The sequence below is a fragment of the Galleria mellonella genome, unplaced genomic scaffold, assembly GCF_026898425.1.
Source record: "Galleria mellonella isolate WM207_F2 unplaced genomic scaffold, CSIRO_AGI_GalMel_v1 utg159, whole genome shotgun sequence".
In the NCBI taxonomy this organism is placed as follows: domain Eukaryota; kingdom Metazoa; phylum Arthropoda; class Insecta; order Lepidoptera; family Pyralidae; genus Galleria; species Galleria mellonella.
Window position 1 is genome coordinate 4,525,285 of NW_026442004.1, and position 55,907 is coordinate 4,581,191.

The 55,907-nt window shown below is 35.8% G+C and overlaps 4 protein-coding genes and 1 long non-coding RNA gene across 6 annotated transcripts; 3 read left to right on the plus strand and 2 right to left on the minus strand.

Annotated features, from left to right (window-relative positions):
- The first annotated feature begins 5,418 nt into the window (after positions 1 to 5,418).
- Positions 5,419 to 7,347, plus strand: LOC116412801 (uncharacterized). The gene is made up of 2 exons (XR_004223897.2): positions 5,419 to 5,578; positions 7,051 to 7,347. It is a non-coding gene; the product is annotated as an uncharacterized LOC116412801 (long non-coding RNA).
- Positions 7,348 to 8,443: 1,096 nt separating this feature from the next.
- Positions 8,444 to 10,576, plus strand: LOC128200149 (cuticlin 2-like). The gene is made up of 2 exons (XM_052892557.1): positions 8,444 to 8,464; positions 10,133 to 10,576. Exons 1-2 carry the CDS (start codon positions 8,444 to 8,446, stop codon positions 10,574 to 10,576), a joined length of 465 nt encoding a protein of 154 aa, XP_052748517.1.
- A 396-nt stretch (positions 10,577 to 10,972) lies between these two features.
- On the minus strand, positions 10,973 to 21,436 carry LOC113515724 (CDK5 regulatory subunit-associated protein 3). Its single transcript, XM_052892605.1, has 10 exons — positions 21,288 to 21,436; positions 21,003 to 21,171; positions 19,807 to 20,051; positions 16,910 to 17,062; positions 15,783 to 16,010; positions 15,334 to 15,462; positions 14,121 to 14,276; positions 13,034 to 13,227; positions 11,901 to 12,072; positions 10,973 to 11,113 (listed from the first exon to the last, which is right to left on the minus strand). Exons 1-10 carry the CDS (start codon positions 21,291 to 21,293, stop codon positions 11,042 to 11,044), a joined length of 1,524 nt encoding a protein of 507 aa, XP_052748565.1. The 5' UTR covers positions 21,294 to 21,436; the 3' UTR covers positions 10,973 to 11,041.
- A 3,650-nt stretch (positions 21,437 to 25,086) lies between these two features.
- Positions 25,087 to 35,481, plus strand: LOC128200155 (leucine-rich melanocyte differentiation-associated protein-like). Of its 2 annotated transcripts, none has more exons than XM_052892591.1 (6): positions 25,087 to 25,306; positions 28,434 to 28,550; positions 29,598 to 29,741; positions 30,390 to 30,500; positions 31,640 to 31,789; positions 32,895 to 35,480. In XM_052892591.1, the coding sequence occupies exons 1-6, from the start codon at positions 25,290 to 25,292 to the stop codon at positions 33,133 to 33,135; spliced, it is 780 nt and encodes a 259-aa protein (XP_052748551.1). In that variant the 5' UTR covers positions 25,087 to 25,289; the 3' UTR covers positions 33,136 to 35,480. The 2 variants fall into 2 exon arrangements, with proteins under 2 accessions (XP_052748551.1, XP_052748552.1); XM_052892592.1 differs by lacking the exon at positions 25,087 to 25,306 and adding an exon at positions 27,276 to 27,442 and having other exon boundaries at positions 32,895 to 35,481.
- A 175-nt stretch (positions 35,482 to 35,656) lies between these two features.
- On the minus strand, positions 35,657 to 50,131 carry LOC113522396 (peroxidase-like). The gene is made up of 12 exons (XM_031908001.2): positions 49,338 to 50,131; positions 47,970 to 48,207; positions 45,797 to 46,005; positions 44,547 to 44,720; positions 42,790 to 42,983; positions 42,041 to 42,242; positions 40,863 to 41,060; positions 40,001 to 40,184; positions 39,346 to 39,573; positions 38,475 to 38,538; positions 37,451 to 37,649; positions 35,657 to 36,224 (listed from the first exon to the last, which is right to left on the minus strand). The coding sequence occupies exons 1-12, from the start codon at positions 49,534 to 49,536 to the stop codon at positions 36,031 to 36,033; spliced, it is 2,283 nt and encodes a 760-aa protein (XP_031763861.2). The 5' UTR covers positions 49,537 to 50,131; the 3' UTR covers positions 35,657 to 36,030.
- Between the last annotated feature and the right edge of the window lie 5,776 nt (positions 50,132 to 55,907).

Below are 55,907 nucleotides of genomic sequence, written 5' to 3' on the forward strand. Positions count from 1 at the left end.
GTCAACCTAATGCAGTAAGAGAGAAAATGATTAGCAGGTAATCTAATGCAGTTAATTTTGTTTTTGTTTTTGGCAAACAAGCTGATGTAAAACGGAATGGACGTTGGAAATTACAGAGGCCATGGTACCCTTCACGCATTGCCATTCCTTAGGACAACAACAATCAAGGAGATTTTTAAATATTATAGTTTTTACGTACAATACAGCATTTTACACAATGGCATTTTTTAAAAGATGTAAATGAAATAGTGACCCCGTGCTATCGGTATACACCGGCGAGGCACCACTATGGAATAATAGATGAGGACGAAGCAGGTCAGTTGACCCGTTGCAGCGAATTCAACAATAATTAACCACGATGGTTTCCAGGGGGAACTGCATAGAGGCCGACCTGATAAGCTATATTGCTAATAGGGCCGTTAATGCCCATTACTTACAATCCCTTCCTCCCACAATGGCGTTGTTTTTTTTTTATATTCTTTTAATGTATTATAGCCATGTTTCAAAAAGTCCCCATTACTAAGAAACCCTTTTCCGAAGCATGAAAGGTTAAACTTTTCGTTATTTTTTTTTTTTTAATGAAAATATTTATCGTATGGGACCATTTTTATTTTTATTTTGCGTGAATTTACAGGGTACAGAGGAATAACACCTGAGTCCTCAGGAATGACAACGCATGGGGGGTATCATGGGCGATACAGTATACTCTGTTATGTTCATGGTACTGCTCATGTCTATAGGCGACGGTTACCACTTTCCATCAGGTGGGCCGTCAGCTTGTTGGCCATTCTAAGTTGTATAAAAAAAAAACATACGGTTTACGAGTTCAATTCCACTCTACAGTATACTGGTAGGTGTAATTATAATTATTTACATACATTTAGTAGATCAGTGAATTAAGCAACAGTTCAAATACGGGTTGGGACACTATGTCGTCTCAATTAGGGCCGGCGCTTTCGTATGACGTTCTAACGTTCACTTCAATAATTTCTCTAATAATATTTGGCATGGTTTTGTAACATATTACTCAATAGCAATGAACTATATGATGAACTCTATGGTTCACTAATAAGGCATTCTGTTGATTTCTAAGACTGGAAGAGATGAGGAAATACACAAAATTAAATTAATATTAAATTAATATTAAAAATAATAGATATGCTACTGGTATTGTGAAGAATATAAACTACTTTTCAATTTAATTGTAATATCAAATCAGTAACTAAATAAAGTATAAAAATAATGTACATTGAAAACAACAATTACGCAAAAGGTCATATCTTACCAAGCAATATTAAAGGTAAGTAACCAATACATTTTATACATACGTATTTCAACAAACAATGCATTTATTCATTAATTTTCAATACGTATGCTTATTGCTTGCCTAGTGGTATCAAAATCAAACCCTTCTACTTGACTAGATCACAATGAGCGTAGCCAATCTATCTGTATGTATATACAATAACAGAGGACTTCATCAAGATGCCAACAACAATGACGTAAACAATAGGTAGCCATATACCGAGGTAATAGCGATCTGGCCCTATAGACAAGTGGCATGCGAATACGACGATGGAATCGACATCGCTAGCGAGTCCGTCGGATAGAAAGAGATAGCAATATTGGATATCTCATTCCAACTCATGGAGTCGACGAATTTGCTTGTCACTTGTCTAGAGGGCCTGGTCAAACCATAGATTCAGTATAACGTATTAAGTTACAATTTATTATCTAAGAGTCAGAGTGTTTTTCTATTCTATCTGCCGTTCACTGTCCACTGTTGAACATAAACCTCTCCCATAAGAGTGGACTTTGCCAGAAGTTGCTACGCTTCCCAGGCAGGTTGGCAACCGTAGTTAGACTTTGGTGATGTTTAAAGAGGGACGCTGCTACCCATCCCTCGACCATAAAACTCTCTTTGTCGCCTAAAACCTTCTTAATTTGTGGCAAAACCAGTTATTTTGATATCAAACTAAATTACTGAACCGATTTTGATAAAATTTCTATGGCACCAACCTGTAAGTATATCCTTTCAGATAAAAAAGAATTTACCAAATTGGTTCACAACTGACGGAGTTATAAGGTAACAAACTTTAAAAAATACAGCCGTATTGAAGTAAGAACCGTCAGAAAGAGGTTCCTTCTTTTTTGAAGTCTTATTGAAGTTAACGAGCTTTCATTCTGATACGCATTCATACATCCAAACATACGAGAAATATCCATTGTTGGACGCACAATAGCGGAATTAGATGCCCAGATATACTGATAGGTAAGTCGTGCGTAGTGCTTATTAAAATAATATTTAACGAACGTTGATGTCTAATGCAATACTTGCGTGGAACTACATGTGAATATACATATGTCGTATTATTGTTTTACTATTGTTGGATTTAAAATATTTTTTTTTTTTTTACTTTTATTTTGAATTACATAAAGCAACGGCAAACAAACTGAGGGAACAATATTTTTTTTTAAATGGAACATATTTTAATGGGTAAAAAAAGAAGGGAAGTCTGCGCCTTTGGAATACGCTGGTGGGGTACCAGTCAAATATGATAGATGAGGATAAAAGCAGGTCAGTTGGCCCGTCGTGACGAATTCAACAAAAATCAACTACGACGGTTTCCACGGGAAACCATTTGGTTGTCGGTCGATCTGATAATATTGCTAAGGAATTGTTGAACCTCACAGCGAAAATTTTTAAAAAATTATACATATATTTTTCATACGACCTTTGATCTGAGAATTGTAAGCACAATAAATAAAACATTAGCTAAATAAGTAAAGACTCAATAGGTTCATTGTGGAGTAATGTACTTACATACATTATTTATATTAAAATAAGTATATCTGATATAATTAAAGAAATCATGAGAACACTGATAATCAGCACACATTTAATAATGAGTGTTGATTATCTTTACAAGTACCATTGATTAATATATATATAGATATACCATTGATCAATATAGATATAGATGACAGCATGTTTGTATGTATACAATGGACATATAACAGTGGGATATTTAACAACCATCATTACAAAAAGTGTCCGAGTGTCAAAGTGTCCGAGTGTCCGAGTGTCCGAGTGTATGAGTGTCCGAGTGTCCGAGTGTCTGAGTGTAAAAGCGTCTGAGTGTCCGAGTGTCTAAGTGTCAGTGTCAGTGTCTAAGTGTCTAAGTTTCAGAGTGTCTGAGTGTCTAAGTGCCTGAGTATCTGAGTGTCCAAGTGTCAGTGTCTGAGAGACAGAGTGTCAGCGTGTCCGAGTGTCCGAGTGTCTGAGTGTATGAGTGTCACGAGTGTCCGCGTGTCTGAGTGTCAGAGTGTCAGAGTGTCAGAGTGTTTGTGTGTCCGTGTGTCTGAGTGTCACTGTTTGAGTGTCTGAGTGTCTGAGTGTCCGAGTGTCCGAGTGTCCGAGTGTCAGAGTGTCTGTGTGTACAAGTGTCCGAGTGTCTAAGTGTTTGAGTGTCTGAGTGCCAGAGTGTCTGAGTGTCCGAGTGTCCGAATGTCTAAGTGTCTGAGAGTTAGAGTGTCAGCGCTGAGTGTCTAAGTGTCAGAGTGTCTGAGTGTCCGAGTGTCTGAGTGTCAGAGTGTCGGAGTGTCAGTGTTTGAGTGTCTGAGTGTATAAGTGTCAGAGTGTCAGAGTGTCAGAGTGTCAGTGTCTGAGTGTCTGAGTTGCCGAGTGTCCGAGTGTCTGAGTGTCAGAGTGTCAGAGTATCAGTATCTGAGTGTCTGAGTTGCCGAGTGTCAGAGTGTCCGAGTGTCCAAGTATCTGAACGTCTGAGTTTGTGTGTCCGAGTGTCTGAGTGTCAGTGTCAGAGTGTCCGAGTGTTTGAGTGTCCGAGTGACAGAGTGTCAGAGTGTCAGTGTGCCAGAGTGTCAGAGTGTCAGAGTGTCAGAGTGTCAGAATGTCAGAGTGTCAGAGTGACAGAGTGTCCGAGTGTCCCAGTGTCCGAGTGTCCGAGTGTCTGAGTGTCTGAGTGTCAGTCTGACACTCAGACACTCTGACACTCTGACATTCTGTCACTCAAACACTTGGACACTCTGACACTGACACTCAGATACTCGGACACTCAGACTCAGACGTTCAGACACTTAGACACTCGGATACTCTGACAGTCTGACACTCAGACACTGACACTCAGACACTGACACTCAGACACTCGGACACTCTAACACTCGGACACTCAGACACTCGGATACTGACACTTGGACACTTGGACTCTCGGACACTCTGACACTGACAGACACTCAGCCACTTGGACACTCGGACACTCTGGCAGTCTGACACTCAGACACTCGGACACTCTAACACTCGGACACTCTGACACTCTGGCACTCTGACACTCTGACACTCAGACACTCAGACACTCAGACACTCAGACACTCAGACACTCAGACACTCGGACACTCTGACACTCAGACACTCAGACACTCAGACACTCAGACACTCAGACACTCGGACACTCAGATACTCAGACACTAGGACACTCTGACACTCAGACACTCTGACACTGACACTCAGATACTCGGACACTCAGACACTCAGACACTGACACTGACACTGATACTCTGACACTCGGACACTCTGACACTCTGACACTCGGATACTGACACTTGGGCACTCGGACACTCTGACACTCTGACACTCGGATACTGACACTTGGGCACTCGGACATTCGGACACTCTGACACTCTGACTCTCGGACACTCGGACACTCAGACACTCTGACACTCTGACACTCTAACACTCTGACACTCTGACACTCGGACACTCGGACACTGAAACACTCGGACAATCCGACGTGTGCGTGTGCGTATGCATGTGCGTGTGCGTGTGCGTGTGCGTGTGCGTGTGCGTGTGCGTGTGCGTGTGCGTGTGCGTGTGCGTGTGCGTGTGCGTGTGCGTGTGCGTGTGCGTGTGCGTGTGCGTGTGCGTGTGCGTGTCCGTGTGCGTGTGCGTGTGCGTGTTCGCGAGTGTGTGTTGTGTTAACGACTGACACAATTTAGACTCCATTTTTTTAACTGACACGAAACATATCAATATACAGTTTAAGATTCTATTTAAATCGTTACATTTATTTAAAATCCCTTCCCTTCCCGTGGGTGTCGCATGTGGCGATTCAGTGAACTTAATGATCGAGGAATTAGCAGTAGCGTATCTTTAAAAATATCACAAAAGACTATATGCGGTTGCCAATCCAGTTGCCAAGGGTGGTAACAGCGGACAAAACCCCCCAATAGTGGGAGGCCTATGTTAAACAGTGGACAGTTGACGGCTGATATTATGATCATTTTGAAACGTGCATATATCCACGTTTAAGATATCTAACCGTAGCAAATCCCCTTTCACATGTAATGATGAATGCATAAGAAATTACACACTCCTAAATTAATTTGTTTTGCATTCAAGTGAATTGATATAAAATTGTCCCACATACATATTTAGACGCCCATACTGTGTACATTGTATATTACTTTAACAGACTTCTTATAAATGTAGGTAGTCTGGGAAACTTATATTAATTTGAATACAACAGTAAAATCTTCAACCTTTTAAGAATATATTTTCACCGTAAGTACAAAGGGATTTTGTATTTTTATAAATGGAATAAAAATGGTGCTATGCTAATGATATACAATGACGGGACGATGGAAGATGAAATGATGATGACGTCAAATTAATGAAGACATCATGGCAAATTTCAAATTCAACCACTAGAATTAATATTCTAGGAATTAATGGATCCAGAAGTCGACCTGACAAGATTTTGTAATTAGGAACCCTCTCAATCTATATACCTACTTAAATATATTTCCAGTAAAATGTTTCACTTTGAAGCAACATTTGTTTCAAAATCAATTATTTTTACTCGATCAAAACCATAATGTATAATTACATCCTTATAAATTTTCCTTTTTCGAGTCTCGGCTTTATGACAAAAAAAAAATCAAAATGTCAATGGGAATTAAAGGACTTTTCTTCAAAGGAATCGTACGATAATGACCCGTTTTTTAAATCTTGCCTCTTTTCCTGAACATGGGTATTATGAGATGTTTCGCTATACAGTTCAAGCTGTTATTTCATATAAATATAAGATACCAGATTCGATTTTCGCCCGGGCCAATTTAGGGAACAAGCTTTTCTAAATTGGATTTGAACGTTGGGCTGAGTGTTGGAATTTCTCATAGTAGTAAATTTCCAAGTTACAACAATGTTTAATATCAACAAAACAAAAACTCTGTACGTAAATGATAGTAATGATACGTAATACTAGATACAAATTATTTGGGATTTATTTTATGCAACTTAGAATGACTAGCAAGCTGACGGCCCACCTGATGGAAAGTGGTAACCGTCGCCTATAGACATGGACAGTATCAGTACATTGGGATTTATGTAACAAGAAAGAAATTTCTTCAATCTTAATAAACTTACTCATATATATTATATCATAATAAATTAAACTTTATAACTTTGTTAATCATGAAAATTGGTTTATAATTAACAATAATATCATATAACGATGTCCAAACTGGTCATGGCTGGAAAGAAGCCATATAGTATATATTTAAAAAAAAGAAAAAGAATTATTTGAATTTTTGCATACCATTCTTGTATCTCTTCATGTAATAATTTGTGAGTTTAATTTTGTTATGTAAATAAATATAGAAAACACTAGTGGAACTATAAAAGTGGTATCATTTTGGAGTACGTCGGATCACAGACTCCTGATTACCATTTCCTTGTTTCTTAAAACAACTTATTAAATCAATAAATTTTCATTTAATTACTGTAAAAACAAAAAAAAATTCATCTTTAATTATAGGTATTCGTTATTATTTAGAATTCTATGCTATAGATTATTAAAGTGTCTTAATATGGCCCATTCTTTCCCTCTCTCCTATTCAGTTTTTGCTACGCTTACCATTCCATTTGTTTACCATTTTTGCTTGCATAAAAAATTACAGGAATCGAATCTACGGTCACTACCAAGATCGTTCAAATTATTTTTTTCTAATTTAGACAGTTTTTCAACTTTGCAGATGTCAACATTATCACTTATACTTCTGATATTAGGTGTTACCATTCTAATCGCGACGATACATGGAAAATCGACTATAACACTGCGCACGGGCTGCCAAATTCAACATCGAAGCAACAGAAATAACGCAGAGAAAACAAACGATTGCCTGTGGAAGGAATATTATAGGAATTATCCACAATATTACTGGTATTACCCTTACTATGGGTATTACCCCGTTTATTATGTCTACGGATAACTACGATGTAAAATAAATGAAATAAAAACTTGGCTTATGATAAATCGTTCGCATTGTTTACCAACTGTCTCTTTTTTTCATCCGACTTCAAAAAAGAGGAAATTTTCAATTCGTTACCTCATAACTCCGCAGCAATTAGTGTGTGGCTATAGCCCATTCATACACAAACGATATATCTCTATTGGAAAACACAGTCTGTTGGAGTTTTAATACTGGCTGTTGACACTGAGCTTTTTTAGAACAATGTATTATTTTTATGTTTGTTCTGTTGTCAAATTTTTATGAGGCATGTCTTGTATTTTTTCACTAAACTTATTATTTTATATCTCAAATACATATAATGTTTTATTACTGCATCCTGCTATTTACAACACTCCATATCCTTAGGAGATAAAAATCGTCGCTACAAGAAACATCTAAAAATTCCTATCATTGATAGAATTTAGCAGCGAACTTTAAAAAAAGAATAATAATAATAATAATAATTTTTATTTCAAACAGTAGATTACATAATTGATTAACAACGGTCCCCATATGGGTCGAGCCTGTATCTGGGGAACCTATTAACTAATATGGATAAATATAATTTTAATATAAATATATATAATATAATAGAATGAGCACAAAAGATGGTGGGGTCGTAACGTCACAGGGTTTTCTGCCTGAAAAAGGCCGTCTTTCAATAATAATTGTACCTCATAAGGGAAGGGTAAGAAAGGAGAATGTTAGTTTATATATTTTGTTTTTTGTATTTTTTTTTTATTTGTGCTTTTTTATTTTTATTCTTTTGCCTCTTTTACTGTGTATTATGTGTGTTTTTTTTTTTTTTACTGTAATTTGTGTGCTGTAAGTAATGAAAAATAAATTATCTATCTATCTATCATAAATCCGTCAGTTGGCAACCGATCTAGAAAATTCATTTATTTTTTATCTATTTCTTTTTTTTTTTTAGAAATAAAAGGAAAAAGGAAATACAATCGAATTTACAACTCCTTTATTTGAAGTGGATTGATGATTTTTATAAATAAACTAACGCCACCTACCGGATATATTATTTCTTATCAGAATAAAAACTGTCCTATCTTTTAAAGTTAAAGCAAACAATGTATACTTAATAACATTTTCAAATATTCATTAAAATAGCTCGATTTCAAAAATGGAGATTCTCGATTTGATGGTATTTTTTTATGTTTGTTTACCTCATAACTGCGTAAAAAAGTTTTAAACCGACTTATAATATTATCTGAATGGACATATTTAAAAATTGATCTCGTAAAAACTTTATCAGAATCCCTTTAGTATTTTAGTTTTCAAATTAAATTAACTAACTGATTTTGTTAGAATTGAAGTCGGTTTTTTTTTTGTTGTGGAACGCAATTTTAAATTATTCAAGGAACACCACAGGGTTGAATGCAAAGCCTTTTTTTTATTAAATACTTCCAATGTAATAACATGTATTCAAGCAAATAAAAATATCATCCATACATTCATACATTCATTAATTCATTATTATCAATCGATACATATAATAAAATCTTAACTGATCGCTGTCTGTACATGGAAGATGTATAAGAAAAACCATTATAGAGGGGCTTTATAAACGCAATAGAACCCAAAACAATTATTTTAGAATTAATGTTTATTTGTCTGTACGTTTGTACGGGCTAATCTAAGAAACGGCTTAACCGATTTGAATGCAGTTTTCACTAATGCGTACACATAATTTTATATTTTTTGCAATATTGTCTGTTCCTTGCTCGCTGATGATAATTTTTTTCCGCTACTAAATTCCGTGTCTACTTCATTTCATCATCTCATCACAGTCCACTACTCCGTAATAATATTTTAATTGATAGGGCATTTTATATACCGATTCACGCGAACAGCGCCGCGGGAAACAGCTAGTCTTTAAATGCTATAAGTAGGCAATTCCACATTTTTATAAGTCAATTAACTCCTGAACCGCTGCCCCAAAATGTTACACTACTAACGTGCATATATTGTTTGACCATCCACTTAACATGTTGGTGAATAACCATAGAACAAACATGGTTGCAATCTTAAACTGAATCAATAGCGCTCTTCACAGCCTTTCGCAATCCATGTGCTAAATGACACAATATATGCTCATATATGGTATATTTAGCAATAATCTATATTGCTATGAATAATATGGCTGTTCGGTCGTAAATGGAAATTTAAGAGCGTTCCCATAAATTTGTATCCATTTTGACAGGTGGTAAAGTCAACGCCAATATACTGGTAATTTTTAAGAAAAGAAAAAAAAATTAAAACAATAATAAATTTCAACATCATCTATCGGATTGTTTTTTTTTTTTCACAATACGCCTTTTATATAACTGGCCATCATATTCCGTCTGTCATATTTTTATATTTCTATTGTTCTTATGTTTTTACAATTCTGTCATTTATTAGTCTTTGTTTTCCTACCGATGAAGACGTGGTAAAAGAGAACTAAAATATCAAGCATTTTAATTTATCAACCCGTTTCTCTTAAAGTTCTTTATTTATCATAAGTGATTACAAATATAATAAATTCCAGTGTACGTAAGCCTAAAATTTACAATCAGCCATAAATCGTTTGGCGAGTAATATACACTCCTTCAAACATTTAAAATAGAGATACAAGTATCTATAACTCTACACAACATAAAAACTTGCATTACATGATGTAACTTATTAATTATAATCATAAAATAAACACAAAATGCACATATTTGTAAATTATGCATTATAACAAAAAATCATACAATTAATTTTGGGAGGGTAGTTTCAACCCAAATAGTACTAAGTTGGTAACATTAATATTAGTTATTACTATTAGCAAGCGGCAGGTATCAGCGGCGGCAGGTATCAGCAACGGCAGGTATCAGCAGCGGAAGGTATCAGCGGCGGCAGGTATCAGCAGCGGAAGGTATCAGCGGCGGCAGGTATCAGCGGCGGCAGGTATCAGCGGCGGCAGGTATCAGCGGCGGCAGGTATCAGCGGCGGCAGGTATCAGCGGCGGCAGGTATCAGCGGCGGCAGGTATCAGCGGCGGCAGGTATCAGCGGCGGCAGGTATCAGCGGCGGCAGGTATCAGCGGCGGCAGGTATCAGCGGCGGCAGGTATCAGCGGCGGCAGGTATCAGCGGCGGCAGGTATCAGCGGCGGCAGGTATCAGCGGCGGCAGGTATCAGCGGCGGCAAGTATCAGCAGCGGAAGGTATCAGCGGCGGCAGGTATCAGCGGCGGCAGGTATCAGCGGCGGCAGGTATCAGCATCGGATTAGTTTTTTTTATAGATGAAAAATAGAATGACTACTGGCGCTAGTGAGAGATAATAAGTGAGGATGGAGAGGCAGGTTGATTAGCCCCTCGACGTAATGATGAATTCGTTTTAAAAAAAATTAAATGCTACTGCTACTTAGGGCTACTAGTTCCCGTAAAGAGGGAGAGAAATGGACCTCCACGCGGTCCTTCGTAGAAACCACCGTGATTATTTCCTGGCAAATTTATCACCATGGGCCAACTGTCACTGGCTACTTGTCTACTTCATTGGTATATTTCAGATTATGTTCCAGCCGGGGCTGGACCCCCTTATAAACAGGCGTATTTGGGGGGGGGGGGGGGGGGGGGCGTCCCAATCACTTTATCATTAATAGGGGTACATACAATAAAAAACATAATTAAAAAATAAATATGTAATCTTTATACATATCAACAAAAATATACTCTACATTCTAGTTTGACCGTTTCTATAAGAACTTCACACCACCAATTATGTTCACGGGCCTGCCTTTGTACTTCTTAGAAATGTCATTTTCAATCTGCAAAAAGAAAATAGATTTTTTACACATGTGACAACGTTACGTTTACGTTTTGATATACATATATTAAATTAATTTAATTTAGTATCTAATATGTACTGCAATTTTTTTTTTGCCTACCTATATCAAATTATTGTTTATTTGTATATTAAAAAAAATCAATCTATTATCATGTCATACATATTATATCTTTATATTTTTTTTTATACAACTTAGAATGGCAAACAAGCTGACGGCCCACCTGATGGAAAGTGGTAACCGTCGCCTATACACATGAGGAGTACCATGGACATAACAAAGTATACTGTTTCGCCCATGATAACCCCCCATGCGTTGCCATTCCTGAGGACTCAGGTGTTATTCCTCTATACCCTGTAAATTCACGCCATATCCCATCCTTCAAACCGAAACATAGCCATGCAAACACAACTGCTTCACAGTTGAAACACGAATGGGACAGAGGTACCCAAGCAATCGACTTTTGTACAAAGTCTCCCTCTGGTGAAAGTGAATGGAACTGTGGAATATATTATATATGGAATATATAGTATTATAAAACTATCAAGACAAGCAGAAATTAAATTTTTGCCAATAATCCTAAACCATAAACTATTCATACATAAGACTTATTTTTCTAAAAGAATACACTTACAGTTTAGTCCCAAAGAAATTTTATCAAATTCGATTCAGAAGTTTAATTTTGAAATTAATATAACTGGTATTACCAGAACTGAAGTCTTTTTTTGTGTAACACAATCTGTGTTTACAAATAAAAAACAAACAATACCTGAGTCTGCAACTCCTTGGTACGGTCAATGAGGCGCGCGAGTACGGGCCGCAGTTGGGCGCCACGGGCGCTTGCCGCGTCCGCCTGCTCGGCCGCGCGGGCCGCAAGCTTGGACAGTTTGTCGCAAAGCGTCAATTTTTGTTTGAGCTGCGCTGTTAGCACGTCTACGTATCTGTTAAATAAAAAAAAACGATAAAATTAAGTTTAGTTTCGATTGTAATCTAAACTAGTCCCGTTGCTAGCAATATACCGACAGACCCAGGTCGAACTCCACGTGGTCGCCCCTGGAAACCATTATGCTCAATTCCTTGTATTCATCACGATGGTTTTTTTTTTATACAACTTAGAATGACAAACAAGCTGACGGCCCACCTGATAGAAAGTAGTAACCGTCGTCTATAGACATGAGCAGTACCATGGACATAACAGAGTATACTGTTTCGCCCATGATACCCCCCATGCGTTGCCATTCCTGAGGACTCAGATGTTATTCCTCTGTAACCTGTAAATTCACGCCATATCCCACCCTTCAAACCGAAACACAGCCATGCAAACACAACTGCTTCACGGTAGAAACACGAATGAGACAGAGGTACCCAAGCAATCGACTTTTGTACAAAGTCTCTCTCTGGTGGTCTAACTGACCTGCTTTTTTTATCTAACCTATCATCCCTCACTGGTACTCCGCTAGCGTACACCATTAGCGCAAACGAAGGGAACATTCCACTCCTATTAAAAAAAAAACATAAACAAAAGATTTTTTTATTTGTAATAGGAAGAAACCCAAAATAAAGAATTTTTAACATTCTTTTACCTATAGAAAGCTACATTATCAGTGTGTGATAAAGGCTATCTTAAAAAAAAAACCTGGTCGAAAATCAACGCGAATCCATACCAACGCAAACACACGTTGACACATTGACGGACTGCGGCCAAGTTACCAAACTTCCGCAGACCGAATATCGGTGCGCCGACAACCGAACAAATACGAAGTTCAATCGAAGTAATGATCGATTTTCATTTAATCGATTAGTAGCAAACTGTATGCAATTTGATGTATTGGCGTTCTGTCGCGGATGATTGGCGACCGAAAATCAACCTAATGTGGCCTAAGAACAGCAAGAAATACATACCTTGGCGAGTGTTTGACATTATGCAGGTGATTGACCTCTGGCGCTGTGAGCCGACTGGCAGCGATCTGCACCGCGTCCAGCATGGCGGTGAGCGCAGCTGAGCTCTCCGTCGGCAGCTGCTCGATTAGAGAGAAGCTGTGACCATCACTAGACGTGTTCGTCTCGTATAGACGCATCTTGAGAAACGACTCCAACTGGAAATAATATCAACTGTAAATTTACAAGGAGAGGAGAAGCGGGGGGGGCTAATTATGGGGACTAGCGGTCCTATTACTAGTAGTGTATTCTGACAGGTCAATGTGTTTTTTTTATACAACTTAGAATGGCAAACAAGCTGACGGCCTACCTGATGGAAAGTGGTAATCGTCGCCTATAGACATGAGCAGTACCATGGAAATAACTGAGTATATTGTTTCGCCCATGATACCCCCCATGCGTTGCCATTCCTGAGGACTCAGGTGTTATTCCTCTGTACCCTGTAAATTCACGCCATATCCTACCCTTTAAACCGAAACACAGTCATGCAAATACAACTGCTTCACGGTAGAAACACGAATGGGACAGAGGTACCCAAGCAATCGACTTTTGTACAAAGTCTCCCTCTGATAAAAACATGGTACTCAATAAAGATGATCATAATACCATAAATTTGTCACTATGAGTCAACTAATTTAATTTCATCCCCCTTTATCATCCCTCACTGAGGCAAAGATGAGATCAGGACAGTTGGCCTATTGTGACAAATTTGCTAGGGATGAATCACGATGATTCCCAGGAAAGGACCGCGTGGAGGAAAACCTGACAGGATATAGTGACAGCAAGCAAAAGAAATGAAGCTACTACTTCTCTGGAGATAATACTCCTCTCTATCCAAAGGTTGCACGAAAGAGATCACAGCGTCCCTCTTAAAACTTCACCAAATACTAAGTAATGTGGCCAACCAGCCTGCCAAACGTGGCAACTAGTGGCAAATCCCTTCTTTATGGCGACGCCTATGTTCAGCAGTTTACTCCAGTTATTTACTCAACATCACTAACATGCTTGCCTTTCGCTCTGGATGAGAAGGTAAATCTATAGTGGAGCATACCTCTACCAGCTGGTCTATGAACTGGTTCCTGGTGGTGGGGTTGTCGAGGAGCGTGAGCGCGTCCTTCCCGCGCGCCACGCCGCCGCCCACGCCCTGCTCCTCCACCACGATGCCGGACTCCTCCAGCGACACCTCCGCTATACTCGCCGATATGTCCTTGGCAAATATTATCGAATTTCAATTTCATACACCGAACCGACAACCGATGGGGAAGAAAGGTTCTTGAGTGGCGACCTCGTACAAACAAACGCGGTGTAAGACGACCCCCCCTTCCCACTAGATGGAATGACGACTCAAATGCATGGAGTCAATAGATGCAGATGGCTCAAGACCGTTCCTTATGGCGATCGATGGGGGAGGCCTATGTCCAGCAGTGGACAGATAATGGCTGAAATAATGATGATGACACTTTGAAATAAATTGATATGAATCAAAACGACTTTCCCCAAAGAAACTCAAAGGTCAATATTAAAAGGGACCTTGACCTTACCATCAATGATCGATTTAGAACAGATTTTGTTTTATGTTTTACACTAAAAAAAAATGTTTTCTAATTTTATGAATACCTTATTGTTAAGTTTCGTAAGTATATTTATTTATTTATTTACACTTTATTGCACCAAATAAAAAGAGAAATTACAAATGCAGTAAATATTAATGAGAAGTGAGTATATGTTTATATAGTATAGTTTTGTATAGTAAGTATATATTTTAAATGTAAGGTAAATCGACTTACTTCCGTATCTTCAAGTCGGGAATGCTTGACTAGTTCTATATTTAAAATACTATCACTGAATTGAGTATAACTTCAGCCATAAACTGTCCACTACTGATAATAAGCCTTCCCCTTGCTGGAGTTTTGCCAATAGTTGCCACACTTGGCAGTCGAGTTGGCAACCGCAACTAAGCTTTAAGAGATGTTTTAATAAGGACGCTGCCGCCCATCTCTTTCCCTCCTTAATGGCCTCTTACGACACCCAAGCGTAAAGAAAAGGTGGTAGCTACTGGCAAAACCAGAAGGTTTTGTCAGTTCAGTTCCAATTCTTAGTAGTCGAGTCGAGAGTTCCACTCGAGGGCAAGGGAAAGACTTATGTTCAGCAGTGGACAGCTAAAGGCTGATGTAAATAATGATGATGATGTAATATGATACATCAAAACACATAAAGATGTTCCCACTATACTTTGGCGTTTATGAATGATGAATCAAACTCACCACATTCTCTGCCGGCCCAGCGTCAATGTTCCCCCAGTCAATCTCTGCGACAGCATCACCGTCGCCGAAGTCTATAGCTGCAGACGCATCTATTGATCCGAAGTCTATCTCATTATCGCCAAAATCAATCTGCAAAAATGATTTAGGGTTAATATTTAACTGGTTAGTAGATTAATATTATTTTCAACAGACTTTAAAAAGGGACTTTGTACAAAAGTCGATTGCTTGGGTACCTCTGTCCTATTCGTGTTTCAACCGTGAAACAGTTGTGTTTGCATGGCTGCGTTTCGGTTTGAAGGATGGGATATGGCGTGAATTTACTGGGTACAGAGGAATAACACCTGAGTCCTCAGAAATGGCAATGCATGGAGGGGTATCTATGGAGGGAAAAAAAGAAGATTCTTCAATTATTTCTGTCTTTGCCTAATTTATGATGATAAAATAATTACCTGATCACCAGCAGCCTCGTCTTCATCATCCAGCTCTATGTGTACAGGGTCAGGTTCAACACTTAATGGCGGCTCACCATAACTCCACTCGTAAACAGTTGTGTTGCCATGCTCTACCACATATTGCAGTAACAACACCACATCTGTTGCTTTGTCACCGAGTACGTATTTCGTGAATGCTGAATATAACTCTATTCCTGGCAATAAAGGCTTGAGGGATTTACCGATCTGAAACCAGAAATATGATTTTTTTTATACCACGAAATTAGCAATCAAACATACAGCCCATCGGCGGGAAAGGGACTATTAGTAATGGAGACTGAGAATCCCATTGCTAGCAATATACCCAACCAGGTCAACCTCCTCGCGGTTCCCCCTGGAAATTATCATGGTTAATTCCTGATGAATTCATCATGATGGGCTAACTGGCCTGTTTTCATTCTCATCTATCACCCTTCATTGGTGCCTCGCCAGCGTATCCCGTTAGAGCAGGCGGGGTTACCATACCATTTTCACCCATCAAAAAAAAACATACAGCCCATCTGATGGTAAACTATCACAATAGCCTATGGATGCCTGCAATACTAAATCACGTGTATGTTGCCATTACAAGAAATTATTTGAAGCATATACAGTTTTAATTAATTCACAGTAAATTGGACTTTATTTTCCATGCTTAGCCTCTCACTTGGGCCATTATGCATATGACAGTTGAAATTTGCCATGTAGTCTGGGCATAAAATAGGCCACCCCTTCCCTTCCCGTGGATGTTGTAAGAGGCGACTAAGGGAATTTAATGGTCCAGGAATGGGCCGTAGTGTCCCTTAAAACATCACCAAAACCTAACTGGCAATCACATGCCAAACCGCCTGCCACTCATGGCAACTACTGGAAAAACGCCTCTTTATGAAGGAAGCCTATGGTCGACAGTGGAGAGTTAACTGCTGATATGATGATTAAACTTTATTAATTTCAACCAACTTCAAAAACAAGGAGGTTCTCAATTTGGTTGTATTTTCTTTTGAGGCTGAGTCATTCATTCACAACAAAGGGTGTATAAAAACTCTGGACACCAGAGGGAGTAGTGGTAGTAAAAACTAATGAACTTAACATTTTTTCATACATACCTTGTCATAAATTTCAGGCAGCTCCTGCAACCTCTCCACCAACTCTTTCTTTATCCTGTTACCCTGAATACCCAACTGTTTGCATAAAGTCAAAAACTCAGATTTACTGGACGCCTCATTCTTCAAATAATCTGAATGCTTTTTCTTACATTCCTAGAAATCAAAGAATTGTCAAACATTAATAAAAAATATTTTCATTGAATTTAATGCTAAAAATATATTTTTGCAACTGCTGAAAAATGAAGGGTAATGTTTATATACAGATCTCCAGTACAAACTTGTAGCCTAAACATTATCAAGCTTGATGCATTTTCAACCAACTTCAAATAGAAGGATCTCAATTCTGTTGTATTTTTTTTTATGTTTTTTAGCTCATATCTCCGTCACTTGTAGACCAATGTGCAATATATATATATATATTTTTTAAAGGACATACTCACATCAAAGGACATTTGTACCATAGATATTTTATCAAAAACGGTTCAGTAGTGTTCAATACGAACAAAAATAGAGTAATTCAAACTATTTTATAATTGTAAAATAGTTTTTTGTTTTTCTTTTGTTTTATGGAATATGTTTTTTTTTTTTTTTTTTTATACCACTGTGGTGGCAAACAAGCATACGGCCCACATGATGGTAAGCGGTTACCGTAGCCTATGAACGCCTGCAATACCAGAGGTATTACGCGCGCGTTGCCGACCCTGAAGAAACCTCTTTACCCCCCTTTTGAAGAACCCCATGCTGTAGTCTCTCGGGAAAACCTCGGCAGGGAGCTCATTCCATAACCTGAGTGTTCGTGGGAGAAAGCATCTTTGAAACCGCGTTGTACGCGACCATTTAGGCTGTAAGGTATGAGGGTGAACTCCCTGCCGATGGCGAGCCGTACGATGATAGAAAGTGGCCGTAGGCATCATATTGAATAATTCCTCTGAGCACAATCCGTTGTATAAGCGGTAGAACACGCAGAGTGAGGCAAAATCTCTCCTAAGACTTAAGGGTTCGATACCGCTTGCAAGCATGGGATCATCGACAATTCTCATAGCTCGTCGTTGCACTATGTCTTTTGTTCTTCTCTATTACTTCATCAATATACATACACGTCTATATATGGCATATTTTATTTTAATTTTATTCTTCTGGTACAAGTTCCTGCATAATATAACTACAATAAAACCAGCAACCAGCAAGGAACTGAACAAGTAGTTTGGTTTTTTGATCAAATTACTAGTTTTGCCACAATTAATCTTTTTTTTTTGTGGGGCACAATCTTTAAATATTTATATTAAGGCTAGTTTTTTTTTTTTTTTTTATATGAATGAAAATAATATAAAATTAATAATTTTTAAATAATATTTTGTGACTTTCTCTCATTTTTAAAACTTTATTTAATAATATACACTCCTCGCAAAAATTAAGGGAACATAAAAATTTTTGAAATTTTTGGGTGATTTTCAACAGGCTGTATTTCAGTGAAAAATAATCGTACAGGAAATTTAAAAAAAAGGGTTTTGAAGCTTGAAAACTCTAGTTTTTAGATTTTTTGGTGAAAAAATTTTTTGAGCTCCGGTTTCCATGCAATTCTTAAACAAAGCTGAAAATATTTTTTTTCTAAATTTTCTAGGTTTCGTTTTTCACTCTATGGGCATGGAAAAATTTTTTCGAGCTACTCCATTGTATAGGTCTCTTAGCGTGTTTATTCAGCTTCAAAAATCGCTTTGGATGGCTCAATTACGACCATTTGTCTCCGAGATATCGAACTTTGAATGCAAAAGCATCCTTTTCCATTCAACTGCTAATATCTCTGGAACTACTAGTCGCACAGCAAGCGGGTGCCGAGTTTCTTTATCTGCATAAAATTTCCAATTAAGCACAGTCAAGAGTTAGTGAAGAAAAAATTTTTTTTACACGTGTTGCACGGTCAGATTCGTCGTGATTTTTTTTCGATTTTTTTTTGATAATAAATTTTTAAAAAACAAAAAATTGAGTAAAAAGTGAAAAACAAATGAAATTATTGATTTTTGAATGGATTAGGGTGAGTTTAAGGGACAAAAACCTTGTTCCCTTATTTTTTCCAAAATTTCAATCAATTGGTCCGGGAAAAACCGTTGAACCGATCGCTCCAGGGATTTAGGGGTTCTTTAAGGAACAATAGACTGTAAAATTTTCCTCAAACCTTAGCTTTCCCGCCCATATTAGCGAAGATACAGCCAAGTAACCAAAAAAGGAGAAAAAGTCACTTTTTTCCACTTTTTTCAATTCAATGTTAGAGGTGGAAAAAAATTTTTTCTTCACTAACTCTTGACTGTGCTTAATTGGAAATTTTATGCAGATAAAGAAACTCGGCACCCGCTTGCTGTGCGACTAGTAGTTCCAGAGATATTAGCAGTTGAATGGAAAAGGATGCTTTTGCATTCAAAGTTCGATATCTCGGAGACAAATGGTCGTAATTGAGCCATCCAAAGCGATTTTTGAAGCTGAATAAACACGCTAAGAGACCTATACAATGGAGTAGCTCGAAAAAATTTTTCCATGCCCATACAGTGAAAAACGAAACCTAGAAAATTTAGAAAAAAATTATTTTCAGCTTTGTTTAAGAATTGCATGGAAACCGGAGCTCAAAAAATTTTTTCACCAAAAAATCTGAAAACTAGAGTTTTCAAGCTTCAAAACTCTTTTTTTAAATTTCCTGTACGATTATTTTTCACTGAAATACAGCCTGTTGAAAATCACCCAAAAATTTCAAAAATTTTTATGTTCCCTTAATTTTTGCGAGGAGTGTACACTCCAAGTTAAAAAACAATGTAATATTATACAGATAAAAAAATATTTAAAATACAAATAAAAATTATCAAATCTTTCCTCTTTATAATATTAAGTTTAAACTAAATAATACTCACAAGTTGCATTTGTTCCTCTTTTGCTATCTGTTTCTTTAAGCCAGGTATCTCATAGCTGATATTCCTGACTAACATCTGTGCAGCTTCAGCCAAATACAAATTCTCTCTCTCATAACTTTTGAGCACATCCTGCCAGTCCTTCATCCTTTGTGATCCATACCTACCAAATAGATTTTTGGTGTCCGCTTCAGTTTCCTTTAGTATCTCTATTATTTTCTGGCAGTGGAAATAATTGATATAGCTACCTGAAAATCAATAATAATTAATAATGAAACATTATAATTGCAAGTCAAATTATTTTTTACATAAGTAAAAGGTAAATTGAATGGAAATGAGTTGTATCTAGAATCCTGAAGGAAAAATTTATTCTATAAAATTCTGTAATTTGTATAATGACCTAATCAGGTCACTGTGGGATTATTAGTAATGGAGACTGAGAATCCCATTGCTAGCAATATACCCAACCAGGTCGACCTCCTCGCGGTTCCCCCTGGAAAATATCATGGTTAATTCCTGATGTATTACTCATGATGGGTTAACTGGCCTGTTTTCATTCTCATCTATCACCCATCACTGGTGCTCCGACAGCATATCCCGTTAGCGCAGGCAGGGTTACCATACCATTTTCACCCATGAAAAAAAAATTAGGTCACTGTTGAAAATTCAAACTATATTCATAAAATTTTAAATTATTTATATACTATTATAATATAGTATTATTTTAATAAGTAATAATATATATAAAAGTACCTGTAATTTAATAATGTGATTACCATAGTGGATGGCAAATCTATTATAATTGTTATACCAACATACCTATAAGTTATATATGTAATGTGTTACTATTTGTTAACCTTAATAAATAAAAAAAATGTTTAAACAATACTTACACTTAACTGACTTTACTACTTGACTGACAAATAAAAAAATATTAATAATAAAATAGTATATATTGTATATACATATATAATTATTAAAATTTGACCTACTCAGAACTTTGGGTGTCAATAATAAATAGACTAGATAAAGTAACCTGAATAAAGAGATGATGAAAATCCAGATTGTCTGTAAGAGATTGCTTTTAGCGATAAGGCCGCCTTTTGTATATGCACATTCTGTATAAATACTCCTTGTTTACATCTCTATTGTACACAATAAAGAGTTTATTATTCGTATTTATTATTATAAGGAATAACCTGATAATAAGGCAGCAATATCATCATGGGCTGGCATATCCTGGATGGCATTATTTATCTTCTCTCTCACAGGTATAATACTCTTCTGCCATTCCTTGTTGACGTGTCGCCTGCTCACCAGCCAGTCTTGGAGCTTCCCTATATTTATGTCTATTGGAATATTGCTCTCCTGATAAGGAAAATTAATTAATTCATAAGTGAAAGTTCACAATTTATAATTTATAATACGACATATGGAATAATCACAGCAAAACTATATTTTAATACAATTACTTTAATACTCACATCCATTTTTTCTTATTATAATTATATTTAATTATTATGGTGTTATCATTGCACGAATAAAAGTTACCTATTTGAATATAAATATTCTTTTGAAAATATGATATGAATGAAGGAACATGAAAACAATTTCATTCCATTACGTCAATGTCGCCGCGTCAACAAATTTTGACATTGACATTTCGTTGTTAATTTCCTTCCATTCCTATTTACGGAATAAATATCCTTGCGAAATAATAAATCCTTCCTTGATTCTTGGTCATTGATTATTGCCTATTTAGATTAATTTATGGTGATATTTAGGTTCAATCAATATTCTACGAATCTAATTAAAATTTATATCATGCAGTTTTCATAGTCATTTTATACGTGCACTGTAGTTTTAAAGTCGTCAGCAATATTGAATAAGAAATAAGTACGAACTGTAACTTTGTATAATACCCAGCCGTACATATTTTGATAATCAAAATCAACTAATAATCAGTCATCAAAAACATTCTACGGCATATTTATTTATCAGCATTTACCATAAAGGATTTGCTAAATAACATTGATTTTGATACCTAATTGTGCTGTTTATCATTTGTCATGATCTAAAGTAGTGATTCTCAGCCTTTTTTTGTTGCGGCACATATTTAACGATTTCAAAATTTGGCGGCACACAAAGAAAAAGATAAAAATTATTTACTTACTACAACACACTGCATAAATATAAATATTTATGACAAAAATTTTAAATATTTGCAAAATTTGGCGGCACACTTTTAAAATTTGGCGGCACACAAAAGTGCCGCGGCACAGTGGTTGAGAATCACTGATCTAAAGTTATGATACATCCATAACGACAGGCCTTCAAACCGGATTTAAAACAGCATCGTATGGCTTACATATTGATATAGAATGAGCCACTTTTTTTTCCTGCGGGTTTCATACAAGGCGAGTAAAAGAATTTATTTGATTATTGGATGGGTAGCTTTCCTTTTAAAAGTTTACCAAAGTGTAACTGCGGTTGCCAACCCGCCTGCTAAGTATGACAACTACTGGCAAAACCCTCCAAGGTAGAGAATCTATATACAGCAATGGACAATTAAGAACTGATATAAGTATTTAATAAATTATTACGTGTTAAATCTGTCACAACCAGAATGAAATCTTAGACAGTGTGAAATCTCGAGATGAAATTCGAATACCCAGTTGAGACATTGACAAATAATTGACCTAAAATCAGTCACATGAAGCATTAAGAGCCTTATTTATTTATATTTATAAATATCAACTATACGATTTGAACTCTTTATCAGATTATTTAGCAAATAAGTATAAAACGTAATATAAAAACGAGTGAAATCCCAACTTTAAACATTTACATCGAGCATGCATGACTGGACTCGGTACTGACTAGATATTCTGTATTTTTTTTTAATGGGTGATAATGGAATGGTAACCCCACCCGCGCTCTCTGTATACACCGGCGGGGCACCAGTGAAGGATGATAGATGATGATGAAATAGGTCAGTTAGCCCATTGTGACGAATTCAACAAGAATTGTTCACGATGGTTTCCAGGGGGAACCACGTGGAGGTCGACCTAATAGGGCATATTGTTAGCAATGGGGCTGTCAAACTCCATTGCTAACAATCCCTTTCCCCCCAGATATTCTATATTAGGAACATATATGTTTATTTTCTTTTGTCTCATAACACAATATTAATTTGTAATCATCAACCAACATCAAAAAAGGAGGAGGTCCTCATTAGATTTTATTTTTTATGTTTGTTGCCACATAACTCCGTCATTTATAAACTGATTCGACTTTTTTATTTAAAAGGATATATATTTCAGATTATTTCTAATTAAATAAATTTTAAAATATTGTCAAACTCGGTTCAGTCACATGGTTTTTTAAGAAAAGCTGGTTTTATCACAATTAAAGTATATATATATATATATCACTGAGGTGGCAAACAAGCATACGGCCCACCTGATAGGAAGCAGTAACCGTAGCCTATGAACGCCTGCATACCAGAGGTATATCAATAAATGACGATTACCCTTTTTCTTTCATAAATTAATTAAATTTGTCAGCAACATTAATTATCACCAGAGGTCCAACACGGTTATTTGGATTTATAAACAAATCTTACTCATAATTTCTAAAGTCCAATTGCCGACCTTTGCCGTCGTCAAACACTTACACATTATAATCAGAGTTAGGTACCTACTATTTATCCTGGAAATAATAATGCTTTGTTACCACTAAAAATTAGGTAAGTTTTATTATAAGCCTTTATTCAAGTTTTTTTCTTAGTCTATGATAATGGAATGGTTACCCCATTTCATTTTTCGCATATGAGGTCAGCCGATGCATATCGACCCATACGGATCTTTTGTGCTTCCCTGCCTGCCTTATACCATCATTTCATCGTGGTTGCCCCATACCGTTACCCCACTTGCGTTAAAGGTATACACTGACGGGGCATCAATGAAAGATAATAGGTGAGGATGAAAACAGGTCAGTTATCCCACCATCATGACTTCCGCAGGAATTAATCACGATGGTTTCTAGGGAGGACCGCGTGGAGATCGACCTGATAGAGTATAGTTTTAGTAAAGGCGCTTTTTTTAATAAATGATAATAGAATGGTATCCCTGCCTGCGATATCGGTATAAGCTGGCAGTACATCAGTGAGAGATGATAGGTGAGAATGATAAGGTAAGTCAGGTAGCCCATCGTGTGAATTCACCTGGAATTCAGCACGATGGTTTCTAGTGGGAACCACGTGGAGGTCGACCTGACAGGGTATATCACTAACAATGAGACTGGTAATCTGCATTACTAACAATCCTTTCCCCCGGACACGCAGTATTTTTTGTGAGCCGGATTCGAACTCATGATGCGGGATACATTTTAGTGTAGTATGTATGTACTAAACCACGACGATTTCATTCTTTTCTAAGGCTCCATTTCTCTAAACTTATTTTTTATAAAATTTAAATTTAATATCGCAAGGAAACCTTTATTCTAAGGACCAATATGAACTAAATTTCTTATAAATGTAAATCAAAATTACAATAAATTGGTTTATAACGATTGATAAAACAGTAATTTCACTAAACTATTAAAATGTGGTCCTGGCATAGAATGGGCCACCCTAGAGGGAGACTTTGTATAAAAGTCGTTTGCTTGGGTACCTCTGTCCCATTCGTATTTCAACCGTGGAGCAGTTGTGTTTGCATGGCTGTATTTAGTTAGGTTTAAAGAGTGGGATATAACAGTGAATTTACAGGATACATAGGCATAACACCTTAGTCCTCAGGAATGGCAACGGATGAGGTGTATCACGGGCGAAACAGTTACCATCAGGTGGGCCGTCAGTTTATTTGCCATTCTAAGTTGCATAAAATACCCCTTCCTTTCCCGTGGGTGTCATAAGCGGCGACTAAGAGAGATGAGACGGCGAGGGATGGGTAGGTATATAATTATAATAAATTACTGTCCTGCCAATATAATAATGCAAATTAGGATAAAATTAAATCATCTAAATAGGTATGTGCTCTCAAAATTCGCGTTTCATGAAAACTATGTATCTACCTATTATTTTTGATACCTATCGAAATATTTACAATTCATTCATGAAATAGATTTTTCCCATATACCTAGCTACCTAGATATAGGAACATTGTTGGGATAAAAGTATATTGGATAGCATACACAAACATTTTTGTGTACATATCATCAATGATAATATTATCAAATACATAAATATTCCAAGCCAATGAAGCTGAACGAAGTTCCTTATCTTTGAATTCACTCCAGTCTATATTCTGTTCTCTAGGCCTCACCACGTGCATTGTCGATATTTTCAATCAACAAGCTTGATCAATACATTTTTGACATTTTTATTCCAAAATAATATTCTAAATAAGAACGCATTTAGCGTAAAATTTGAGTTTAACGTGACTTCCTGATGTTTTTAATCGTTTATGTAAATAATCAAATTACAAATGGATTTTACAAACAGGTACGTAGATTCCAAATATCTTAATATTATAATTGTAAGAGTTCTGGTTTTTATTGCTGAATTTCGCTAAAACTTCACTTCACTAAAATTTTGTACATACATAAACCAATAAGAGTATGTCCCAGATTAATTTAAGTCATTCTAGATTAATACCACAGGGTATAGCTGACCTAACTTTACTGTTAAGTAGTTTACTAATATTTTTTATAAATGTAAATTTCTAAAAATGTTTAGATATTTGTTAACCAATCTAAATAACTGAATTGATCTCATGAATATATTCGATAAAATTGTGTGCATAGACCACAGACCAAATCTTAGAATATTTTTATCCTAATTCACGCTACAAAAGCGCGGAATATGAATATATTCGATTCGCCACTCAACTATAAATATATTTCTTAACCAAGCAGATAAGGGCACACACGATTAATTCATGTATGCGGGGTTTGGATAGAAAGTAGTATTGTGATATTGACCTATTTCTTTTTATCTGTGTTTATAATATTGAGAAAGGTAAACAAGTTACAGACTACCTATCACAATATCATCATCATATCAGCCGTTAACTGTTTACTGCTGAATATAGGCCTTCCCCATAAAGGAGGTTTTGCCAGTAGTTGCCACGCCTGGCAGATACGTTGACAACCGCAGTTTTTTTTATACTACTAAAGTGGCAAACAAGCATACGGCCCGTCTGATTATAAACAGGGTTACCGTAGCCTATGGACACCTGTAACACCAGGAATGTCATGCGCACATTACCGACTCTTAGGAAATGTTAAATCAGTTTCCTAAGAGTCGGCAATGCCGATATATCAAAAGTTAGGCTTTTGGTTGTAGTTTAAGAGGGACGCCCACCTGTAATGGAAAGTAACTGCCACATACATATAGACACTAACAGCAGCACAGAAATAACAAGATATAAATCTCTCCTATGTTTTTTTAATGAGTGATAATGAAAATTTACTAGAAATTGACCACAATAATTTACCGGAGTAGCCGCGTGGAAATCAATCAAACAGGGTAGGGAGATTCATGGCTACAACGTGAGTTGGTGGTGGCAGGTAGCCGATCTAATTCCTTGCCATTAGATATGTTAAATATAGTAAATCATATATAGTAAAGTACATAGTTCAAATGCCCTCCCTTCGAGTAACTACTAGTCCCAGTGATAAAAAGGATAGACCCATAGATTAGGGACCTCAATAAAAGACGCATATTTACTCTCAGACGTGTCTTTGCGAAACTTTACCCATACTCTGAGGTGATCATTAGACGAATCTGGAATTCGCATGACTCACGGCACAACTTACATATGTTATATATTGTCTGTGACAAACGGACGGACAAACAGATACGCGATCGACCTTATAAGTATTCCGTTTTTCTTTTTTCCTTTTGAGATACGCACCCCTAAAATTGCAATAAATGTCATCTTATGTGTTGTGATGTTGTTACTATCCTTAACCTATTATTTCTGCCGATTCCTGACAGATTGTTTTATTCCTAAACTGTAATAATGGCTTCGATTCTGAGGCGTTATTTCTCTAAACTTACGTTTTAACTAATATTTCAATTTGATAGTTTCGCGAATTTACCGCTTTATAGACCATTATAAATTAGCCTTCTTATTTATATATAAACTAAAACCTCCTACAAATCTATTTCAACTATTACATAGTTTTGTCACTTTCATTCAAATTAAGAATTTAATACGAAAGAAAGAACAATGGTTCAATAAATAAAATACGTTTATAAGGTCTGACATTTTTATGAATATATATAAAATTTAAATTTAAAATGGGGGTCAATTTATAATAATTTTGATTGAAATCTATTAGAAATTTAGTTCACATTGGTTCTAAAGATTAAGATTCCGCTGTGATTTCAAATAAAAAAATTAATTTTAGACATAAGTTTAAAAAAGTATCGCTTCCGAACCGACCCCGATAATGTTGAGAAAATATCAAATGTTTTCTTTTACTTTTCTAGTCAGTTTTGCTGTTTTATAAATGATTCTAATTTATTTCGTTTTATTTACTTTTGTTGATATTTAATGTAATAGTATCGATGTGTCTTATAACGAAAATAAATAATAGCTTGTGTTTGTTGTCTATAATCTGATAAAAACAGGTAACAAATTAACCCACTTACTTAAGTTTTGTAAAATTCGCTTTATTTTTTTTACAAACTATACATCAATAACATTATATATTATGTTTTATAAACAGTGTAGCTCATTAAATTTCGTGTCCATTGACTAAAAATTCATATCTGTTGACCGAAAATTGCACCTAATTAAAATAAATTTGCGTTTAAAATTATCTACTTTCCCTTGGTCTGAACTTATCATCCAGTTTCATCTCTGGTGTATCGAACCATGCACTAAGGCCATAAAAAAACAAAATAGTTAATATAGTCTAACAATAGATTCAAAGTTATACTCCTACAAAGTATTTATTTCTAAATATTGTACCCACTTTATTCATAGAAATGATTAAGAAGTGCTTATAATAAATCAAATAATTTAATTATGACTCAGTGTAATTTCATTTCTATGTAAGTATATTTATTTTTTATATTAAGAAGTTACATTATTTTTTACTGACGATTGATAAAAAAATATTACAAAACTTACATATTACCTATTCTTTTCTAATTTATTTATTTTATACTTTATTGTATACATTAATAATACACAAAAAATATGACAGAGGTAAGCAAATATACAAAGCCGAGCTTAACTCTAAAAGAGTTTTCTTACAGCAAATCAAAAGTGGAAAGAAGCATTTTGCTTAAAATTTCATAAAAAGTAAATAAGTGTTTAGTGATTATCAATGATTTACTTTTATAATAAGATAGTGATAAGCATTTTACCTCATCACTAGGCACAATACTGTCTAATCAGGTGCAACAATTACTTATACCCATGAGTAAAAGTGTCCCTGATGAATTAAGTGTTCATTCCCACTCCTATAAACCATAAATCTTTATGCTAAGGACTGAATTAAAAATATGTTTATGAATGAATAGAAATAAGTGAATATCCAACTTTGATACTGTTAAATTAGATATAAAAAATTATAATTAACATTACTACAATAAAACAATATTTATCTTGTAGCATTCCGAGCACATCAGCAGCTGAACATGGAATACTAACAGTGGACGTCATCAGTAATATATCAGTAAACTCCATTAGTGACATACCTGAGACCCTCATACCACCTGACTTGATCATGTAAGTAAAAATAAGTTATTTATTTATTTGTAACAGAAAAACCAAGGATTAATTACATAAAAATAACTACAAGATAATAACAATGGAGTCAACAAAACAATAGGTTTTCACCAATAGACACAGAATACAAAATTTGACAGTGCTTACCTCAGATAAATAACCCAAAAAGTATAGGATTATTTATCTGAGGCACCCACACATGTGAGGCAGATATTGTCATAGTTTAAAATATTGATGGATCTTTATATGTAATATTTGTCAGATCCGTCAGTATTCTACGACTATGACGATATGTGTGTTATAATTTTATAACTCAATGAGTCCACCTAAGTTGCAGTTAATTAGAATTGACATGGTAGAAATAGGTAGAGAGGAAAGACAGTATGTAATATTTTGAAATAAATATTTATATGTCTATAATTTTTTCATCACATCATGAGAATGGATACTCAATCAGGAGACAGCTAGATCAGCGTATCTAAAACTAGTTGTTTACCCACTACTTTGCCCGCATGACCTAGGTATATTTACAGACCAGGATAAAATGTAGTTTATACCTTTCTCCATCCCATATATGTGTATGTCAAATTTTATTTTATTTACTTAGGATTAGCAATATCAGTTACAATGTTATTTTGATAAGGCTGTTACATTGCAATACTGGTTGCTATATTACAAACATTGCACTAACAAATTATTGGTAAACACCACATATGTAAAGAAAAAAAATTGGTATATATAAAATTTTATAATTATTAGTTAAACAAATAGCTTTAATGGTGTTAATTTATTAATTTTTTTTTATGCACCTTATAATGACAAACAAGCTGATGGGCCACCTGATGGAAAGTGGTAACCGTCGCCTATAGACATGAGCAGTACCATAGACATAACAGAGTATATTGTTACAGAGAATACATCTTAGCAGGGGCTAAGTAAGATAAACTCACTTTGATAATTATTATTTCACAATTCAAGTTAGAATTTTGATAAAACTAGCTCCACTAGGGATGTATGATCTAACAGCTGTAAAATATTTATTCTCAGGTCAATAGAAGGTATTGCTGATAAAGAGGACGACTCCACGAAACTAAATCTGGCGTACGAGAATCTATATGAACTGCCAAGTACAATTGTGCAAAAGTTTGCTCTTCATATTGTGTACCTTGACATTAGCCATAATAAAATTACGTAAGTATTATACCACATGGACAGGAAGTGAACTGATACTCGAGGTAGACCACACTAGGGTGTGTTGGAGGAAAAGGGATTGTTAGTAATGAGGTCTAATAACCCTATTGCTAGCAATATACCCTCTCAAGTCGACCTTCACGTTGTTACACCTAGAAACAATCATGGTTAATTCTTGTCGAATTCATCAAGGGCTAACTGACCTGCATTCATTCTCACCTATCGTCTTCCACTGGTACGTCGTCGGTGTATACCGATAGCGCGGGCGGGGTTACCAATCCATTATCATCTATTAAAAAAAACCAGCTATATTGAGTTCCGCAAAATACCACTTAGTTCAGTAAAATACTAAATAAATTTCTTGATAATTGAATGAATGGTTTATTTTCTCTTCACAAAAGGTAGAATAAAGTGACAACTTGAGGTACAATTTGACATGAAGACCAATTTTGTGAGAGACTGGTGCTTGCGGTAGGTTTAGAAGAACCTGTGTTACAAGTCACCAGTGCCCCATCTCTATGGAAATATTAACATAATTAATAACCTAATGACAATTTTATTATAAATATAAATAATTATTATATAATAAATAATTATATTAAATAATTATATTTATAATAAATAATTTATTATTCAAATACTCGACAGAAACCTACACCCCCTAGTTCACTTCAGGCACCTGCATTCACTGATAGCAGACAACAATCCAATCACAGAGGACTGCATTCTACCGCCGTTGCCCAAACTGAAGCTGCTATGGTAAGTGACCATTATAATAATTATATTTTTCCAAACCCTTTCAGACCTGAACGACACGGGCGTGAGTTGTAACTTTAAAAAATTCTAAAACCGCGCGCAATTCATTTTTACGCACAAAGCTGAAATAACATGATAGTGAGATTCTAAACCGGCCAATAAGAAATTATTTTAGCGGTTAGGTGGTGCAGTAGTCTCGTGCGTGCCGGCAAGATGGCTTGGCTCCAAAACACGAAAATATATTTAATCTGAAAGAAAAAATCTTGGGTCTGAAAGGAATAAGCCACTTAACGTTCTGTCAACCCTCAAAAAGGGGAGAGACACAATTGTACCTATTTATCTAAGGGTATTTTTTTTTATTCAACTTAGGATGACAAACAAGCTGACAGCCCATCGTATTGAAACTGGTAACCGTTGCCTATAGACCTGAACAGTATCATGAACATGACGGAGCATACTGTGTCGCCTATGTTACCCTTTATGTGTGGCCATTCTTGAGAACTAGGGTGTCATGCCTGCGTACCTTTTTATTTAGGATTTAGGTGAATATGGGTAGATACAATAAGTTTGTGTATGTTTATGTACTAATGTGTATATATATATAAACTAATATATACAAACATATATGTTTGTATATATTAGTTTATATATAATAGTGCGCCACCTACCCTTGGTCTTTTTTTTTTTTCTATGTCCTCTACCCAAAGGTTTTCTGGAAGAGATTACTAAGCGATAAAGCCGCTCTTTGTATCATTTCTCATTACAGTTAAATGTATTCACTATTTTATAAATGGTGCAATAAAGTGTAAAATAATAATGCGCCAGCGTATACCGATAGCGCAGGCAAAGATTACCTTTACATTATCACCCATAAAAAAACTATATAATCTGAGGGGAAGAGTATTGTTTGTAGGTAGTCTTCCATTACTAGCAATATAATCTTTCACGTTCACCTCCTTCCCCCTAAACACCATCATAGTAAATTCTTGTCAAATTCGTCACGATCGACCAACTAGTCTAGACTCACTGGTGCCCCGCAAGCATATATCGATAACGTAGGTGGGGTTGCCATTCCATTTTCACCGATTAAAAAAAAGACGTATCTAATCCACGATATATAGATATTTACCGGCATTTTGCAGGTTGAATCACTGTAAAATATCGTCGCTGTACCCCTGGGTGGGGCAGCTGAAAGAGGCGTGTCCGAAACTAAACATGTTGTGCCTGATGGGCAACCCGGCCGCGCCGAGCTATCTCAACGGGGGCACGTTCTACGAATACTTGCAATACAGGTGTGTGACTTTTAACAAAAGTTTATAAGAAGATTTTTAGCAAAGACAGAGTTTGTACATGTCATCTCCTTTGATACCTCTGTCCCATTCGTGTTTCTTTTTTTTTATACAACTTGGAATGGCAAACAAGCTGACGGCCCACCTGATGGAAAGTGATAACCGTCGCCTATAGACATGAGCAGTACTATGGACATAACAGAGCATACTGTTTCGCCCATGATACCCCCCCATGCGTTGCCGTTCCTGAGGACTCAGGTGTTATTCCTCTGTACCCAGTAAATTCACGCCATATCCCACCCTTCAAACCGAAACACAGTTATGCAAACACAACTGCTTCACGGTAGAAACACGAATGGGACAGAGGTACCCAAGCAATCGACTTTTGTACAAAGTCTCCCTCTGGTAAAATTTCTGCCTTGAAGCAGTTGTATTTGCATGGCTATTTTCATTTGAAGGGTTCAATTTTCCATTAAATTCATGGTATAAAAGCATAATAATGTTTAAAACGCCTATAATCTCTTGGCTCTAGATAAGCTATTCTCAGTAGATTCATATCTATTTTTCACTACACAATCTGCAGCGTGTCTGAGGATAGATTCAACTTGTATAGTATATGCCTTACTGGCGTATGTCCGGTTAAGGCACCAATTATAAGGCTTTACCTATTGTCTGCCGCAATGTGACCCATGTGACCCAGTGTTGTATAGAATAACATAAGTGAATTTACTAACTGCACGTCTAAAATATATTGAAGGCAAATAGAACTCTAAAAAAAAAATAAAGTTTAAATAACTATTACACATATATTAATGATAATAGAATTCATCATCTTCCTATCCTTATCCCAATCATTTGTGGTCGGCTTAATATGATTTTATCCATATTACAAAAAGATTGGTTTTTAGTTTTACGATCAGCCGCCTGCCTGACGTCAACCCTCTTTGGGATACTAATGATAATGGAATTAAACAAAATAATTTTAATCAAATAACCAGTGATATGGACTTCCACAAGATAACGCCTAGTTCAGTAAAACTTAAAAGGACTAAATTATTTATATTCTCAGTGAAATAGTAGATAACATATTCACTTTATCTATTCCCAGACTGTTCGTGATATCCCAATTCCCGTCGTTATACCACTTGGATGACAGAAAAGTGACTAGCGACCAACGCCAGGAAGCGCAGCGGCTGTACAAGCGGCCACTGCTGGAGCGCTTCATCAGCCCGCGCTCAGGCGGGCTCGGGCAGCTGGTGCACTCGTCTGTCTCGTGGAGCAACGTCCAGAACAAATTCCACTCGTTGTGGAACAAAGAGCCGGAGCGTAACAGGAATCTACCGATATAATTGTACTAGGCTATAAAGAAATGGAAATTGTGCTGGGTTAAATGGATGAAAATTTGTTATGGTATGTACTTTTAACGTCTTCCGTTTCGCTCACACTCCATTCGGAATACCTACGTACCTAAGTACTTCAAAGAAGGTAGTTTGTAAACAAATTAAGATTGCACGGAGAAAAATGGAAGCTAATTAATGTGAAATTTAAATGTATTCTGAAATAATGTTACAAATACTATATAAATTTTCCTGGTACTTAACAATTATAATAAACTAGGCCCTCTGTGCATACACATTTGTATCCAAACTGATATATTTAACATAACTCATATAAGTTATTAACCTTTCACTGCTGAACATAGGCCTCCCCCGTAAGGGGATTTGCCAGTAGTTGCCATGCTTGCCAGACGGGTTGGCAACTCTTAGATTTAGGTGATATTTAAAGAGAGACTGCTGTCCATCCCTCGACTGTTAAGTTCCCTTAGTCGTCTCTAACAGCACCTACGAGATAGGTAGAGGTGGCCCATTCTATGCTGGGACCATACAGCAATATTTATAATAAATATAACCTAAAAATTACTTACCTGGTAAAGTAATCAGCTTCCTAGACAAGGTACAAAAAGTATTGTTACCGCTAACGAGTCTATTAGGTAGATTTTTTTTTTTATACAGCTTAGAATGGCAAACAAGGTGACGGCCCACTTGGTGGAAAGTGGTAACCGTCGCCTATAGACATGAGCAGTGCCATGGACATAACAGAATATACTGTTTCGCCCATGATACCCCCCATGCGTTGCCATTCCTGAGGACTCAGGTGTTATTCCTCTGTACCCAGTAAATTCACGCCATATCCCACCCTTCAAACCGAAACACTGCCATGCAAATACAACTGCTTCACGGTTGAAACACGAATGGGAATATAGAATGAGATAGCGACATGCGCTGTCCTGTTCTTTCACATGAGAGCACCAATTGAAGAGATTCTATTGATAGATTCGATTGTACATTGTTTACTAGGAATGAGGTTCGTATATAAATACTATTATTGCTACCTACCTATGGTTCCGACAAACTTAGGTATAGGAATAAACTTGTTTAATGTGTTCAAAAAGCATTTAATATATTTATATAATTTATATAGGTTGTGATTGTTATCGAATGTTCAAATTTTTTAAATTGTTGAAATATTATGTAAGTAAAACAAACATGTTTAAATACTTTCCGCTTGCTAAATTTGTGTACTATATTTTTATCCATTTGTATATAACTGGAAAGACTATACGACGGCTCAAATTAGGGATTAAGTACAGAAAAAACTGTCCAATTATTATTACAAGTGAACAGTAGAAAATTAATTAAAAGTTTTCCTATTGTATTTAATTTCCCGTTATTTAATTTTTCTAATACTACTTTTCATATACGTCCTCTGATGTCAACAGTTTTTCGGCCATCTTAGGTATCTGATGTGACATACCGCTTTTTTTTGTCAACATTCTCTAGTTAAATATAAGAAATATACGTAAGCTTTAAAAATTGTAAATATTTTATTCGATTAAAAATATTATTGTTGAGTAATAGCTGTCGTAAGGAATACTCTTAGATTATATAGATAGAGCATCGAGCCTCAAAAACGGGTCAACTTTTTGTCATCTAATTGTCAAATTAGCAAATTAGTTCAAATGACTCGTTTTTTTATCAGTGTTATACTTAAAAATACGTCAAGCTGACGTATTATTTAAAAAATTAGTGTTTACGCATTAAAAGACGAAGAAATTATAAGACAAAATAAATATAGAAGTTATAAAAGGATTACTCATAACTATTTATCACGCAAAATTGTATGAAAAAGTTGATCCGTTTCTCTCGAAACATTACTATGGAGACGCTCTATCTATATAACCTAAGGTCATATTGTATTTTAATTACTTATATTCACGTTTTAAATTCGGGGATACCCGACTAGTTTCGAACTCAATAGGAGCCCTTATTCATGAGCGCTATTCACGGCTGTGGTGCGAGCAGCACTGCGCAACCAGCTCGCTGTTTGCCGTGATAAAGCCAACATAAATATATACAGAAATATTACTAATGTTATTTTACGACGGGTAGATCTCTAATGATATAATTACGCTATTTTGTCCTCTTTCTGTGTTAATAGAATAGTTTTTATAACTATGTTGTAGTTTGTTTCTTATTTGTATTTATATTATACATATTATGTTAAGTATCTGAATAATTTAAGTCATAAAAAAAATATTCATAACGTATTTTTTAATTAAATAAAGAAAATGCGAGTCAATGATAAATTTATACATATTTTATTGAACAAAATAAATAACTTCTACAAACTTATTTAAGTAATTTATTTAAATTTTGTCTCATTTCAATTTCCTTGTATTAATTGAATCAAAATAGCATTTAATCCTACTTTTATAATATAGGGGACAAACGCATGCGGCCCACCTGATGGTAAGTGATTACCGCCGCCCATAGACACCCGAAATATCAGAATAATTGCACGTGTGTTGCCAGCCTTTCAGGAAGGTATATGCTCTTTTCAAACGTTGACTAATATGGAAATTTATAAATATGTTTTTATTATTGGTTATTTATTAATCATGCTTAAATGGCTGAAAGAATTTGAATGAAATTTAGTATATGAGTAGGTTATATTTGTAGTATAGGTATCCTAAGGATAACTACATATACTAATTGAAGCAACCAAAGCTGCAGGAAACAGTGAATGATAAAAATGGTAACCCCAGACGCATTCACTATCGTTATACACTGGCAATACTAATGAAATTGGATAAGGCGAAGCTACCAGTATAATATTATATTATCTATGGCCAGGCAGAGACAAATAGACGTGTAAAAATAACAGAAATGAATAAATTGTAAAATTTATAAATCGAACAAGGTGGGCGCCCTCCACGTGGTGAGGTCGACGTAGGGTATGGCGTTGTAGTCGTCACAACTGTACTTGGGATTGAATGAGTTCTCCACTTCGAAGGCGCGCCGCTGCACGTAGTACACGCGGTCCGTGTTGTCGCAAATCAGCCGGGCCATCGACGCCTTCTTTATTTGCTGCAGTTGTTCTGGGAAATGAATAGATAGATAAATACTCTTGTTTCCTCCAAAATATTACAATAGTAAATATTATAATGTGTAGTTTGTATTATTCTTTGTGTATACATATCTTATGTGTTTATACAATATATGCAGATCGTATGACTGCTTATTTTTATTTTTAAAATAACACAATCTACATGAAAAGGTTTTGCTGGAAGAAATCTCTTATTAGAGATAAGCTCGCCTTTGTACATTATGTTTATAATGAATTGTGATTAACAGTATGTTTTGTGTATAATAAAGAATAAAAGAAAAATAAAAAAAGAATAGTAAAATTGTTATAAATATAAAAAATTACAAGAAATAATCACAATGAGAATTAATACTTTAATTGCCAAAAGTACCTACAAATACTCGCATAGGTGTATTTACGGGTAGGGAGGGGCGGACGGGGGCATAGTGTTAAAATTATTTTACTTTCTGGAGCTCTCATTTTTTTTTATATTTTTTATGTACATTCAGACATCGTCTAATTACAATTTTATTATCTTTATATATTAAGAAGTTATAAATAAGAAAGTAAGTTTGTTTAATGCCTTATAGTGCCATAACGGCTTGTCACCACACATACATACATATCTGTCATGCCTGTCTCCCATTCGGGTAGGCAGAGACAATAGAACGCCAAATGCTTCGATTTAAACAAACCTCTTTCGTTTCTTCCACATTCATCATTCGGCTTGCCACCAACCGCTGAGAAATTTGATATACATGTATTATATGAGATAGTGAAGGATGTAGGCTACTTTTATCCCTGTCACCAATCGCGGTCACGCGGACAAAGTCACGGTTAAAAGCTAACAGACTTAATTCTTGGTCTTGGTAGTTCGGTCCTGTCCTTGGTAACAATACTTTCACTGGGGGGAAAGGGATTGTTAGTAACGGGGTCAAATAGCCCTATTACTAGCAATATATCCTGTCAGGTCGACCTCCACGTGGTTCTCCCTGGAAACCATCGTGACTAATTCTAGTTTAATTCGTCAGGATGGGCTAACTGACCTACTTTCATCTTCATCTGTCATCCCTCACTGGTGCCCCGCCAGAGTATACCAATAGCGCAGACGGGGTTACCATACCATTATCACCCATTAAAAAAAATACTTTCACTAAATTATCAATTCGAAATTTTATTTTGGAGATAATAAAATGATAAGATTAGAAAATGGACGTTGAAATAAATCTTAATGTTTACCTGACGTGAACGAATGAGGCATCTCGGCGTTGTCGTAAAAAAATCTATCTCCTATCCTCGTCCTGTAAAACTGCTCCGCCACAATGCACTGGAACGTGTGGCCGAGCATCGAACCGTGGACGCTGCGCTCCATCGCGCCACCCACGAACAAATCCACATCGTCCACACTCTCATACATTTGTGCTAGGGCGTTTATACGCTAAACGAAAAGAAAATTATGTTTCAAACTACACCAATATAATATTCCATGTTTATACCTGCCAGTGGGTAACTGTCGCATTCAGGGGTTAAGGGATTGTTAGTAATGGAGACTGAGAATCCCATTGCTAGCAATATACCCATCTAGGTCGACCTCCTCGCGGTTCCCCCTGGAAACTATCATGGTTAATTCCTGATGAATTCATCATGATGGTCTAACTGGCCTGTTTTCATTCTCATCTATCACCCTTCACTGGTGCTCCGCCAACGTTACCCCTTTAGCGCAGGCGGGGTTAACATACCATTTTCACCCACCAAAAAAAAACTCTCATTCAAATTGTGATCAATTCTAAATCATCTAAAATAGAAGTCAAATGGGCATTACGTAACAATATACCCCTTAAAAATGACACACGTTATACCGCTCGGAGTGGGGATGAGGAAAAAACATTAGTAACAGTCCTCATTGCTAGTAATATACCCTATCATGTCGACCTCCACGTGGTTCCCGCTGGAAATCACCGTGGTTAATTCTGAATTCATCATGATGGGCTTACAAATCTGTTTGCATCCTCTCCTATTCGCCCTCATTGGTGCCCCACCAGCGTATATCGATAGCGCAGGCGGGGCTACAAAAAAAAACATGACCAATTAAAAAAACATGTTGCGGTATACAAAGTGTCATGCTAAATTTCTGATAAATTTGTCACGACGCACTAACTGATCTAACTTGAACCTCGCCTATCATTTCTCACTGACATCCCGCTAGTGCCGAGGTGACTTTCAAAATAGAAATACCCACAATACGAAAGGTAAAAATACTTACATCTTGTGATATTTCACCGGAAAAATCTTGAAAAGTCGTCGCCTTTGTCAAACCACATATTTCTCTGCAACCATATTATTATTGTAATAGCCGTTAATTGCCCACTGCTGAACATAGACTTCCTCCATAAAGAGGGGTTTAGCCAGTAATCGCCACGCTTGGAGGCGGGTTAGCAACCGCAGTTAAGCTTTGGTGATGTTTTAAGAGAGATGTTGCTGCCGTTCATAGAGTTCCCCTAATCACCTCTTACTACACCCACGGGAATGGAAGGTGTGGCTTATTCTATGCCAGGATCACATGGCAACCTTATATTACAAGTATAACCATAATTTTCTAAGTACCTCCATATTATTAAAAAATAAAACACAAGTATTATGACACATTAAAATCGGACCACAATCAGCAAAGATATCGAGCATTAAAAGAGCGTCTTAACAAAAGGAGATGGGGTAAAGGGATTGTTAATAATGGACTCTAACAGCGCCAATTTAAGAAATTGGAAACTGTCATGCTTAATTCTTATGGAAATCGTCACGATGGGGTAACTGACGTGCTTTCATCCTTTACCCATTATCTCTCACTGGTGCCTCGGCAGCGTATACCGATTACGCATAGTGATCAATCCATTCTCACCCATTAAAAAAAAAACACCAAAGAGACATTTTGTAAAAAAGTCGTCTGCATCAGTACCCATGTCCCACTCGTATTTCTGTCGAGAAGCAGCTGTGTTTGTATGACTATGTTACAATTTAAAGGGTCATATATGGCAGTAAAGTTACAGGACACAGAGGCATAACATCTTAAAAGATAAATGGACTATTATGTGTATTTTGTTATATTAATGGCAATAATTTCCATTACGTAACTTCACCTGTAGTCATTATAAGAAGCGATACCGTGATCCCTCCCCCTCTGGATGTCCATAGCGATGAGATCCAGTCCCCAATGGTTGCGAGATTTGAACAAATGGTTGGTGATTTCCTCCGTGCAGAAGGGATCAGCCTCGTTGCAAGGCTGCGCGATGATCCCACGTACTACGTCGTCGAACGACTCCGAAGAATATTCTAGAAGACTCGGGTTAAAGTAGTGATCGCTTAATCTGTAATCATGGATTTTAGGACAAATAAAATTCTTGATATGCCTAATATTATAACACACACGGTTGCAAATGGTAGGCGTTTATTTGATTTTCATATAGAAAAACACGGGACTGCTACACAGAAGTTCAGAAGAAGCTGTTTAAATTACAGAGCAGTATGTTTAACTTTAATTTTAATAGTGAAGAAAAGAATGCCAGTGCCTTTGACCTGTAATCTTCTGTAATTACAACTTCTAAGCGAAAATCTCCGTTATTCTTTGCCTACCATTACCCAGCGGCCCAATTTTAGACGACGAAAAAAGTCTTTTTCTTACGCCACCTATAACCTCAACGCCACATTTGAATTTCGAAGTCCCTCTCAAGTCATAATGCCACCGAGCGCTACCCTCTTAAGGCCGTTACTGTCAGTAAGCATAACAATACTCACTTATACAAGTACGCTGCATGGTAGCTCCACGGGCAGGTCATAATAGAGTCCGGTATGACGGAGTGGAGGAACCTGAAGGCGCCCGCTCCGAAGCCGTTGATGACGCCAGCGTTAACGTCTTCGTTATAATCGTGGCTGTAGAGAGTAGACGGTGAGATCCTGTAGTAGCGGTAGTAGCTCTCACCTGAATAAGACATTTTAACCGAAATAGCATAAAAACAATTTAAAAAGGAGTCTTAACAAAATACCGACAATAAAATGCGGGCTTGATAGACTGCAACACCTTTAGACTATTAGTGTAAATACAAAATAAAGAAGAATCATAACACCTGAATACTGGGGGGGAGGGATTGTTAATAATGAAGATTAGTAGTTCCATTGCTAGCAATACACCCTGTCAGTCCACCTCCTCGCGGTGCTCACTGGAAACCATCTTGACTTATTCTAAATGAATTCACTAATTGACCTGTCTTTTCATTCTCACCTATTATCCCCTCAGTGATGCTCCACCGGTGTATACCTTTTGCGCAGGCGCAGTTACCATTCCATTATCATCCATTTAAAAAAATCTTAGTACTTCAAAGTCGCAATGTATAAAATGCCTACCATGGCGTGACAGTGTTAGTTGTTAATGTCATATGCACAGGCAATGATTAACACTTTCTGTCTATCGTGCCTACAGCTTCTTTGCCATTTCGAATAAAAAAAGGCAATAAATATTTAACTAAACGCATTTTCTACTTCTTTTGAAGATGACGAACGATACTATCCGCAACTTCTGCAAGCATAGTTCCTCATAAATACATACACTCACTACATCCATAAAAGGTACTACAGTGATACCAAAATCAAATGATCTTACCAAAATTAAGAGGTAACCACTCCTGATAAGTTATATGCTGTATCTCAGCTATAACGATCTTCCGCGCCTCCTGATAGATCTTCTCGTCTGGCCACAGTGGATTCAGGGAGGCTAGAATGTCAGCTACACGATTATGCTCCCGCAGAAGGAGCGTCTGGAGGAGTGCTAGAGTAGGAGTTTGGTTTATTCTCACGTCACCTAGAATGGACAATTTTTTTTTATACCACTGAGGTGCAAAACAAGCATACGGTCCAACTGATGGTAAGCGGTTACCGTAGCCTATAAACACCTGCAATACCAGGGATATTACGCGCGCGTTGCCGACCCTGAAGAAACCTCTTTAAAAGGGGTTCTACAAAAGGGGAGCCTTTTGAAGAACCTCATGCTTTAGTCTCTTGAGAAAACCTCGGCAGGGAACCAATTTATATACGTAGAGGAAAATTAAGAGTATAATTTACTAGCTATATTTCCTGCTGCTTTGCCTGCATGATTTATGACGATATCCTCATTTCAGCTGTTAACTGTCCACTGCTTAACATAAGTCTCCCCCCTGGGGTGGGGGGGGGGGTTGTCAGTAGTTGCTACGCTTGGCAGGTGGATTGGTGGACTAACCGCAGTTAGGCTTTGGAGATGTTTTAAGAGGGACGCTGCCACTCATCCCGCGCTGTTCCTTAAACCCATTACGGGGGGAAAGGGATTGTTGTTAATGGAAATTTACCAGCTCCATTACATTAAAAACCATTGTACTTAATTCTTGTGGAATTTATCACGATGAGTCAACTGTCCTGTTTTCATCATCACCTAACATCCCTCACTCGTGCCCTGCCAGCGAATAGAGCAGATAGGGTTACCATTTCATTACCATCTCATAAAAAAACAGCCCCATTACTAGCAATACACCTGTCAGATAGACGTGGTCCCACCTGGAAACTTATCGTTGTTAATACCAGGTGAATTTGTCACGATGGGTCCATCTAGCCGACCATCTAGTCCATCTAGTCAACTGGCCTAGTTTCCAGGATTATAGGAAATCACTCCATTCCAACTCATAAAAAAACTTAGACAGTATCCTTGGCACATTGCAACCTGAACCTCCAGGAAGAACTAGATAAGATTCCTGCCAAGCAAGTATTATTAATAGATTGGCCAAGTAAGATAAAGTAAATAACGTTCCTTACCTGCCAGGTAACAAGGTTCGGTTGTATTCCTCAGGTCACATACAGCTGACTTATTATCCACAGACGGCAAGAATCCCCGCTTGCAGTTCTCCCTCGTCTCCTGGCGTAGTCTGCCGCCGGACTTGCTTCGTAGCCGCGATGCTAACTTCTTATCCGAACCATAAATGGGAGAGCCGTCTAAATAACTCGTTACTGTGTTCATCTAAAAATATATAAAAAAAGATATTTATTTATAGAGTAAGAGACAGGAGAAGAACCTGAAAATGATAATGATTGCCGGTGAATTCTTTAAGATAAGTCAACTGACCTGATTTCATCCTCACCTATCAGTCCACACAAGTACCATGTCAGCGTACCATACTAATAGCGCATTTGAGATGACCGTTAATACATTTTATCCATTAAAAAATCACAGTTGTAAAGATTGAACCACAATCATGGTCATTTTTTTTATACAACTTAGAATGGCAAACAAGCTGACGGCCCACCTGATGGAAAGTGGTAACCGTCGCCTATAGACATGGACATAACAGAGTATACTGTTTCGCCCATGATACCCCCATGCGTTGCCATTCCTGAGGACTTAGGTGTTATTCCTCTGTACACAGTATTCACGCCATATCCCACCCTTTAAACCGAAACACAGCCATGCAAACACAACTGCTTCACGGTAGAAACACGAATGGGACAGAGGTGCCCAAGCAATTGACTTTTGTACAAAGTCTCCCTCTGGTAACATATAAAATTACCTGTTCCGCGTATCCCAAACTACAATCGTCCCTTGGCGTAGTGACGCTTCTGACTAGATTTAGACATTTTATTCCGTGGTAACGGTGAAAGGGGTCATCCTCGGGAACGGAAATCGGTATACAATTGTCATTTTGCCACTCAGAGTGAAGTACTTCAACGCCTTCGCCGAGACAGCACTGGATACCACCTTCATCTGATAAAATGTAAATCATTAAGTGACCGGAATGAACTCAGACGATCATTATAGTACGAAAACTCGACAGTAACCCCCTTATTTATATACATATATTCTTTATTGCACTTGTAAATTACATTGTTAATGCATTTATAAATATTGTGAGCAAGGGTGGACTTATCTCTGATAGAGATCTTTTCCAGTCAACCCAATGCAATTAGAAAGCATGTCGTTAGCGGGTAGCTGAAGTGCTACGACTATTAATATTTAGAATACATAAACATATATACAGTTAAATAAAATATTAAGATACATAATAAAATATTACATAAATACATATACTATAAATAAATATAATACCTACCTACTTATACAATGGATGTTAAAATAAATTAATACACTACCTACAATAGAAATTTAGTTGAATGATTTTAAGGTTTGACAGTTCAATTAGTAAAATAAAAAATTAAGATTATGACTCAAGGAAAAGAAAATGTAATTTCAACCTTTCATTATTTCTTCATAAGAACTAAAACCTGTTTTAACTATAAAAGTGTTTTGTCACTATATTTCAAATTGTAAACTTTATAAATAATTGTAATTTATGATTTCTGTTTGACATTGTAAAAACATAACATGATTTATTATTAATAAGTGTAATTTAAATTACAATAACTTTGTTAATATTAAATGTTAATATTATAACTGTATTATTTTAATATTTCTAGTAATAAAAGCCTAACTGCGATTGCCAACCTGCTTGCCAGGGGGGAAAGGGATTGGTGAATAGTGATGGAGATAGAACCCCATTGCTAGCAATATACCCAACCAGGTCGAACTCCTCGCGGTTCCCCCTGGAAACTATCATGGTTGATTTCTGATGAATTCATCATGATGGGCTAACTGGCCCGTTTTCATTCTCATCTATCTCCCTTCACTGGTGCTCCGCCAGCGCAGGCGGGGTTACCATACCAATTTCACCCATAAAAAAAGGAAAGGCTTATAGGGAAGGCTTATGTTCAGTAGTGGACAGTTAACGGCAGAAATAAAAAAAGAAATAATAAATTTTTGTAATTGTAAAAAAAACATTTACACATCTATGTAATGTAATAGTAAATATTGCTGAACAATTGTAATTAATTTAAAAATCTACTACTGGCAATCACCAATATTTATAAATACTATTCACTACTTTCTATGCCACTGCGTTAGGTTGACTGGAAGAGATCTCTTTTAGAGATAAGTTCGCCTTTGCTAACATTGTTATTAACTTATTGTTGTTAATGTATGTTTTAGTGCAATAAAGAATATATATATATATATAATAATAAATATCCATGCATTCAATATCATCGTGCCTCCGATCAAACTGTTTATAACTACTCCTCTCCATCCAAAGGTTGCCTGGAAGAGATCGCTTTTAGCGATAAGGTCGCCTATTGTTTTCTCAGTGTGAACATTTCTTGTAATTGTTAGAATCTATTTGTAATAGTTTGTAATCTTTTGGAGGAAACAATAAAGAGTATCTATCTATCATAATATGTTTCCCAATAATATATTTATTAAATTGTGCCAACTCACCCGTAGCTTCCATGACCTGCAGCATCAGGTCGTGGGTGATGAACTGGCCCCATTGCATGTTCATGTAATTGAAGACGCGGCTGGCAATCTGTTGGTCGGAGAACATCTGCGTGGAGAGCACTCGAGGGTTTGGAAGAGGACGACCGCTCTTTGCTACTGGCATGGTATATATTCCTGTTTAAAAAAAAATTGTGACAAATTCAAATTGACTTCTGTCAGAATGGAATTTTTGTGGCGCTGGTTCATTAAAAATAATCGACTTCAATTGTGACCAAACCAGTTGTTTTGGTCTAAAAAATAAAGTACTGTACCGATTTTGATAAAATTTCTATGGAATCAATCTATATTAATAAGTATATCCTTTCAGTAAAAAAAAGTATTTCGCAAATTGGTTTATAATAGACGAAGTTATGAGGTAACAAACATGAAAAATACAACCGAATTCAGAACTCCCTTCTTTTTTAAATTGGTTGAAAAAGCTGTTCGACTATTTGCTAAGCCGATTTTAATCAAATTTACAAACTGGTGTTACAGGTTACGGATGAAATTCTTTTTTAAAATATTTAATTGCTAAATAACTTAGATTTCAATGATAATATTACATTATCCTGGCGGTGCGTATAATATTACCCATAAGGTTTTTTTGTACCATTTTGATACGGAACCCTAAAAAAATTAACAATGTCATCATTAAATGATTAGATAAGTACTATTCATGATTCTAATACAATTAGATAACCAGCAATTAAGTTGATACAATATGGCAGTTCATCTCCTTATCTGAAACTCATTGTTCAATGCTATAAAAATAAAAAAAAACATTGAACACTAATACATTCATTCTATAACTCAGATAGCGGCTTATCTGTAATGTAATATATTGTATCTAATTTAAAAGTAATTCTTCTTTTTCTTTCTAATAGCAATCAGCACACAATTTTAACTATCTGAATATATACCAACATTATGAACAAACTGAATTTACGTTTATTCAAAAAAAAAAATATCGAGTTGTTTGCTGATTGTTTGCGATAAACATTCCAAATTTGAACAAAGAAAAATTATAACATAGAAAACTATTCCAAATTTAAACAAAGCATCATAGCTGCACGGAATGATATTCCAAATTTAAACGAATAATTATGAAAAATATAGATTAAGGATAGTATTCATTCCTGGCGTTCTCTTTCTACGTGAAAAAAAATAACAATTTATAGTGTTTTATTCTTATCTCAGCTCATAGGACGCACCATCCGCATACCGTGGGGTGGCTATCCTTGTAAAGGGTGCTCCGCTCCGGCCCCACGCCGGCCGCCGCTGGTTGTTGCATGTGCCATCTATGCTGCGGTACTTCGAGTTGTGACAGGTAATGTGAACGGGCTTGCAGGAGGAACCGTCCTGGATCCTGATAACTTGATGCTCGAGGAACGACAGGAAGGTGTTAGGAGTCGCACCTGAACTGTGAAAAAGATTTGTTTTGTTCGTTTTTATCGTGATGTCGTATGTTAGTATGGGTGAAGAAAAAAAATACTTTTTGTCTCCTAAAGAAGTATGAGAGAAGGAAAACTCAAAACAAAACTCTATACAGATATACTTGATGTATGTTCTTAGTACTTAATAGCTTAACTTGCCATGGATGACAGCTTTACATGCCAAAGCGATAATCATTTTTATTTAAAAATTATAATTATTAAGAAATATGAAATTGAATAATTCAAAGGTTTATTGCTTTAAACTGAGGTGTTACCATCATCTTAATTCTGCAAACTGTATTAACTTTTTTTCTTAATCTATGTATATAAAAATTAATGCCACTTTCCGTTGTAATTTTATAACTCAAGAATGGGCTCACCTATCCAAACCAAATGTTTAGACTTTGTTCGGACTATTTAGTAGATGGTTTATGTGAAGTTTGCACAAAATCGGTCCAGCGGTTCTTCATTTATCACATTTTTTGTAACAGTAATTAATAAATAGCAAATCATTTTGTTAATGGTGATTTTTGTTTCAAATTCAAACTTTTTTTAAGATGGGGATTGTGCTGTCAAATTGAAACTTTTTTTCAGTGTTGACAATATAAGTATGTTGTTATGTCATTCATGCGGTAATTTAAGATTTTTTTTTTTATTATTTCACTTTATACGTAGCGAAGCACGTACCGGGCCGCTAGTAAAGTATATGAATAAACATACATTTTCACTGCATTGCAATAAACACAATGGGATCGATTCTGAGACGCCATTCTCCATTCCAACCTATCTCTATAATTAACATTTCAATTTGATATCATATCGAAATCTTTATTGTTAAGACCAATATGAACTAATTTTCTAATAGTTTTACGTCAAAATTATTATAATTTTAGTTTATGGTGGTCTCTACAAGCATGGGCAGCAGCGTCCCTCTTAAAATATCTCTAAAAGCCTAACTACGATTGCCAACCCGCCTACCAAGCGTGGCACCTACAGGCAAAACTCTCCTTATGGGGAAGGCTTATGTCCAGCAGTGGACAGTTAACGGCTGAAATAATAATAAAAAAACTCTCCCATGGACTACTATAAGGAACGGTCCGAGCCACCTGCATCCATTGACTCCCTGCAACGCATTCGTGGTCGTCACTCCATCTAGTGGCTCCATAAATTAGCAATTCTTTTTAAAAATTATCAAATGTAATATTTAAATAAAATTTAAATTATCTTTATTCAAATAGCACTAATACAAGCACTTTTAAAACGTCATTTGTTCTTAATCTGCTGCGGAGTTCGGAAGGTTATTATCTGTTGAGAAGAGCCCGCAGGAAACTCAACATTTACTCTTTTAAATCATTGTTAACATATAAGTTTACATATATTCACTTAAATGTACTTTGTCTGAAATTACAAGGTCACTAAAAAGCCCGTACATGATCGATTAACACCATGCACGTTTGTCATTCAAGTGACCGTTTAGTGTGTGATAGGCTTTGTTCAATAAGTGTTTTTAATAACTGTTTTAAACTTATTAAAAGGCAGATCCAAAATATCCTTAGGTATGTTATGTCTATTTCTATAAAAGACCTATTTTTTTTTATGGGTAAAAATGGTAGGGTAACCCCGCCTGCGGTAACGGGATACGCTGGCGGAGCACCAGTGAAGGATGATCAATGAGAATGAAAACAGGCCAGTTAGCCCATCATGATAAATTCATCAGGAATTAACCATGATAGTTTCCAGGGAGAAACACGAGGAGCTCGACCTGGTTGGGTATATTGCTAGCAATGGGATTCTCAGTCTCCATTACTAACAATCCCTTTCCCCCCTATAAAAGACCTATTAACTTTTTCTGAACGATACATCGGAATAGCAAGTTTGTATTTGTATCTAGTGTTATGATTATTGAGCTCGCTGTTGTTAGATTAAGAGGTAAGTTTACCCTAGTACTAACCTGGCTATTCTCATTTGCATCAGCTTAGTAGCTGCGAGTATCTCCTGGGACGCTGCCGAGGCCTTTTTCACATCAGTAGGCAGTGACGGCGGGAAGAAATGCATGAGACCTGGCGGGTACACGTCTAGGGTGATACCGCTGTTAACCAGCTGGTTGCCTCGTTTGGTTTTCTGCCGGGAGATTTCACGGCCACATCGAACGCATTCCGATAGTAGATCCGATGTTATTGGCCCGTCTTCTACAATGCAAATGAGATATTTGTCACTAACTGGTCATAATCTAAATCCGTACAGGACCGTAGCTAGATCCAAGTTTAAGGCAGGGCAAAAGAACTTTTTGGTAGGGCATAAGCCATAATGAAATAACTTCCAAAAAGCGCCTTTCATTTTAAGGTAGGGCATTGCCCTTCAATGCCCCCACCCCTAGCTACGGCCATAGATCCATAACAGCATATAGTATTTAAAAACTTTTATTTGAAATAACACTCTTTTATAGTTTAGGCTAGCATAGCCTGCTTGCCATCAACAGAGAATTTTTCCTCTAGCGCTGAACCTCTAGCGGTTTCAATATTTTCTCCCGCGAACACTCAATATGATACCTGCAGCCACTTACTATCATCGTACGGCTCGCCATCGACAGGGAGTTCACCCTCATACCTTACAGCATAAATGTTCGCGTACAAAGCGGTTTCAGAGATGTTTTCTCCCACGAACACTCAGATTATGGAATGAACTCCCTGCCGAGATTTTTCCAAGAGACTACAGCATGGGGTTCTTCAAAAGGGGGGTAAAGAGGTTTCTTCAGGGTCGGCAACGGGCGCGTAATACCTCTGATATTACAGGCGTTCATAGGCTACGGTAACCGCACCTCAGTGGTAAAAAAAAACTCATACTGTAGAATGAGCGCCCCGCCGAGAGATTTCCTACACTACAGTATGGGGTTCTTAAAAAAAAATGTATTTTTAAATTTCTTTAGGGTCAACAACGTGCACGTGACACTAGTAGTGTTGCAGGCGTCCATAGGCTGTAGTAACCGTTTACCATCTGACAGGCAGTATGCTTGTTTGCCACCGTCGTGATATAAAAAAAAAGTATTAATCCTGTTCTTTAAACATATTAATTTTTATCACATACACAAACATATTTTTCTCTGGATCTTTATTAATTTGATTCATTAAATAATTATATTATTAAAATATATAATAATTATATAATTATATTAAATATTATATACGTATTTAATAAAAAGTCCCCTAAATGATGTTAGTGCCATATAATCAAGTTTCACGAATATTTTTTTTTTGTCTATAATAATGTGACAGCAATTTATGTACAACTATGAATAATATGTATGATAAAAACAACTTACCTATTGTATTTGATTTAAAAATATCCTTAATTATCGAAGTAGTCTCAGCTAAAAGCGGACACAGGGCTGGTAAAATATCCTCAGTGAGAAAATCCAATCCCGAATTATAGCAACCACTAACAAACACTAATAAAAAAAGTAATAACAACGTTATACGCAAAATAGTATTTTTTCCACATATAAAAATGTACATGCCCATATTAATTTACACTTTTTCACCTTGGCCTATGGTACATTTAAAAAAAATTACACCTCACATTTTTTAATCAACTAATGGCTTTTAGGAACATTATTTTTCATTATCACTGGCCAGTTAAATAATTAAAAATTAATTATAGTCTGTGATTTACGTGTTATTAGATACACTGCTAAACAATATGGTTATATTTTAATATCACAAAAGTCTCGATCTAATCGCGTCACGTACAGGTTACAAAAATCAAGTGTTTTACCGTCTCCGTTGTTATAGAATAATTGTTCTTAAATTAAAATAACTTATAGTATATTATTGTTTGAATACTCAATTTAAAAATTTCACAACGCCAATGAAGAATTGCGCGAGCTTATAATTGCTTATACAAAAGGATAGAGCATGTTTTGTAGTATTATTTACATAATAGTATTTTTTTATCTAGGTATAAAATGTTGCATTATTTCTTATTTAACTAAACAAAAATAACAGTAGATAAGGTTATCAGTTGCGATTCGATATTATGTAGATATATATAGAAACCATCATATTTAAAAATTCAATAATAAACATAAATACCTAAAATATATTTTATCTCATTATAAATATGTAAACGAAACGGATCAAACTAGATTATCATCATATCATCATCATCATCATGATTTTTTTTACTATTCATCTTTGCGTTTTTAATGTTTTTTTTTAATAATTATTTATTCTGTTATTGTATTAATAGTTATTAATTAAATAAATTATATTTGATATTTACTGAATTTTATTTATATTTATTTTGTTAAATGTCAAGTTTACTCATCTCACCAAACGTAAAGTTTTTTTTTTTTTTTAAATATAGAATAGGATTTTTAATTTTTTTTTTTTTTTGCAACTTAAAATGTGCTATAAACGTGCAAACGGTCCACCTAATGGGAAGCGGTAACCGTCACCTATAAAAATGAGCAGTACTAGTAAAATAATTTGCCTATATGGATCTGAGGTATCTCTTCATTTTGGAATAGGGGTTTCGCCCAAAATAGTATGAGAATTTATGGCCTTGGTCACAAATAATCTTGGTCTAGAGAGAGCAATGCGATGCATATTTTTATAACTAACAATTAGTTCGGGACCTTAGAATATATAGATAGAGTATTTGCATACAAATGCTTCGAGAAAAGCGGGTCAACTTTTTCATACAATTTTGCATGATAAATAGTTATGCGTGATTTTTTTTATACAACTTAGAATGGCAAACAAGCTGACGGCCCACCTGATGGAAAGTGGTAACCGTCGCCTGTAGACATTAGCAGTACCATGTACATAACAGAGTATACTGTTTCGCCCATGATACCCCCCATGCGTTGCCATTCCTTTATAAGTTCTATATTTATTTTGTCTTATAAATTCTGCATCTTTTTAATGCGTAAACACTCATCTTATTTATTAAATAATACGTTATAATACATTTTATGCGTGAATATATAGAATACTGATAAAAAAACGAGTCAGCTAATTTGACAAATAGCTGACAAAAATTTACCCGTTTTTGAGACTCGATGCTCTAACTATACAATCTAAGTTCGGAACATACCAAAGGCGTTGGCTCACTGGCTGTATAAGATGCATAGCTCATTACAATAAGCAACTGCATATACTTGTGAATCTGCATATTTTCATTGTTGTAGATGGCGCATAAGCATAGATTATCTAACTGCAACGTTAAATGTAGAATGTTATTTCCGGCAATTCCATTCCTACATTAAATGTTCTTTCACAAATATTGACACTGCACAATCTTTATATCTCTCATTATAAACACAATGAAACTGTTACTAGGCCATGACTCATCATTTGTGATATTTTTTTATGCAACTTATAATGGCAAACAAGCTGACGGCTCACCTGATGGACGGTGGTAACCGTCACCTATAGGGTTTGTTAGCAATGGAGTTTGACAACCACATTGCTACCAATACGCCCTATTAGGTCTACCTCCACGTGGTTCCCCCTGGCAACCACCGTGAACAATTCTTGTTGAATTCGTCACGATGGGCTAACTGACCTACTTCATCCTCACCTATCATCCTTCACTGGTGCCCCGTCGGTGTATACCGATAGCGCAGGTGGGGTTACCATTTCATTATCACTCATTAAAAAAAAACCGTCACCTATAGACATGAGCAGTATCATGGACATAACAGAGTATACTATTTCGCCCATGATACCACCCATGCATTGCCATTCCTGAGGACTCAGGTATTATTCGTCTGTACCCCGTAAATTCTCTGCCATATCCCACCATTCAAACCGAAACACAGCTATGCAAATACAACTGCTTCACGGTCGAAACACGAATGGGACAGAAGTGCCCAAACAAACGACTTTTGTACAAAATCTCCCTTTGGTAAAAACATAGATATATGCAGGAATCTCAACGCTTTAAACTGTTAAGTCAAATTTAAGGCCACAAATTGACATGGAAATTATCTGTATTATATACAAATACGACATCTACTTATTTAAATATGTGTGTGCCTATGTAGGAACAGAAAGATTGCTTATCTCACTAACGCATGGAATATAATATAATTGATTTATTTATTTATTATAATGCATTCGTGTACATAATATAGATTTGTTACAATGTTGAGTAAGTACACGAACCCTGTTTGGGTGTAACAAAGTTATATTGATAAGTAGCTAATACACGTGCATTAATGTCAATTTAGATGTCAGATTATATTTAATTATCTCACATATAATTGTTCGTTTTTAAATAGATTTTTCATGCAATAATTTCGATTTATATTAAAGAAATAAACAACAATTTATAATCACTACATAGTTTAAAACAAAGTCGCTTTCTCTGTCCCTTTGTATGCTTAAATCTTTAAAACTACGCAACGAATTTTGATGCGGTTTTTTAATAGATATAATGATTCAAGAGAAAGATTTATATGTATAATACATGCATAATATTGTAGAGAAACACTGATAAATTTAGAGATTTCTAATGTGTTGTCGTAAATAAAAGTATTTTTTGCGCTTACATTGCAAACGCTGGCTGAACCCCACGAAATAAATCAAAATAATGTATTACAAGGTGTACAATACACCTTAAAAAGGTCAACAATAAAGTCCGCAATGGTATATGTCTATCTCTTAAGAATAACCCACAACAGCGTATACATTTTTTATCCTTTACATTTTACGGGAAAAGTGGCTTATTTACGAAGTGATTTTAAGCAATACAGCATTAGTTTTAATCCAATTAAGTACCTTAAATATATTGTCCATTTAATATAGATCAATACGACCCTTTACAGAATGTAATTTTAATGAATATTTCCGAAGATATTACAGATTTAGAATGCAGGGACATATCGGTACGGCGGTACCGGCCCGGCCGGCGGCGCGTGCCTATAGCACTATATTATGTTTGTCTAATTGTCTAATGACAAAAAAGCTGTAATCGTTGTTTATAAGAACGTTCTGTAGTAGATAGGTATATTTAGTATCAGCATTACACCCGTGCGAAGCCGGGGCGGGTCGCTAGTATGATATAAAAATGAAGTGAAGTCAGTTTAGTTATTTAAATATATAATATTTCTGTCAATTTGATTAATTATTTGCAAGTCATGTATGATTCGAACCGTGGCATGGCGCACTTCTCCATTTCAACTGGCTAAAAAAATTTACATCAATAAACTTAGATAAAGTAACAAAGAACTCGCTGCATCTCTGTAGTACTTACCTAAACATGTACGTATTTACATATCATCATCGTCATGTCAGCCTTTAACTGTCTACTGCTGAACATAAACCTCCCCCTTGGAGGGTTTTGCCAGTAGTTGCCACGCTTGGCAAACGGATTGGCAACCGCAGTTAGGCTTTAGAGATGTTTTAAGAGGGACGCTGCTGCCCATCCCTCACTCTCCCTTAGTCGCCTATTACTACACCCACGGGAAAAGAAGGGCTGGCCTATTCTATGCTGGGACCACATGGTCAGTATGTACATATATTTAAAAATAAAACTATGCAACTACAAAACTAGTTAGTATACATAATCGCACCAAGTAGATACCTTACCATACGATCAATTTGTGAAATATAAATAACTAGTTCTCCCATGAACACTCAGGTTATGGAATGAGCTTTCTGCCGAAGTTTTCCCAAGAGACTACAGCATGGGGTTCTTCAAAAGGAGGGTAAAGAGGTTTCTTCAGGTTCGGCAACGCACGCCTAATACCCCTGGTATCGCAGGTGTTTATAGGCTACAGTAACCACTTACCATCAAGTGGGCCCTATGCTCGTTTGTCTCTTCAGTGGTATAAAAAAAAACAGTTTTACAAGATTTATTTATTTTAACTATTATTACTTTTAGATGTTACCTTCCATTAAATAAATAAATTACAATAAATTTAAATTATAGTGGTTCATTATTAAATACAATGTAGGCAAGTATTTCACAAGTTTTTCATTTGAGTATTTTATCTAATCATAGACCTTATCTTACATAGATAGAGCATCGAGCCTGAAAAACGGGTCGACGTTTTGTCAGCTAATTGTCAAATTAGCTGACTCGTTTTTTTTTTATTACTGTTCTATATACTTACGTATGGGCACGTGATGCGCAGGAATGAGGAGCATATTTTAAAAAAAGTATTAAGAATGAATGTAGATGGCTATAAGAGCGGAGGAAGACCTAAAAAGACATGGATGGATTGTGTGAAAGACGATATGACCAGAATGGGATTGAATGCGGAAATAACTGGGAATAGAAAAGAATGGAAGAGAAAAACATATTGCTCCGACCCCAAATAATAATTGGGATAAGGGTAGGAAGATGATGATACTTACGTACACAATGTACTATGACGTATCTATATTTAATTATTTATTTAATAAAATTAGTTTTGCGTATTAAAAAAGGTGCAAAATTTATAAGACAAAATAAATATAGAAGTTATAAAAGAATAACTAATTATGTCGCAATATTGTATGAAAAAGTTGCTCCGCTTTTCTAGAAGCATTTGTATGGAGACACTCCATCTATATAATCTAAGTCATAAGCATAGTACGTACATTATCTAATACACAATAATAAACAATACGTTCTAAAACTAAATAAATAAGAAAAATCTTAAAATGGTATGAAAAGTGCGAGAGTTTAATAATTATTACGACACATTCAATAACTCATATCCATAGTGATGATTCTGATATATTTATTTATTTATTTATTAAATTTTTAGTTTAATTACAAAACCACTCTTTAGTTATAAATATATATGATAAATAATTAATGCGAAACTATACAAAATTTTTATACTATACAAATCTTAAGGTTGTCTTGAAAAGATTGCTCTCAGCAATAAGACCGCCTTACTGTACTTATACAATTGTATCGTTGTGTTTGTAAATTGTCTCGCTTATTCCCTATATTGTATAATGCAAATAAAGTATACTCATTCAATCATTCAAAAGACGACCTTATCACCGATCAATCTCTTCCAGACGATCTTTGAGTAGAGAAAATTTACAAGTTGAAGACTTACCTAATAAGAAAGTGACAACCGTCGCTTATAGACCATTTTATTGAATATTTTTAGAAGTATAATAACTAAATGATACATAAAATATTATACATAAAAAATAATACATAAAATGGCAATTTTTATTAAAAAAAAATATAGATAGGTAAGTACTAAATACATAAACAAAGGCATAAATAGTAAAATTTCTTTAAAATTAGTATAGCCGATTTAAATATCATTTCTAACTATAATATACCTACCTACGTTTATCACCATATTTATAAAAGCACCAGGAGAAACATAAAATGACAATTAATAAAAAAATGTACAAGTAAGTACTGAATACTTTATCAAAAACATGTAAGTACTTAAGTAATAGAAATTCTTTAAAATTCGTTTAACGGTTTTTTTAGACTGTGGAAATATAATTATAAACGACAAATTATGGTTCCTTTGCTACTAATTTCACGACCCAATTTTAACGAAAAAAAAAACTATGTCTTATAGAATATATTTATTATCACATATTTAATTTTTTTCAAAAGTATTTGTATATATATATATTGGTTTAATTATTTATTGATTAGTAAATAATCGTACGTAAAACCCTACATCGTAACGTAAAACATAAGACAATAAAAATAGGTTTAAATCAAACAACACAAATAAATTCAATTATTATTTTTTAATGCAACTTAGAATGGCAAACAAGCTGACGGTCCACCTGATGGAAAGTGGTAACCGTCGCCTATAGACATGAGCAGTACCATGGACATAACAGAGTATATTGTTTCGCCCATGATACCCCTCATGCGTTGCTATTCCTGAGGACTCAGGGGTTATTCCTCT

Bases quoted from the DNA above. Each gene is read 5' to 3' on its own strand.
- LOC128200155 (XM_052892591.1), top strand. The intron at 29,742-30,389 runs GTAAGTATTATA...AATACTCGACAG, and splicing joins ATTAGCCATAATAAAATTAC to AAACCTACACCCCCTAGTTC. The intron at 31,790-32,894 runs GTGTGTGACTTT...ATCTATTCCCAG, and splicing joins TACGAATACTTGCAATACAG to ACTGTTCGTGATATCCCAAT.
- LOC113515724 (XM_052892605.1), bottom strand. The intron at 17,063-19,806 runs GTGAGTATTATT...TTTGATTTCTAG, and splicing joins AAGAGGAACAAATGCAACTT to GAATGTAAGAAAAAGCATTC. The intron at 12,073-13,033 runs GTATGTATTTCT...TTTATTTAACAG, and splicing joins AATGTCAAACACTCGCCAAG to ATACGTAGACGTGCTAACAG.
- LOC113522396 (XM_031908001.2), bottom strand. From the start codon at position 49,536: ATGGGCATGTACATTTTTATATGTGGAAAAAATACTATTTTGCGTATA. The intron at 46,006-47,969 runs GTTAGTACTAGG...TCTTTTTCACAG, and splicing joins ATGCAAATGAGAATAGCCAG to TTCAGGTGCGACTCCTAACA. The intron at 38,539-39,345 runs GTGAAGTTACGT...ATATGGTTGCAG, and splicing joins GCTTCTTATAATGACTACAG to AGAAATATGTGGTTTGACAA.
- LOC128200149 (XM_052892557.1), top strand. From the start codon at position 8,444: ATGGAGATTCTCGATTTGATG. The intron at 8,465-10,132 runs GTATTTTTTTAT...TATTACTATTAG, and splicing joins TGGAGATTCTCGATTTGATG to CAAGCGGCAGGTATCAGCGG.